Source organism: Megalobrama amblycephala, linkage group LG15 (genome assembly GCF_018812025.1).
Source record: "Megalobrama amblycephala isolate DHTTF-2021 linkage group LG15, ASM1881202v1, whole genome shotgun sequence".
NCBI lineage: Eukaryota > Metazoa > Chordata > Actinopteri > Cypriniformes > Xenocyprididae > Megalobrama > Megalobrama amblycephala.
In genome coordinates this window covers 26,943,128-27,015,216 of record NC_063058.1, presented here as the reverse complement: position 1 = coordinate 27,015,216, position 72,089 = coordinate 26,943,128, and the positions used below count along the sequence as shown (strand labels likewise).

Sequence of the window (72,089 nt, the reverse complement as noted above, 5' to 3'; positions counted from 1 at the left end):
GCACTCATTTTGCTGTCTAGGAGAAATAATTGAGACATTCAAAGCAATAGTTCACTCAAAAATGAAAATTATAATGCTTTTATGATCTTTCTGGAGCTTGAATGGTCACCATGACAGAAGAGCTGCATGAAAGTTACACATCATATGTGTCTGAAACGACCGTAAATATGACAGTTGTCGTTTTTGGCCGAACTATTCCTTTACAGAGATCTCGTTTCTTTCTCTTTCCGTCTTTCTTGTTTTCCCCTCCCTCTCTTTCTTTGTCTCCGAGTTACACAGCATGTTTTTTGTTGTCAGAAAGGTTTATGTTTTCCCCGTCAGTCTGTGTTATGTCAATGTGGGCTGGCGTGCATGATGCAGGAAGGCAGAAATCTCCGTGTGTTCTCCTCCGTTCAGCGCGAGATCAGTGCAGACTCCCGCAGTCTTCTGCTGTGTGTTGTGGAGATTCTCCGTCCTTGTGTTTTGACGTTTGAAGTCGGCTTCGGTTCGCCGCACTTCATCATAACCATAAAAATGTCCATTCGAAAACAAAACCTCGAGATGAATCAAGTCCTTGAAATTCCCTCAGGACACAAACACGCAGACAGAACCCGAACATCACTTGTTTTTTTCCCAAACAGAAGCACTAGAAATCAAATGTCTGCTGAGTAAAACTATTATTAAGTTCACTTTTTGACAAAAGCAATGTTTTGAAACAGTCAAAAGAATGGCAGACTATGGAGCTGAGGAGAAAAAGGACGAATTCGGAAATCTTCAGGGTGAGCACAATCACATCATCAACACAGTTTACACTCTTCTATCATGTACTTCAATAATAATGGGAAAGGACAACTTTTGGCTACAGAGTGAATTCAGGTTGATTGGCACACTTTTTCCCCAGTCATTTCAATGGCAAAATGTTTCCCAGTCAACCCGAAATCACCCCACATTTGCATTGGGACAATGAAATTGCATCTTGATGTCTCTTACTTCTTGGTGCATTTAGCTAAATAAGCTAATTACCTTAAATAAGGTGCTGCATGTATTTTTTTAAAATGTTAATTGTTCATTCATACTACTTGACAGACATCACTGAAGTGAATGTTCTGGGTGGAAAATACACACTAGCTATGTTTCGAATAGCATAGGCCTAGGCCTACTAGCTCTATATATGTGCACAACTTGCAAATTTTCTATAGTATGCATGGAATACCTACCCAACGCTATCTCACGACCAATTCGTACGTATTTTACGAGATGGCTAAAGCCGCCTTTCCACTGCACACGACAGCTGTTGGACCGGAAGTCATTCATTTCCAATGGAGAGTACTAGGGGGCTGCGTGGACTTCCAAGTACAGGTCTCTGCAAGACATTTATGATTGATGGGCAAGGCCATAAACAGAGGGGCGTTTTTGAGAGCGTTACCTGATTTGCCCACGTCAGAGTGAGGGTAGGGTTTAGGAGTGGGGTCGGGTGAAGGGGATCATTTTCATTGCATGATATTTAAACACCCAACAGTTTGAAAACACCCACAAATACAGAAACGCCCACTTTTGTTCTGCAGAGACCTCATACTCTTGAGTTCCAATCATATGCGAATGCAGAGATTTCAGATCCAATTTGAGCTTCGGATGCGGTGAAATATGTGAAATTCTGCTGCTAGACCGCATGCGACCGGTCGACCGGATATCATGTATTTTATTTTAAACTATGAGTTCAAACCTAGAATTACCAATATTTTAACACTTTAACGTTATTCTGTAAACACTATTTCTGTAAAATGGTGGTTATTAATAATCATGTCAGAAAAAAAGATATATATACTTATTGAATTAAGTTTTACATTGATTAGCTCTATAAAATCTTCTATACTACATGCATTAACGTTACATTCATTAAAATCGTTCAGTTTACCATGGTGAATAAGCCAAGGGTAATGGTTGCTTCACGACCAATTTCAAAGCTCTGTGCGACTGCCACTAGGGGGTGAAATGCGACAATTGGATGCGAATGTCGTGTGCAGTGGAAAGCGACTTAATTCGTACGATTTGTCTAAACCCCAGTGACGGGTAGGCTTAGGGGCGGGGTTAGGGATAGGTCATTTGTACAAATTCATATGAACTCTTCAAATACGTACTGTACGATTTAGCAAATATCGTACGAATTTGTACGAGAGGTCATACGAAATTCATACAAATTAGCCACCTCGTACGTACAAATTTTCGTGACATCGGGTTGGAATACCCCTCTACATTTGCCATTATGTCCGGTATCAAGAAAAATCGGGTCCTCCATCGAAATCGGGTCTCCGCCAAACTGTCAATTAATGATTACCCTATATACGAATGGAATTCATTTAAAATAGGCCTACCCATATAGCTTACAATATAATGCATAAGAAAATGCGTAAAGTGCATAATAAAACCAACTGAATGTAATTTCTTATACTTGATTAACTGTAATTAATACGTAATAACTATAATAGCCTATTAAGTGAATAACTGAACATCATTAATTTGTTTTATTTGGAATATTTGGACATTTAACACTTAATTTAACACATAATTACATTAAAAATGATTGTGAATACATGTAGGTTAAGTGCAAATGCTTTTAAACTATCCACTATGATGAGCGTGTATAAAAGCTATCAGGCTATGCTAACTAAAAGCTAACTAATACCGACATAAATGGTCAAATTCTTAACAGCATTTATCATGGGGAAACCCAATTTGTCACCAGTATATAACAAGAGCAAACAGCATCGAATAGTATATCCCACAATGCAATGTGCTCAAACTTGAACTCCCATTTCTGTATACAGTGCAAAGGGTTATGGGTACAATAGCAAAAACATCAGAATGAGCTCACTGTACAAATTTGGCTTGCTATTTTCAACATACTATGATTCAGAACACACTAGGCTACTCCTAATCTTCTATATAGTAAGTATAGTATTTAAATTAGAATGCATTCACAGTCTTTTATGAAGGGCAGACTTACCATTCAGCTGAAGACAAATAAACATACTGAGACTTAAAATGTGGCATATAATGTGTTTCATTGTGGGATTTAAGGAGCAGAGAGGAGATTCATTCAACCGACATCTTTAGGCGACCCCAAACTCAACAAACTTAAAGAGGTGAGATACATCAATTTTTAGAGTGGTGTGGCATAGTGGCTGAGTTATCAAAAACATCTGCTTATTGATGAATTCTTACAAACCCTACCTCAATGTGAGCATCATTTCCTGAGAGTGTGTGAATATCTGGGTTTTCTGTGTTGCTTTGTGATAGGTTTTGGTCGACTGGATCAACAAAACCCTGCAAGTTGAACACATTGTGGTGCGATCCCTGGAGGAAGATCTCTATGACGGACTCGTCCTTCATCACCTGTTACGTAAGAACATTCTGAACAGGCACATTATTTAGTGAATCTCACATGCTTAAATGTCATGAAAGTGATGTAACATCACACGTTTCTTGTAAAATGTGTGAAACACCTGTCAATACAAGCATGTTGACAGGTCTTGTGTGTGTTCTGAACCCAGGCAGGTTAGCAGGTGTTCAGTTACATGTAGAGGAGATTGCGTTGAGTACTGATGTCCAGATACGGAAACTAGATGTGATCCTGACAGCCCTGAATGAGACCTTAGAGCTTAATGAGGAAACAGCTAAATGGAGCGTTAAACGTGAGCCAATCAGATCAGCTCTTGTCAATGACCTTCTTATATATTTATGAACACATGTCCAACATTCTCCCACTCCAATCTGTCAGTCATTCACAGCAAGGACCTGTTGTCTACATTACATCTTCTGGTTGCTATTGTGAGGCGTTTCCAACCCGATCTGGTCCTGCCTGTAAACGTCAACGTGGAGGTCATCCAGTGTGAGGTGATTGATTAATGGAAATTACTTGAATGTGTCTAAATGTTTCCAAAACACTGAATATTTAAGAGGGTTATGCAAAACACACTGCCTCAATACTACTGTTCTATAGGTGGTTGCCAGGGTGTTGCTATGCGGCTGCTAAGATGTTCTTGGTGGTCATTTACATGCCAAAATGAGTCCACTTCCTAGTTTCTATGATATTCTGGAGATACAACTAATTATTTGAAATATTAATACATATAATGAGAAAAAGTACTTTTCATCACTGCATATTATTAAAAAATATGAAAATGCATATTATAATAAACAATTGTATTCTTAATTTTTAATAATTTGTCATTGCATATTATTTGAAAAAAAAAAAATGCATATTATAATTAACAATTATTTTCAGTTTTTTAAATTCATCATTGTATATTATTTGAAAATTAATATAATTGTTATAAGGAACAAATGTTTTCATTATTTTTTTTTTTACAATTCATCACATATAGTATTTAAAAAAATAATATACTTATTATAATGAACACTGTTTTCATAATTGTACACAATTCATCATTGCATATTATTTGAAAAATTAATATGCATATTATAATTAACAATGTTTTCATATTTTTTTCCACAATTCATCAATGTATATTACTTAAAAAATTAATATGCATATTATAATGAACAATGTTTTCATAATTGTACACAATTCATCATTGCATATTATTTGAAAAATTAATATGCATATTATAATTAACAATGTTTTCATATTTTTTTCCAGTTCATCAATGTATATTACTTAAAAAATTAATTTGCATATTATAATGAACAAGTTTTCATAATGTTTCATAATTTTTTACAATTCATCTTTGTATATTTGAAAAATTAATATGCATATTGTATTGAAAATTGATTTAATATTTTTTCACAATTCATCATTGCATATTATTTGCAAAAAAAATCTATATGCATATTATAATAAACTATTGTTTTCATTATTTTTCACAATTCATCAGTAAATATTATTTGAAAAATGAATATGCATATTATGTAAAGTAAAAAACTCATCAAAATAATTTTTCCCCCCTGGTCAAATAATCAAAGCTGCACATCCAGGGAAAAATATATTAACCATTAGTATAATAAAATTCTAATATCCATAATTATTGACACTTACATTATTTCACTTTAAAAATATTTACTGAGATGTTAAATTACATTACAAATGTTAAATGTTCCCGTTGTCAGCATTCATTAAAATCTCACTTGTTAAACAGGTCACAAAAAGTGGCATCAAGGCAGATAAGCAGACAGAATTCATCACATTTCAAAGGTCTGTGAAGAACCTCCTTCCCTACTAAGCATGTTTAACATCACTTTGAAACTCAGTGACAATGTCCAAACCAGCGTTTTCATGGTCCGCTCTCTGTCTCCGCAGTGATTCCGGTGAAGAGCTTGAGAGAGAATCTACCAGTGAGTCAAACGGAGGCTGAACTCTGAGCCTTTTCATTTCCATATTTATAAGCATCAGTAACTTTCAGATAGCGGAGGCGTATAAAGAAGAAAGCGTTTGCTTCTTAATCTCTCTCTTGCAATGTCTTTGCAGAGGAATGTCCCATTGATGAGCTCTTCAAGCTGGAGGCTCACAAAATTGAGACCGTGAAAAAGGTTCAGATCCAGTTCGACACATATCTAATTGTAGCCTTTGACCCAAATCTTTCACAGCTTCATCAAATTTTCTTTCCTACAGGCCATTTTGCACTTTGTGAATAAGAACATGTCATCTCTGGGACTAAATGTGACCGACGTCGACAAACAGGTATGCAGGTATTATTCAGCAAGGACAAATTAAAGGGGTAGTTCACCCAAAAATGAAAATTCTGTCATTAATTATTCACCCTGTCGTTTCACACCCGTAAGACCTACGCATTGCCAGCAAGATAATTAACACTTTCAATGCTCAGAAAGCAACTAAAGACAAATTTAAAACAGTTCATGTGACTACAGTGGTTCAACCTTAATGTTATGAAGCGACGAGAATACTTTTTGCGTGCCAAAAAACAAAAAAAGTACTTTATTCAACAATGTCTAGTGATGGGCGATTTCAAAACATTGCTTCATGAAGCTTTACGAATCTTTTGTTTCGAATCAGTTCAGAGCGTGAATCAAACTACCAAAGTCACATGATTTCAGTAAACAAGGTTTCGTTATGTCATGAATGTTTCGAAATTTCAATGGTTCACCACTGGGGGGCGTGACTTTGGCAGTTTGATACACGCTCTGAACCACTGATTCGAAACAAAAGATTCGTAAAGCTTCATGAAACAGTGTTTTGAAATGGTCATGATCATGAGTTGGAGTGCCCTGTTTAGCCACCAGAGGGCACTCCAACATGGACTTGTCACCTGTTTAAACTGCATTTCCCATAATTCACTCCTGGACTCATTATCCTTGTGTCATTGCACCCAGCTGTTTTGTGTTTCATCATTAGTGTCTGTCTATTTATACTCAGTTGTTTCTGTCCTTGGTCGTGGTTTGTTAATATTTGTTACGTGCACTTTAGTTACCGCTGGTTTTCTGTTTGTGGACTGTTATATGGATTTTGACCCTTGCCTGTTCTCTGGATCTCGACTTTGGATTACCCTTTAATAAAATACGCTGCACTTGGATCCTTACCATCTTGTTTCTGTGTGCACCCGTGACAGAAATCGCCCATCACTAGACATTGTTGAATAAAGAAGTTTTTTTGGTTTTTGCCGCACAAGAAGTATTTTTGTCACTTCATAACATTAAGGTTGAACCACTGTAGTCACATGAACTGTTTTAAATTTGTCTAGCTTTCTGAAAGTGTTAATTAACTTGCTGTCAATGCAGGCCTCACTGAGCCATCAGATTTGATCAAAAATATCTTAATTTGTGTTCTGAAGATGAACGCAGGTATTACAAGGGTGTGAAACGACATGAGGGTGAGTAATTAATGACAGAATTTTCAGTTTTGGGTGCACTGACCCTTTAAATCGACCAAAACTGACAGTAAAGACATTTATAATCTTTAATAAAACAGTTATTATAAATTGTAATAATGTTTCACAATATTACTGTTTTTCTGTATTTTTATTAAAATAAATGCAGCCTTGGTGAGTATAAAAGAATTCTTTCAAAAACATTTAAAAATCTTGCCAAGCCCAAACTTTTGAATGGTAGTGTATACGGTTTGTCAAAGTTTACTTGAAAAGTCATTTAGTTTCATATTAAAGGGGTCATGACAAATTTTTATTCCTTGATGTTTACTTAATAATGTTAATAAAGTTTTTGCACAAAAAAAAAAACATATATATGCAGAAAAATGATTATTTTCAACCTTTAAAGCTTGTCTAAACGGCCACTGTTATGATTGGCTGACTTCATTGCATAGGAAACAGTATCAACCAGTGTTGCCAAGTCTGCAGTTTTCCCACGGAATTGGGCAACACTGTTGCCACAGGTTGTTTTTCATGTCTGCAGTTTGAAGCAACCCTAAATAACATGATATTTAGCCTCTGGAATGCAAATTTTACCTGGGGAACCCAGCCAAAAATGCAGATTTTACCCCCTGGAACACGATTTTTACTGGGGGACCCCCCTGAAATGCGATTGGACTAGTTTTGGGCGATTGGCCGGTTTTGTTATGAACACCTGGTAACCCAACGGCCACTCTCTATTGTAAACGAGTAGGTGTTTTGTCATTTACAGACAAAGCATTATAAAATCATTTATTTAACATTTGTGATGCAGCCACTGTCAGATCCAATACATTTGGCTGCTTCATCTGCCAACAAACGTTTCTTTGCAAACTCTCCATAACACCTCGTTTACAAAAGAAAATGCTCCAAACAAACATATAATCTTCGGACAGTATCCGGGATCATTCTGAAGTCTGTATAGAGATGCAAACGACCTGTCAAAGCGAACGTTCTTTCACTCTTCCATTTGTCCTGTTGTCGACAGGGGATCTATTTGCTTTTGACGCGATGCTCACATCCAGTGTAGGCAAATGTCAGCTGTTAAGTAACTGAATGCCAGTGGGCGGGGCCTATGGTGAGACGATGTACAACTATTCGTCGATGTCTTGCTCTGGAGGCAGTCATATGCAAATGTGTTTGTTCGTGTGACATCACAGATCCTGCATTATCAAAACGAGCCATTTTTGGAGCTTGATTAAATAAATGGTACAAAGACCTCTTATATGTCAAGAGATCAAGGCAAATTTGATTTCTTGTGTCATGACCCCTTTAAAAATTTCCATTTTCCTTCTAAATCAACGGGCTGTTTTTTTTTTTAAAGTAAAAGCTCTGTTATGATTGGTTAACATCTTCGTATGTGGCATAAGTAATTAAACTGGAAAAAAACAACAGCTAGTAAGATGACTGCAAAAGCTGACAAAAAATTGAATTGATTGAATTGACATTTCACATTCATGTTTCATATGTTAATGATTTAAAATGTGATTTTGTTAGTTTGCAGACGGAGTGATCCTGCTCTTGTTGATCGGTCAGTTGGAAGACTTCTTCATTCCACTGTGCGACTTCTTCCTTTGTCCTGTTGGGAGCTCAGAAATGGTGAGAAAACATTTCGAGTTGTGCTCTTGCATTGACATGAGAACCATGATGTTAGCAAGCTTCACTGCAGTTTGCAGAAATAAGCAAAATTTAATCCAGGCTTATGGGATTTTACATCAGCGTAACATGCACCTCCAGGAGATGTCTCGCCATCGTATAATTAACGTCTCTTATAGGATGACTGTGGATATGACAGCACAGCAGCATAAGCCAGGTTAAGAACCTGAGGGTAATGCAAAAGACAGAAATCAAAACTAATGATCTTACGTTTACCAGAGTACTTGCAGTGTTTGAGGCATTTAGTTGTTTGTTTCTGATTCTGATTTTTTTATTCGTTGTTCTTTGTTCACCTGCAGCTCCATAATGTGACGCTTGCATTGGATCTTCTCATAGACCGAGGGCTTCCTGTTCAGTCCATAGACCCTCAAGGTAATTATTTTGAGACTATCCGAACTAGTGAGCTGCCTAGTGTGCACATCCTAAAATGAAGGTTCTTTATTGGCATTGCCATAAAGAACCTTTAACATTCATGGAACCTTTCAATTGATCAAAAGTTTCTTTAAAGTGAAAAATAAAGTTTATTTAAAATGTTAGCACACTAAGAAAAAAATGTGCACTGAAAGGTTCTTTGGGGAACCAAAAATGGTTCTTCTAAGGCATTGCTGTGAAAATACCCTTATTTTAAAGAGTGAAGTAACTCAAATCTTATTAGGAAGCATGGTTGTTCATTCACTAATAAGCAAATTTCTCATGTTTCTCACAGACATTGTTTCCCAAGATGTTCCAGCCACTGTGAAAGTGCTGTATTACTTATTCAAGAAGCACAAACACAAATAGGTCTAATTATAGCCACTCCCAACCTTTCAATTCAATAAAACCTTCCCCAATGTCTTTCTAATCAAATTAACTGTAAATTTGCGACTTTCTTCTGACTAAAAATCATTCAGAGGCACAGAGTTGACTGTCAGATTACTTTGGCTCTCAGAGTGTTAGAACACATTTGAAGCAATTGTACAGAGTGTCTCTGAACCATTTGAAGAGGCTTCAGAGCGGAAATGAGAGAACATGGCCACTCATCTCATCATGGAAATTGCGTTTGGATGCTGACAGCTTCAATTTAATTTCACCTTTTCACTCTTCCACTTTCCATGTTTTTTTTTCCTTTGAACAGATGCGCATTAGACTTAATGTATCGCTCAGCATTTTTCTGCTGACTTGCAGCTTGTTTTTAAATAAAAGTGGTACATATATCTGAAACTATGTCCCTTTTTTTCTTTAATATACTTTATTGTGTGTATGTGTGTGGTTCAGGTAGCTATACAACCATTCTTTTGTTGGAGCAAAACCTTATATATATATATATATATATATATATATATATATATATATATATATATATATATATATAAAACGGAGGATTAGCTATAAAGCTCAAAAAAGCTAAATTTTATTAAGAATTACAAACATACATTTCATTTTGGCGCTCTTTAATGTCATGTGACCGATCGCTGTAACGCGTGAACCTGTCATCTCTTCATCTTTACTACTGGAAACGAAAAACATGAATGGACATCAGAACAGAAGGTATGTTGAAAGATCCCGTACACCTTACTGAAACATAAACTAGTGTAATCGCCTAATCAGTGTTTCAACCGCGGAATTGTCATTAAAACCGCTTGTAAACGAAATGTCACGTGACGATACATTTTCCCTCAGAACAGTCATTCGGTTTCGTTGCAGCTATAAAAAATGACTTGCACTAAAATGCTAATAGATTGCTAAATGATAAACGTTTGATTAGAATGTGGACACATGTACAATCAATCACATTATTTCTAAACTTTAGAAGAACTGAAACTCATATTGTCGTCAACAGTAAAGGGCATCTCTTACCCAGACTACCCCTCTCTCCACCCCCGTAATTTAATTTCCTTAATGTGTGTTCTCTCAAATTGGATACAGTGAATGACTTCCATTTAATCTAAATGGCAAAAGCATTATGGGAGGTTTAAGAGAGTCTCCTCTCAGCAAATGGGCTGGGGGATTCGAGGTGCAGGCGGATTGATGCTCTGATGTCGTTTTAATGGTGAATTGCCCTTGGGTAATTTTTTACCATTGCTGTTACAGAGCAGGAAACATATAAGAGGCTGACATTTTTCATCCTAACGCCCATTTGTTATTCGTTTATATTCATAACCGCAATATTTCAGCCTTTCTTATCCCTTGCCGTGGGTGTTAGAGTCATAAAAATGAATGGAATCTGTAGGATGGAGAGAGGTAAGAAGGCAGAGTGCAATAGAGACATGTAGGTGGGTTGGACAGACGGACAGAATGTCTGGAAATTCTCACATTATCATCTTCAAAAGCAGCCTACGTAATGACCCCGACTGAGTGACCAGACGACACCCATCTAGAACTCTACAGCGCTCTGATTATATGGGTAGATGGGCTTGTGAGACACAAAACATCCGTCCCTCTCCAGTTCGCCCTCTACGTTTACTCCCAGCCGGCTAATGACCTGCAGTGGTGGGGTGATTTCTTTCGGTTATTGAAGGTGCAGAATGGTTTAAATGAATACAGATGCCAGCAATGTACGACTGAAACCCCCTGCTGATGTCTCATCATCTCAGGCCTAAGGCTAAAAAGAGTCTGAGTCACTGCTGGAGATAAACTGCGGTAAGAACAACACATAAACAAAATTTCAACTTTCTAAAAGTTTATTTTTTCCTGTGTCCTACAAATTTGACAAAGTATAACATAATGCTACGTTGTACATAGTACCCACTTGTGAAACAATGATGAGAGTCGTGTTTGTCTGTGTTTACCAAACCACCTGTTGCAGGGTAAAAGCCAGAAAGCCGTACGAACAGGTGAAGATTGACAGTAAGGCAGCTGTTTTCATGTTGATGTAAAGACTGGAGCATGACATTAGACTTTTTAGATAAAGACTGTAATTTATTGTACGTGAAGCAGGTTTCCAGCGGTGACTTGACAGTTTCAATCACGTACAGCAAAACTCGAGCTCCCATAGTGGCAAGAATCCAATTACGGCATGATGACTTTCCTTGTTTCCTAGCACGTCATGTTGATTGAAGGTCGAAGAATGACTCCTGGAAGGTGGTAACTGGTTGTTTAAAACCCACCCATTGCTTGCCGATCCCTGATACGAGTTCAGTCAAATTATTTGGCGTGAATAGCAATCAGCAAATGCCACTATTAGTACGCATTTTGATGTGGCACTCTTAAATAGCACTCTTCTTAGATTCTAGCCATTTATTAGCATGGGTGAATTTCACAAAACATGGCAAATAAAATCAAAAGGAAAATAAGAAAGGATATTTTGCTTAAAGAAAACAAAAGACTATTAAGAGTTCTTATATTTTGACCTTTAGGGGCCGTTTACACGACACCAAACGGAAAACTTTTTATGCGTTTTGGGTTCTCATTTACACGACAACGGCGTTTTGGTGGCCTGAAAACGCAAACTTTTGAAAACGGGTTTCAAAGTGCAAGTTTTTGAAAACGGTCTTCATGTAAACAACAAAAACGCAAATCTGTGAAAACGATGATGTCATGCACATGCGCATTAGTGTATCGTCGCCATCTACTGGCCTGGCAGCAGAATACAGCGTTTTTAGTCATTTTCATGGATTCATGGGGATCATTTTGACAATGGTGTCATCTGTACACGGAAAACTCAAAGGAAAAACGTCTTCATTTTAAGCATATCGTTGTCGTGTAAACATACCCTAATTGTTTATGAAAATTATGTAAAAAAACCCAAACATAATTCTTGTTACTGTAATGCACATTTTTTATTAAAATATATTTAAACATGATAGCATTTTTATGCTTATTTTAAATTAATATTGTACTCTAATAATGTAAGAAAAAGACTATTATAATTAGAATCATTCATTGGTAATAATAAAATAATACTTAATCCTCAAAAGCAAAATGTACAGATGCATTACAGTAAAGACGTGTTTAATTTTCACGAAAGTAACATTCAGTATGAAAACTGTTTAAGCCTTAATATGCTTCAGATTATTCATGTAAAATACTTCTTTATTTTTTCCTTTTGATTTTAGAGGTGAAATACGTGATCTGAACATCTTAGCATTGCCTAGGCCCACACAGAATGTGCATATTCAAACATTTTTGTGAATTTGTACTAATTGTGGCCAAAACAAAATAATAAAATAAAATTAAAAAATCTGTTTTGAAAGATGTCAAACTGAGCTGAAAGTTCAGCTGAAACATTTTTGTAAACAAACACACCAGGGTGCAAGTTTGGTAAATGACAAGTGCATTTTGCATAAATCTGTGGGCAGTGATTTCGTGCAGGCTTAGAAATGCCCAAACATCTTCAGCAGTTTCCATATGCTCTAGAATAGACGTGATGAATCACAGTCAATCCTCCTGCCAACAGACACCATAATTAAACTCACACCTGCTGAAACCAGAGATCACGTCTCCTTCCCATAATCGTACCTGAACACCTTCACCTTGAGCTTGTTTCTGAACCACCAATTACCTCAATCCAAAGGTGGTGAAGCACAGCCATGATGCTGTGGTTCTGCTATATGAGTGTAATTGGGCTGCTGTCTGAGAAAAACTGAACACCATTACACATTTTCAAAACTTATTGCTCAAAACACTCTGTCTGTTGTGCTGTAGTCCCTGTTTGGTGCAGAATCCAAGACTGAAGAGCTTTTTTATAGACCTCAACCTACTGATACCAACTCTTGAAATTTCAAGGACATCTGGGTGATTATCCAAGTAGATGTTTTGTTGGTCATGGAACATTTCTATTAATCATTGACCAAACCCTAAAATCAGAGGAAAATGATTGGTTGATGAGAATGCCATAAGCTGAAATCCTGAAATCTGATTGGCTGGCAGTAATACTCTTCTAGAGCAAGCAAGGATGTTGATGAAGAAACTACCTATAGTTTAGCTAAATTTCAACAGGCATGAGAAGCTGATAACGGCTTCCTTGCAAAACCAAGGCAAGCAAAGGCCATCATTTTTGCTGACCTTTCTGAAAATGAATTGTCATGTTCAAGGAGTATGTAATCATGTTTTCATTTCAGAGGTTCAGTCAAAAACTAAAGTCTAAATGAACTCATCTGATCAATATCAATAGAGTACCACTGAACAAAACTCTTCAAAACAACCTGACAAACATACACAATGAACTCTTCAGGGCATGAAACAAAATGAGGGTGAATAAAAAAGCTTAATTTAACACAATTTGCTACCTCACTGATTCTTACAAATGAGAAAATGTCAAATCACAACAGTAGTCAAAAACGAACATTCACCATACTATTTCATTTCACATCTTCACTGCAGAACCACCCACGACATGTGAGTTTTGATATTTACTGCAATTTAACTTCCAAAGTCACGAGTGCTTGAATCTTTCAAATGACTTTTGACGACTTCATTCATCACTTTCCCTGACAATGAATAAATAAACCGACACCGCACAGTTACAGAGAGTTTAATCCAGAAGAGCTCACAAAATAGCTACATAGGTCCAAAGATGTCCTGGCTGAGTTCTGTGTCCATCAAAGTCCAGTTCGGTCTGAAGTCTGTTTCTGTACTTCCACAAATCTCAGTAAAGCCGCTCCTCAGAATCTCTCGTCCCCCTACTTGTCTGCTTCCAGCTGATTCTGAGTTGCGGTTCTGGGTTTGTCGAGGGGTTGAAAGTTGTGCTGTGTGAGATTTGGGGCAGACAGGCACCTGTGATATGTAGGTCCATGTGGCAGGGGCATGTACTACATTTCCCATAATGCACTTCCTCACTGGGGGACTCCAGCAGTCGGTCCTTACATTTGGTTGGTCTCTGTTAAAAAAGGAGCATAAAGAATGATTAGAAGTAAATTGGAAGCAAAATAATTTAGCAAGTGCCAGAAACATTAAACACTCTAATTTATAAAATCTATAGGTTCCAATTAGAGCATATACTGCCCGGCCCAAAAAAAAAAAAGTCGCTGTTTGGATTTAAATAGGCAAATACTTTGGTCTGGACCATTATTGCTGTGATTATTATGTTTCTAGCATGTTATTTGTGTGGGAACAGTTACCCTAATTGATGAAATGTATAGCTTTTCATTTCTTAAACAACCACATACAGTGCTTCCCACAGGTTTGAAATATACTTGCGGTGGTAGCCGGGTGAAAAATCCTCCTATTACCCACGGCACAAAAATGGTCTACTACATGTGACAAACAAATAATGTGTGATTTTTAACAGTATTTTTATTTATTGAAATTGATTTGAATTACATAGCATACTATTACATTTAATTACATACTAATATTATGCAAAATTACAGCATTTAAATGTTTATCCTTTTCCTATGTTCTCCTTGCTGTCATATAGTGTCTCTCTCAGTGAATGGGACACAGATTTTACTAGTAAACTTTATAAAATGAATAATATATGTGTCAAATAATGTTCTTAGTCTTTTCTTCCTGTGGGGGAGACTACAATAATTTACTATGAATTAAATGGAAATCAAATTAAATACAATTTATTGTGTAACCAAAATACCAATAATGCCCAAAAGAAAAAGAAAAAACGTTTAATTACTTTGACTTTTGACTACTTGACTTTTAATTATAAACAAGCCCGAAATACACCGGGACTCTTATTTTGAAATGTCTGTACTATTGCAGGCTGATCCTTCAGATTCTTACAACCGTATAAAACATTTTATATAAAGGCCATAAAGTAGACATTGTAATAATTCATCAACTTGAGTTCATTAGCAATCGCTTGGCATAAATCTGCGCTTTTCACTGATTGAGAATCACTTTTAAGCAGTCTGAAGAGCTGTTTCGCGAGCTTGTAGAACGCTCAACAGCACCGCCTTGTGACTTTGCAGAATGCAGCACCCGTGGGAATGTCAGCGGGAGTAAACAGTTCTGACGCACACATAATGAGCAGGTACGGAACGACTAGCTATTCGATCGCGGATGGTTTCATTATCTTGCGCTGATATACAAGTATAAGAGGATAAAAATAATAAAAGCAAAAATGTGTCTCCAAATATACTTGGGCGGCCGTTATTATACGTGGGCGGCCCGCCCAAGTAAAGTCTATGTGTGGGAAGCAATGACGTAGGAAGACGTATCATGGCCATATTCCAGGATGACAAAGCCAAGATTCATCAAAAATGAATGCACCTCTTGATGGAAATAACATCACAACATTTATTTCCATCAAGAGCTGCATACATTTTTGGTCAAGATCTTGTATTGACAATGCAAGAGGTGAGCACTCTGTAAAGTCTCCTCCAGCACAACCCAAAGACTTTCAATGAGATTAAGGTCTGGACTCAGAGGTGCCAATTCATCTGTGAAAATGATTCTTCATGTTCCCTCACAACCATTCTTTCACAATTTGAGCCTAATGAATCTTGGCATTGTCATCCTGGAAAATGGCCATGATGGGTCTTCCTACATGGTTGATTAAGAAATGAAAAGCTATACACTCCATCAATTATAACATGCTAGAAACGTAATAATCACAGCAATAATGGTCCAATCATAGACTTTTAAGCATTTGCCTATTTAAATCCAAACAATTAAACAATCCCTACGGGATTTCAACCGAGGGCAAAATTCACCAAAATAAATGAATAAATTAGATTTGAAAATATATTCACATATAAAACTGTAATAATATTTCACAATATTACTGTTTTACTGTAGTTTTTAATCAAAGAAATGCTGGTAGTGTATATATACATTGTTTTTAAGACTTTTTGTTCTCTGCTTAATCTGTGGCTAATAATACTGTGAAAATGCATCTTCGACTCAAGCCCTCTTGTTCACTGCGACACTGGATCACCCATCTGACAGATAATTAGCTTACCATATGGACTGTGTTTCTGGATTAATTGGGCAAAATCTAGACAAGCCACCTGACTGGAGGCGGACTTGATTTTATTATATACCACCTTATTGCAAACAAATAAAGACACACACACCTTAGTCTTACATGGACAGACTTTTGTGCTGTCAAACCAAGAACTGGTCATTTAGAGAAAAAGAGTCCATGATCTGATTGACATGCAAAGTGTTTTTATTGCTTTTTCTATGATGTTTAGTGGTGAGTAAATATGAAATTGGACATCATGTAGAACAAAACAAGATATAGTTGTGCTCAAGGACACCTGCAAGGCATCTGCCAAATGCCAAATAAAATGTGAATGCAGTGAGTGCAATATGCATCAGATAGTCCAAGTGCAATATGTCTCTTTGTCTCTTTATGTAACTAGCAGAACATACTGAAATCACCTCCTCGTGTGTGTATCTGAAGAGGTGGACAGCAGAAATATCACACTATGTGGCCTGTGTTTGGTACGGCTCTTGGAGCACATGGACATGACAAGTGCAGGTTTCACTGTGTGCTCTTACAGAAATCTGCCCACAGAACAAGAGAGAGAGACAGTGAGTTGGCAGACATTCTCTAATAATACACCATGTGCTGCAGCGCAGTTCTTTCTCTGAATCCAGGCCATGTCTCTGGTGTGAAACAGACATATGCACCCCTGACCAGAACGGGGCAGAGAGCATGCTGGGAGATCAGTCCCAGAGCAGCAGGAGACGGAGAGGTTAGCCAGCGCTAACATTAGCACAACATTAACCCAGAACTATCATCTCCATACAGTGAAACAGACCACAACATCACCGCCTCTTCAAAATAGGTTTGGGAATTGTAACGAATAGAACAATTGCAGTGCCTGAACAATTGACTTTGAGGAAGGATTATTTGGGAAACAAAATTGCAATTCATTTTAATAATGCAAAACAAGGACCAATAAAATGTGGTAACATTTAATTCATTCTTTTTATTTTTGTGCAGTACCACTGATATAATGTGTATCTCTAACCAAACATTGTATTATTATGTGATTTAGGTCTCAAAAACCTTAAGTACAATATATAATACAGGATAAATTTGGACAAATGATTTGCTGTTCAATTTAAGAAACTTTTCATTGCTCAAAACAGTCATTATCTCGAGAATCAAATCTAACTGGTTGAGTTGTGTTTGGGATTTAAAGAGCTGACTCATAAGATTCATTAGTGCCGGACTGCACTGGTTGCGGTTTATGTTTGTGTTTTGCTAAAAATATCCAACTCACAAGAATCATTAGCTCAGAAATCAGACAGCACTGGTTGCGAGGTATGTTTGTAATTCGTTAAAAAGAACCGGCTCACAAGAGTCATCAGCTCAGGAATCGGACTGCGCTGATCACGATGTATGTTTATGATTTACTCAAAAGAACCAGGGGCCTGTACCATGAAGCCGGATTAGCTGGCTAGCCAGGTAAGTTTCAGATTAGTTTGCGCCAATCCTGGGTTTTAGGTACCATGAAAGTGACTTGGCTTTTAGCGGTGTTCATCGCCATAGTAACTTGCGCTCCACGGCTAACCTGCTCCAGGGCAGGTTATGTTCTGGTTTAGAGATCTCAAACCGAAATTGGGCCAATCAGATGTGAGCTAAGTGACACAGACACACCCAACACAAAGTCCATCCCTCAGTTTCTCTTCCTCCAAATTAAAGGTCACTATATAGTAAAAACAAATATTTAATGATAAAATTGTCTGGTTTTAATGATAATTACTTAGAATTATTTTATGATTTATATATGATTTGTATAATTATCTATATTTTTATTAATCCATTACATGCACATAAGTTTACTTTAAAAGTTGTTATTAAGCATTTAGTTTCAATGAATATTAATATATATATAGATCATATGTAATATAAATAGGTAAATATACTCTTTAAATATGACTACATGTGAACTTGTATATTTGAGTCTCTATTGCTATATATTATCAACTATATAAACTAACTTCACAACTTTCACTTGCACTGATAGAGAAAGATTTCTTTTATTTGTCCTTTTTCACAGACAAGTATTTTCCATTAGTGTAAATGCGTTTAAATTCTTCATTTTCAGCAAAAAAAGTTTTGAATCACGCTGGCTCTCTCGCGAGAAGTGAATCACAGTTTGTTTCTGTTGCAAGGCATGTGATTGGCTGTTCGGCACTGATGTTACAGATTCATGTGCACACGCTCCACAAACTCAGGATCAAAGCCTGAGTTGACAGAGAAAGTTGATGATCAGCATCATGGTACCAACAAAGCCAGAAAGGAGTGGTTTGGTTTTGTCAACTCTAAACTAATCCTATAACCCTGAGTTTGTTCAACTACCATCATGGTACAGGTCCCAGGTCACGAGATTCATTCTTTCTGAAATCGGACTTCATTGGTCGTGCTGGAATCGGAGTGTACTGACCACGATTTGTGATTCACTCAAAAGAACTGGCTAACAATAGTCATTCTCTCGGGAATTGGACTTCACTGGTCATGCTGTATGTTTGTGATTCACTAAAAAGAACCTAGAAAGAAAGACTACACTCCTGCACACATATGCATTCTTTTACAGAGAACTTGCCTCGCGCATGCCAATCCAAATTATTTTTACAGTTTACTACACTTTGATATTCTTCTCGCTACTTCCCTATCACGGCTAATAAATCAGAAGTTTCGCACATTCACAGAAAACACCTTACTTCCGAACTGAAAAATAAGGTGGATAGACTAATCACGTAATACGTATGTGAATGCCATCACCGTTTTCACAGATTCACGTTTTTGCAGTTAACACGGAGATGATAACGGTATCGTTTTCAAAAACTTCCACTTTGAAACCCGTTTTCAGAGGTTTGCTTTTTCAGGCCACCAAAACAGTGTTGTTGTGTAAATGAACGGACAAAACGCATAAAAAGTTTTCAGTTTTAAGTTACTGTATGTTTGTGTTTCAGTAGAAATAACTGACATGGAGTCATCAGCTCAGGAATCGGACTGCACTCTATTTGTGATTCATTTAAAAGAACTGGCTCACAAGAGTCATTCTCTTGGGGATTGGACTTCACCGGTCCCGCTCTATCAATTCACAAAAATTATTGGCTTTTGGAATTTGACAGGTTGTGCTAAATAATAACACAGGGAACAATTTCACCATATTTTACTGCAGTGTTTTGTCCCCGTCAGCAGAAGAACGCACATGTGGAAACAACTGCCATGAAAATTGTTTCAGGTTTTTTTTTTTTTTATGTCTCGGCTCCCAACCCTACTTTAAAAACTCTTTTAAATCTCAGTTGTTTCTCACTGACAGCAATAAGATTAAACTGAAGGTGAATGGAGACACTTTCTCTTGAGGAACATCTGAGAAGCAAAGACAAAAGACCGCTGTAATCCCACATGTGCCATCTAAAGATTCAGAAGAGATTTCAGCAATGTCCTAAAAGCAATAATGAACAACCTAGCAATAAATGTTTTCTCTTCCAAAAACCATCAATCTGGCATGCTGTGCAACCAGGATCTAATCGCTTAAACCATCAATGTGTCTTAAGGGGCCACTGAAATATGGCTCTTAATAAAATGTGTCCTGTTTATAGCCTTTTAAAGATAATTCCCATGCACGACACGTCAGTCAAACCAGATGTTGCAAAGCGAACACACAAGATCGTCCCCCATCATTCCCCCAGGCCTCTGCCCCTCTCCAGATCACACAATACAAGAATCCGATGCCATTTAAAGACCCTGGCAGTGTTTTCTCAGGCCAGCAGGAGGGAAACTGCACGTAGCCCTCAAATAAACACAGTAAACGGGCAGAGAATGAGCTGACCCATATAAAAGGCTTTATGAATAGACCGTGAGCAGTAATTGAATTCACTTAGGTCTATTTTGGTCAGGGACCTCCATTTGTGGTTGTCTTTATCTTTCTTTTTCTCTCTCTAACAGATGTTCTCCTCTGAGCTGGGCCCAATTCAGTAAATTCCCACAATGCTCTTGGGGAAGGGGCATTAAAGACCTCGACCATCCAACTCTGAGCCCTCATATGACATGCTATTTTTGCAAGCCAATCTCATCGAAACATATTTGATGACAATACAGCTATATGGACTGAGTTTTTGACCAATGAGATTTCTCTGTGGGCGGGGCCAACCAGCACAACCACATAAATAGAAACCAAAAAAATGTCTTGTTGTTTGTCAGACGTCATGATTATTTAAACTCAGATTTTTGGAGTCGTGCCTGTTGTAAAGCTCACACATGAAATCTCAGTGACATGCTCATCTCCCTCATCTGTCTTGCGGCAGAGATTCAAAGTCTCCGCTCGGAGGTTGAAGCTTTCAGAGACTCTTGTGATTGTTAATGAGAGGGTTCGGCACAAACAACAGGCTTAATTAGACGGGTATTCACTCACGCTAACACGGCTACTGTGTCTTGCTGACACACTTGTGAACTGTAAGAGAACAGAGTGTGTATGTGTTCCTCTCGACCTCAGACAGCACGCCCACGGACTAGTCGCTGGAGTTAGCGAGGTTCGTTCGATCAAATACTTGAAAGATGTTCAAGAGTTGTGTTTGAGACACTAAAAGACTTGTCAAAGGCATAATTCATCTTTCTGTCATCTTTTACTCATGTCGTTCCAAACCTGTATGGCTTTCTTTCTTCCGTGGAACACAAAAGAAGATATTTTGAAGAATGTTTGAACTAATTTTGTCCACAAATTATGTCCCTAAAATGCCTTTTTAACCCTATAATATAAATTTAACCCTGGGTTATGAAACCCTGCAAATTCCAATTGTAAAAAATATATTGTGTCTATATCATATTATAAAATAATTAAAAAAACAATAGAATGTTTAGCATTTAGAGTTGTTTAGCGACAGACAACCAATCATTCGCCACCTCAGTGCTCACCTTATTAAATATTCATGATCTTTGTAACTTTCAGTCACTGTATAGTTTCAGCATCCGAGGGAAACCGTCAAAATGTCGAACAACAGCAAACGCTATTAAGTGATAAATCATGATGAATATGCAAATAAGAACGTTAATGCTTCAATCAATATGACCCAAAACTCATTTTTTTGTGATTAACAATCAATTAAAAACAAACGTGTAAATATAAGATCTAGACAAAACCTTCTGAATTGAAGTTTCCTCAACAACAGAAGCTCTTTATTTTTTTATTTTCAAGAGTTTGTAGTGAAGTTTTGTTTACTTTTTAACGTTTTTGACCTGGATATGTCACAATCAAGGACAGGGTTCTAGCTAACAGAAAAATGATTCTTGATTGTGACCTAGTTCTGCTAGCAAACGGATCTGGTGTTTGTGTAGAAAAGGTATTTTTAAAGTGTTGGATCTGTAGCTTGGGATGATGATGATGCATCTGGTTCATGGCCAAATATGTGTAACCACGCGCTGCCTCGCATGAGAGACAGGAGAGTGTGAGTAAAATCCTCTAGTGAGGATCTTAGCTTGTGAGAGTAATGAAAGAGTGTGTTTAAGATCAGTACAAGTTAAGCTCAATCCAATAATAATTTCTGTCCCAAAAAAGTGGTTACAATGAGGCGAATGATGCAGAATTTTGGAGATTTCAGAGCAAGACACTACAGGCAAAACCATTAATTTTCATGCACCAGTCATTTCTGAGGTTTTGGGCTATTTTGCTTTCATAACATGTCTTCTGTCAGACTGGTGGACCGAAAACATCCAAAATAGTTTGTTTTAACATTGAAGTGTTTATTTTATTACATTTTATGTATTTGCATCTGTAGGTTTCAAATGCAATACACATCTTTAAGGGCCTTTTTCTCAAAATGAGTCCCCCCCCCTCATAAAACTAGACTTCAGCAGCACTTACACTAAAATTTACATTTTTTTCCTATCTATATTCTGAAGGTTTTTACAGAGGGGTTTCTTCATTTAGCATTTGCCTGATTTCAACAAAATGAAACAATAATTTATAACCTGGCTTTAGCCAATGTTCAGATTTCTGTTTTGAAAATGAATGCAAATTATTGCATATTTAATTAGATAAATTAATTTGCATAGTTAAACATAATATTAACCATCCAACGTGGGAAGTATGGTGATATCTAGTTACATTTTTTTTTACTGTCTTTACCTGTGGTGTCTTTCATTAAAGTGCTTTTAAAGAAATTATAGGACCCACATTTTCTCATAAATTGTGCATTATTTGATGTTTAAATAGTTTTTAAGGGTGTTAGGCTTTATATCATTGTGTTGTCATGTAAATCTGGATTCTTAGGGAGGTTTGGATTAGTAAGCAATTATTTTTCACACTGAAATCATGTTAATATGCCTATTGTTTATTTTGTGACAATACTATTAAGTATTGTAAATTTTACGTAATTTCCCCATTCACTTCCATTGTAAGTGTCTCACTGTAACCCAGATTTGTGCCTTTTCTAAAGAGGACTTATCTTTTTCAACTTTCTTAAGTGTGTGATGTTGCTGTTTGAGCATGAAAAAGGTCTGCAAAGTTACAAAGTCACTCCAAAGGCAGTTATTCTTTATATCAGTGCACACTGATTCTGAACTCCTTGACATGCTTTGATTGTAGTCTCGAGTTACAAACACGTCACAATATCCCTCATTTAAATAATTCCCACCCAAGGCATATGCAAAATTTAGGGGCGTTAGTAGTGTGTTGTCACCATGTCCAAGAGACGCTGAAATGTATAAGAGAATTACAAAATAAAAACGTACCAATGTGAAACATCCTGTTCAAGTTGGTTCTGGTTGATCCGCTTGTTCTTCTACATTGTTAGTGTTTAGAAGCTGAAACTTGCGGTTATGGTAGGGGCGTGACATTTACGAAACACGCTTGAAGAGGTAAACCAATCACAACATGGTGTACCAGGTGACCAATCAGAGCACATTGCTATCAGAACTAAACGTTTCCCATACAACAACGTAACTCGCTGCTTAACTACCATAGTACGATGCATCGTTAAAGAAATCAACTAGCTAGTCACGATTGTTTCCCAAAACTGTATTATAGTTGTTTGTCGTTCAACCACATTGGTTAATGATCTCATGCATAACTTCTTCAAATGAATCCGCTTGAGATTGAATTAAATCCAGGATGTTTTGCTATAAATTTCGGACATGGCATCTGAGAACTAATGATCTTTTTTGAGCTTAATTTTCAGATTCAATGGCCAGATTTACTAAACGGCAAATTAGCGTGAGAGCGCAATTCCAAAAAAGCGCAGATGTGAATGGAAAGTTCTGCACGTGATCTACTGACAACGGGCAAATTAACGAACATGGATGCAGCCAGATTATTTCCGTAATGATCAACGTAATCTACCAAGAGCAGCGCAAATTAGCATCTGGTTTAAGACAAGCTTATTCCAAATTCCAGTAAATGGACTAGCACAAACCTTAGTAAATCACCTAGCATGATTCATTTGAATACTCTCCTCTCATAAATTTTGCATCTGAAAGGGAAACTCCTACAAATGCACATACAATATAAGGTCAGGCGCAAAAATAACTGTGTCCATGCCTTTTCAGAGCTAATTTCTCACTGCATGTCTTTAGTAAATCCTAACTGTAGTTTTTGACGTCAAAAGAGGGTTTGCGCTGGCACAAGCTGTTAGTAAATCTGGTCCTAAAACTTTTGACAAACTAAAAGACAGAAATGACATATATATATATATATATATATATATATATATATATATATATATATATATATATATTCAAAATAAAAGATATTGATTGTACTGGATGCTTATTTTGCTCAAGATAAGGATTTATGAAGTCCACGTCATGCAAACATGAAACAATGCTTCTATCCACAGGTTGAGAGCTGTCGTTCCAACCACACAACATTGCATTGCGAAGCGAATGTTCGTTGAAACTATGGAACATTGATTTGTAGAACTCTGCTGATAACAATGGAACTTGCGACCATAGAAAATCTATTCTAATAGCTTTTATTTTAGAGACAATAGAAAATCTATTCTAGTAGTCACTAGAACTAAATCAAAGTACGGTTAGTTTCACTCACCAGGCCGTTGTCGTATTGTGTGTGGTTTGTGTCGGACTCTGTGCGTCTCCTGTCAGGCTGTGTCTGGCCTGACTGCAGCCGTGTTGATGTGTCTCTTGAGGTTGTGATGAGGGTTGAGCGGGCCGCCCATCCCTTTCCTCCTGTCCGTCGCCGTGACACTGACCGCGGGCCTGTTTCAGCCAGCGGCCCCCCAGTCCGCACTTTTCCAGATAAACCCGGCACACCTCATAGTTCATGGCCGAGTAATAGAGAAAATCAAGTGCTAGCAGCACCATAACGAAGAACCCATAGATCCACACGCCGATTAATGCAGAGTAATTGCTGCGACAGAGAAAAAAGGGAAAAAGTAGATACACTTAATGTTTAATGTGGTCATAAACAAGCATTTTTACGACATACAGTATCAAAAAGCCTTGAGGAGTAGATGGAAACTCTTAAGCAGCACTAGTGGTCTTATAAAAGTTAAAGTACTTCAATAAATTCAAACTTCATTAGCATTATATGAGGCATTTAGTGTTAATAAACCACTTTACAGTTCCTTCTGAAGTAAATCCCATGCACAGACGAAAAAAAACTAAAAGCAAAATTTCCACTTTTTTGATGAAGCACAGGCCTTGTGCTGTCAGACAAGGCCACAACTGACAGGGACAATATTGAGGTCTCCATAATATATGGTGTTATTAGAGCCAGGAGCAAAGGGGAACAGATGCCGTGTGTGTGATATCAGAACTCTTTGATGCTGGTACCCAGAGTCCAACATGAGCACTCGCCCGAATGTGAGGGAAACTGGATTTGTCGAGCTTTAACATTTTAAATTGATTGCAATATAATACATATTGATAGTTGGAACCTCACTTTTATATTTGATGTGAAACAAATCAAAAAACAGTTTATTATCAGATGTTTAGTTAGGAAAATAACTTTTTTTGCATTGTTGTAACTCACCAGCAATAACTGGTGACATACTATTGTCAAAATAGATTTATGAGGAAGAACATCAAAGTGGGTCACAATGTTTTTGTTGAAGTGATTGGCTTGTCTATTATTTGATGCAACCCTGCACTATTTTCCCACAAATATATATAAAAAAAAAAACATATAAACAAACAAAAAACAAGCAACAGTATTTAATCAAAATATTTATATACATTATTGATATTATTATATTACATATTAATTTAATTAAGCTATTATGATTTGAGTTGTGATTATTATGAATGATAGATGTTTGATGTTGTATTATTAATAATAATCTTTTCTATATGGCAAATTATATTTGAATATTTTACCTCTTCTGTGAAAATATTTTATATACAAATATTAAAATGATTAATATTATTATATTAAGTATTAGGATTTGAGTTGTGATTATTATGATTTGTAGATTTTTGATACTTTTGATACTAATAATAAATCTTTTCTATGACAAATTATTTTAATGTTTAATTATATAAAAATATTAAAATGATTAATATAATTATATGAAATATTAATTTAAGCTATTATGATCCGAATTGTGATTTATTAATTATAGATTTTTTTTATATTTTAATAATAATAATAATATTTTCTATATGACAAATTATATTTGTAATGTTTTACTTTTTCTGTGACAAACAGTGCAGGCCATTGTGTCACTATTGGTGTGAAATTATACACACACACATACATGCATATATATATATATATATATATATATATATATATATATATATATATTAGGGCTGTGTATCACCAACAATGTCACGATACGATACGCATCACGATACTAAAGCCACGATACGATACGTATCACGATATGGTTCAATTTAGAATTTAAATTTATTTTGAGCAGAGTTTAGTAACAGTAATATGTGTTTATTGAATAACCAGTGTTATAACAGTCGTGATAACTGAAAAACTATTTTGTTTTTGTCATTAAAAAAAAACAATGATTTAAATTAAATATAAAAAAATTGTCACAAAAAAGCTTCTTTTAAAAGCTTGCTTTTAAAGTCACTCCCTCAGTAACTGAATTGACAATTATAGTGACACTGAAGCATATCAACAAAGCTCAATGACTAATTTCACTTGCAACAGTAAGTTGACTGTAAGAAAACTAAGTTGGTTAATTATATCGGCTATAATATTATAATAATGTCTATACTGCCTGTTTTTTTCCATCTGTAAAAATGATTTTTTTGGATATCAACTCAAAATATGTTCTAGAACAACATTTTTTTTATTAACGTGGTCTACAAAATATGGGCTACATGAGTTTACAATACACACTCAACAATAAGGTTCATTTATTAAACATCAGATAATGTATTAACATGAACTAACCATGAGCAATACATACTGTATTAGTTCATCTTTGTTAATGTTAGTTATTAAAAAATACAGTTGTTGATTGTTTGTTCATGTTGGTTTACAGTGCATTAACTAATGTTAACAAGATGATGCGATGTGACTGCAAAGGGCACTTTCACTTTCACGATCAAAGTGCACGCCACTGATAAGCATTGTAAATGCAGTATTACAGTATACACATACCAATGAAATGCGCAGGTCTCCTCTCGTGCGTCCTCCCCACTGGACGAGGCCAATATCACTTTCGTTTCACTTTCAGATATCTCTATTATATATGTCATCACTGCTTTTACCTTTCTAGATGTAATTACCGAAATCAAAACAATCCATAAACTATATCCTCACGAAAACTTAAGTCAAGCCAGCTCGCGCGTCAACCTGAGAGATCGGCCTCCAAATTTCTCGGTTTCTAAATGGACGGTTTGGCTTGATTGACAAACGCTAACGTTCGGGCATGATTTATATACCATCGACCTGTCCTAAAACGTTAGCAAGCTTTGATCGATGATTTGGAGATCGCGTGTTTCTCCGTTCGAGAGCGCATTTCCTGTTCACATTCGCGACAAAACAGCTGATTATTTACGAATGAAAGCTCACAGAAACGTGAATGTCTGCTTGCATTGCTTGCTAGCGTCAATTGACATCACGTGATTGGCTAGATTTAAAAGCAAGACAGACTCGATACGGCAGCTGCTGTATCGATACGCGCATCGTCAGGAGTTCATGACGATGTATCGTTGTATCGATATTCTGAGCACAGCCCTAATATATATATATATATATATATATACAGTACAGTCCAAAAGTTTGGAACCACTAAGAATTTTAATGTTTTTAAAAGAAGTTTCGTCTGCTCACCAAGGCTACATTTATTTAATTAAAAATACAGTAAAAATCAGTAATATTGTGAAATATTATTACAATTTAAAATAACTGTGTACTATTTAAATATATTTCACAAAGTAATTTATTCCTGTGATGCAAAGCTGAATTTTCAGAATCGTTACTCCAGTCTTCAGTGTCACATGATCCTTCAGAAATCATTCTAATATGCTGATTTGCTGCTCAATAAACATTTATGATTATTTTCAATGTTGAAAACAGTTGTGTACTTTTTTTTTCAGGATTCCTTGATGAATAGAAAGTTCAAAAGAACAGCATTTATCTGAAATACAAAGCTTCTGTAGCATTATACACTACCGTTCAAAAATTTGGGGTCAGTAAGATTTTTTATTTTTATTTTTTTGAAAAGAAATTAAAGAAATGAATACTTTTATTCAGCAAGGATGCATTAAATCAATCAAAAGTGGCAGTAAAGACATTTATAATGTTACAAAAGATTAGATTTCAGATAAACACTGTTCTTTTGAACTTTCTATTCATCAAATAATCCTGAAAAAAAAAATTGTACACAAATATTTTGTACAATTGTACACATTAAATGTTTCTTGAGCAGCAGATCAGCATATTAGAATGATTTCTGAAGGATCATGTGACACTGAAGACTGGCGTAATATGCTGAAAATTCAGCTTTGCCATCACAGGAATAAATTACTTTGTCAAATATATTCAAATAGAAAACAGTTATTTTAAATTGTAATAATATTTCACAATATTACTGTTTTTACTGTATTTTTAATTAAATAAATGTAGCCTTGGTGGGCAGACGAAACTTCTTTTAAAAACATTAAAAATCTTAGTGGTTCCAAACTTTTGGACTGTACTGTATATATATATACCAGACTCTTATGTTTAGGTTCACTTTAATGACAATAAAAAGATTAATAGTCAGTTATTGAAATGCCTTATTTTCAAAAATGTCACTTTAGTCGATTCATTGGTATTTAACAAATTTGACTATTTTTTCAAAAGTCCATATGTGCTTTTTTCACCTCCATTCCACCTCTTTGGACAAAAAAAGTCAGTTTCTGTCAGTTTTACAGCAGCAAAAGGAATACTATTGTGTTTACTAGCATGTTACTCACGAAATCTTGTCATTGCCACTGTAACAATGGACAAAACATGATAAAAACTTGCAGCTCGGCAATTGAAAGCCGACTCATACGCACACCGTCATTCATCTTGAAATCATATGGTTTGATTTGCATCTTCCAATTGGTTCATCTGTGGAGTTGTTAGAGCCTTTTGCTCATGTAGTGAAGTGGCGTTTAGCAGTTTCTGCAAACAAACGGTATTTCTGAATGGGCATGACGCTGGGATTTAGCAGATTTGAAGAGAAAGTATTTGATGAACGTATACTAGCTATGTGCAGAGAGCATATCATTTTTGATGGAGGTGACATTTAGTGGCTTGCAACTGAACTCTTCATATATTAATGACAACACAAATTTTGTTATTCTGGGCCATAATCGCACAAACTTATCTTGGGTTGTTGACACTGGTGTGGCATTATCTCATTCTAACCTTGACTCATAATAGCCAGATGCACAATAACTCAGATCTATGACTTTATATGCCAAAGCTTTATACGTCCAAAGTCTCGGCTGCTTCTGAGACTCTGTGAGGGTGATTTCACCTCAGGCCATCAGTAAATATCACTGGCTGCATCCTGCTGACCACAGATGAGAATGAAATGGCTTCCCATCAGGACATCCGCCCTTTCAGTAACTTGCAGTCTGCCTGAGAGCGCAGCAGCACACCACGGTCCGAGACATTTCCACATCATTAGCTGTCATGAGACCGTCTCAGAGGGATGATGCGAGGCCGTTACGCTGATCTGAGAGCTCTTCATATTTTCAGTTAATATTTGATGAGAATGGAGGCGTTTCATAGTGTTTCATAAAGTAAACAGAGCAGGTGTGACCTCTGGCCAAAAAACAAATTTAGCTTTTATACTCAAGAAATCTTTCACCTCTGAAACTACTTTCCTGCTGATGCAATCAAGGATGTAGGGGCAGGGGAAAAAAATTAACCAATATTATTGCAGTGTTGAAACACTGATGTCAGCTATAGATAATGATGTGCATACAATGATTTTTCTATGTAGCTGTTTATTTAATCAGGGTTAAGCAGGGTTGCTAATGCAAAGCCAAAATGTACAAATGACTAAACATATGATCAGTTGCTTTGGATACAATCAGGCCATCTCACAATGACTATATCAGCATATAAGCACTGACTTCACTGCTTTACAACAACATATGCATTGTTGCAGAGAAAAATCTAACATAGAAAGGATCTGCTCCTTTAGTCTTTTTATTCGGCAATGCACAAGTGTTTGCTGTGAAACACTATTGCAATACGCAAATTATTTTAAAAAACATAAAAAGGTCAAGACCCCAACTAAAACAAACCCTGACCACCACAATGGTGGCATAATTTATTGACCAATAAAACACCAACATTTAAACCTCTGTTAATTCTCAATAAGAAATTATTTAGACATGTGACAGAAATAAAGTCAATATGGTTAGTAATAAGTAAATCAGATCAGTTATTCTGCTTGTTAACAGCAGGTGTTCATCATTAATGTTCAATCATCCCTTAATTAATAGCTTAATTATCCCATTAACTTTAACTCTGCTTCAGTGTTATTTTAACACTATTCAGAGAGGGACCAAATGTTGATTTAACGCTGTGGATTTTACTGTGCAGACTGTTAGTGTCAACACAAGATCCAGGATCACTGTATTGAAACATAAGATAAAAATTACTTTTCCCTAGTATAAAAATCCGGAGTCAACACCATGTTTCTTGTTGTTAACTCACTTGTGAGCGTAGCCGTCCGGTGAGGTGGTCAGGTTGACCTGCATGACTGTTTGGAACTCGGTCTCGTTGCAGCAGTACTTGAAGGCTGTGTTGTTATGGTGACAGCAGAACATGTACGTCTTGTTGTCCGAGAGACGGGGACAGTGGAATCCAAAGTGATAGCGCTCCTTGTGGTCGAAGTAAGGCTCACACACCCGAAAGTGAGCAGAGAAAGCTGTGCGAGAAGACAACGATAAACAGGACTGTTACATGTGGTGTTGGATTGTAGACTGACTTACTGAAGGGATAGTTCACCCAAATCATATTTTGAAGAATATGGGTAAACAAAAGGTTGATGGGCCCCATTGACTTCCATAGTATGGGAGGAAAAGAAGATATGGAGGTCAATGGCGCCCATCAACTTTTTGGTTTGCACACTACTCCAAAGATAATATAATATAATATAATATAATATAATATAATATAATATAATATAATATAATAAATATAATATAATATAATGGTCCATTGGTTATTTTGCTTAGATGAGAAAAAAAGGACAATTATAATCAGATTTTTTGTAAAAAAAAAAAATAAAAAAAATAAAATATGTCATATTAAAGAAATGCCAGATTCATGGTCACTTTGTGAGTTTTTCACTTTAATGCAATAATGCATGGATTCAGGCAGGATTTGAGCATTCATTGCTTGCTTGAGGACCACAGCTTAACATGTTTTTGTGCATTAGCCATCATTTCAATTTCAAACCACTGATCTTCAGCCAAGTCTTTTAATTAATAAGATAGTGAATAACTGAATTTTAGTTATAATTCAACCCTGATTTAATGATGCTCACCACATTTAGTGGACCTCTCAGAAATGGAAATGGAATTGGATGGTATTCTGAAGCATAAAAACGTGCTTGGAATAATTTCTCACTGATTCGGACACATGCACAAAGGAAACGCAACAAGGGTTGGTGGGTTTTTTCATATGACAGTCGTAGTTCTGCTTCATTATTCATCTCCGAATTCAAAACAGAGAGTGACAGCGAGGTCTGAGCGGCTAACCCGTGTTGACACGATTCACCCTGAACAACTCAAACACAACAACAGCTCACAGACATCATGCTAGAAAGGGTAGTTTTCATCCCAGTCAGCACCACACTTGTTTTGAATTTTAATTTCTATGCGATTTAGCCTAATTAGCTCAGATAAAAAACGAAACCTTCATTTCCTTTCAGACGAAGGTCTTTATGATAAATCTTCATGCTTCATCTACGACTCATGTAGTTAAATAAAATGTTCTTCAATTTCAGCTCAAGTTTGTATTCTTTCAGGCTCAACCAGAATTAATTAGACAAATGTGAGAGGAACAATAACTAGAGCTTAAGTTTCAAAACTAATTTAAATAGGGTGCAAATTATGAGGGTTTTGAGGTGGTTTAATTAAGTCTTGAAGAAAGATAACACAAAAGGCTGGGAGTCTGAAGATTTACAAATATTAAACATTCTCTATGTATCACATAATGAACATTTCGAAAAAATGTTTTTTGGGGGGGGGTTGGGTAATCAATGCTACTTCACCAATAGACCATATAAAATATGTAACAAGCACGTTTAAACAACAATAAAATCAGAAATGGACTTTAACTGTTAAATCAGCATTTGACGAATGAGCCAGCGTGTTATTGTTGTTTTTCACACAACAGCGGAGACAACTTTTGGTCATACTACGAATAAGAGTAAGACATCATTCAAAACTGTAAAGGGTCTTCTTTTATTTGTGTGCACTCACAATAACAACAAAATGTTGTATTTTTGTACAATAAAGAAAACAAATATGCACTTTCTGCCGTCTCGGTCTCCTTTCTGGAGCGCATCACAATAATGAACCGAAACTTAATGTATTTATTTTCATGAATAATAATAATAAAAAAAACTTTTTTAATTAAACCCCCACATTGGCACAACGTCTAAAGACTCGTGACACCATCGTTGTTTGCTTCATGATGATTTTCTCCATGCTGTCCAAGACTTTAAACTCTGCTGCGGGGAGAATGACTCACGCCTGTCTTTAATAATTAAAGAGGTTTTTCGATTTGATCCAGCTTTATGACCTCTAATCTCACACAATCCCGCCACCCGATCAATGTAAAAGCTGGAAGCTTCAGTCTCCCAGCGGAGGTAAAACTCACTGCAAGACATCATCTAAAAATCAGCTCCAGATGGACAATGGACAAGACAAATTGGACAGCTTAGAGATTCTGGGAAAAGAATGGCCGCATGAGAGTAAATCTGATAAGAGGATGTTTCTTCATCTATGGGCACCTTTGTGTCCCACAGATTGATTTTTATTGAAACAAATAGTTTTTGACTTTGCTGTGGTCACTTTAAATCTGTCGTGAACCTTGTCTTTATCATTTATTTTTCCTACTTAATGTTTTGCTACATTCTTAGAATTATAATCAACACAAACACACATGCATTTACTGTGTGATTTAACTGAAAAATATTACATTTTTGCACAAATTGACTAAATTTATGACTAGTGAAGTTTAAAAATGGCCCCTAATAAATTACATTTAAATACATTTCAAATTAAATATATGAATATATTATAAAATAAATTAAAATTAAAGCATAAAAATTATATATTTGTGTGTACCGTGTTATAAAAAATGTTTTATCCCATTATAAAAATATACATTTCTAAATTCTACAACAAAACTATAAAAATCTACACAAACAAAATAAAATATTTACTGTGATTTAATTAAAAAATGTACATCAATTTTTGCAAAATATTACTAAATATTGCTCCTAAAAAAATGAAAATAAAAAAGAAACTAAAAAAAGTATTACAAATTAAATTAATAAACTAATATTTCAAATAATTTACAATGATCCAAATGTGTGAAAATATTATATATTTGTGTATATTTACAGTATAATAAATACAAATTAATTTCTAAATCTCCACTGTAAAAAGTAATACGCTCTATCTACTCAATAAAATTGTGGCAACAGATTACAAGCAATATTGTTCATTAGATTCAACATATAAGAATTGAGTTATAATTAATAAAACACCATTACAAAAACCACAAACTGACATAAAAAGCAAATGAAAACTAAATGAAACACTGATCACCATAATAGTGACCAAACATTTTCAATAAAATAAACATCAACATCTAAACCTCTGTTAATTCATGTGTTTCTCTTTCCTTCAGTGATTCTACTTGTTATCATCAGGTGTCTTCAATGTTGACAAAATAAATAAATAAATAAATAAATAAAGAGTTCTTAATTCATCTTTGACGTCTGTCTGTTATTCAGAAATTTTGTTTAAATTTTACTTAGATTTTACTCGTTTTAAATGGTTGACATTTAAGGAATTAATTTGATTAGTTCTAACTCAATTCTATTTGTTGAATTTAATTAATAATATTGCTTGTAATCTGTTGGCAAAATTTTATAGAGTAGATATAGCATATTACTTTTTACAGTGCAGGACCAATAGTGAAACATGTAGGTGCTTCTGAATACCGTGTCAGTTTTAGATATTTCTCAGGGTTTCTGATGGCTGTGTTTGAGCATATCAGCAGAACCAGGTATATAATGAACCACCGTTAAACCATCTGCACGCTTCATCTTACCTGTAGTAGACAGAACGAAAAAGATGATGGTCAGGATGTTGAAGGAGTGATGATTGGTGACACTCATCTTCTTGTCCTCCCTCAGGGGAGGATGGAGACATGAAGCCTGACAGCTTCAGCTGCTTCCAGATGTCATCTTTATCTCCAGCTTCTGTTCATGACTGTGACAGTTTGCCAGCACACCTGTAGCGGAAGAGGGCAGGTGTTATGATCACGCCAAGACATCTGTACGGTTCGATCTGGCATTGCTCATGTCTTTCTTTAATCCAAGATTGCACAATCCTACTACTGGAGGTTCACTTTACTTCCATCTCTGCTCCAACACACCTAGCCTTAATTTAAGTCAACCCAACCTAAAAAGCTGCCAGAACTCAAAGCCGTAATGATTATATTTACAAGATTAGCGCACATGAATGCCACCAGATTTAATTTAGGATGTTTTCCCATGCAGCTAGTTCTGGCAAGTTTCTTTCAAAGTTATGAACAAACGTTTTTTCACTAACATTAATAATATTCGTTCAAACTAGTGCTGTCAAACAATTATTCACGATTAATCGCAACCAAAATAAAAGTTTCTGCCACACTGTAAACACAAATAAGTTGGGCTAACTATGGGGTTATGATGTACTCAATTTTAAGTAAGCAGAACTATCAAGTTTTGAGTTTGTAGTACTCATGCAAGTTAATTGCTCCTAACTTGAAGCACTGAGTTAGCAAACTCATACATTTTGATAGCAATTTACATAAAAGATTTAGTTAATTAACTTTTTTATTTTGAGTTCTTGCAAATCAAATGAGTTATTATTGAGATTAAGCGAGGAATAAACAAATAAATTTACTTTGATTTTTTGCTTTTAAATATTCAAACAAACCTCAGTAACTTCTATAGAATTTCATTGAAAATTCTTAGCAAAAAAGTGACAAAAACATTTAGACCTAATGACTTAAATAATGGCGTAAATACCAGTAAAACTTAGTAAATCAAGAGGGCTCTGAGCATCTTTTTTGCACTCAAGCATGGCATTTTCTACCGGTTTTTAGTCTGAAACAAATTACCTGCTAAATCAGTTACAAGTAACATTGCCACGGATATTCCGTATCATAGCAACAAAGCGTCTCAAGCCCTCTCAAGCGCTCACAGATAGGCGTTTTCTGTGACATGCAGCTTAATTTTTCACTGCGTGTCTTTAATAAATCCTGACAGTAGGACTGCAAAATCGATTAATCGTGATTAATCACCGCCAAAATAAAAGTTTGTATATAATATATGCGTGTATAATGTAATATTGATATATTACACAAATTCATGTATGTGTGTGTATTTATATACATAATATAATATACATAGTACATGCACATGTACTTTTATTTTGGAGGCAATTAATTGCGATTAATCGATTTTATAGCCTTAAGATGTTTTGCTCTGGCGCAAGCTGTTAGTAAATCTGGCCCAAAGTAAAGTATTATAAATGAAGCCTACATTTAAATTTTTTTTTTTTTTTTTTTTAATGAAACTATAAAAAACTTTTCTAGAATTATGATGTTAATAACTCATCACATTCTGTGAAAAGGGTCCAATTGCACAGTGCGCGACAGGCTTTAGTGGGCATTGGTTTTGTACTAAATTACCAGTTGTTTTGTGGCTGATTTTGAAAGCGTTTTAAATGAAATCAGTGTGGTTAATCTCCATGCTGTGATTGTTCATTTTGAGCCTGTGATGGATATAATGTTTATTCTTGCAACTGTTTGGCAATTTCATCTCATTTGGGCTGTGTTTGCAACTGTTTGGCAATTTCATCTCATTTGGGCTCTCATTGTGCTGCTCTGTAGGAAACGGAAACCCAAGACAAATCCCAGACACATTTGTTCTTTCTCTCAGTGTTTTGCTCTTCCTTGTTTTCTGTGCATTCTGTGGATGAAGGCAGATCTAAAAAAATATCCTTGTGGAAGATGATATGTTGTTGGGTTTATTTCTCAAAACACTATACATCTGTTAGTTTAGTTGCTGGGGAAGATGAATGGAGCTTCTGCTACAGGCCTGTGTGAGTTTCTGCTTTTGATCTCAGTCACTGAAGTGGAGTGGGATTCCCCAACAGTTTGACAAAACAAGTTCATGCTTGACACGCAGGTATGTTTAATGCGTCGAATGGCATTTAAGTGGCTCTCTTTAAAGCAGAACATGTTGAACTCAGCAATATCAGGTTATGCAGCCTTTACATAGAATGGAGCCATGTGATTGGACAGGAGGGGATCATGATGTCAGCTAAAAAGTTTCTACATTTTGATGAAACATTATAAAGCCTGTATTTATAATGTGCACAATAACATTTATTTATGTTTAAATAGTTGTAAATGTGGTAGTTTATAACTTTTGTAATTAAATTATTTTATGTACAGGTGTTAGTCATATAATTAGAATATCATCAAAAAGTTGATTTATTTCACTAATTCCATTTAAAAAGTGAAACTTGTATATTATATTCATTCATTACACACAGACTGATATATTTCAAATGTTTATTTCTTATAATTTTTATGATTATAACTGACAACTAAGGAAAATCCCAAATTCAGTATCTCAGAAAATTAGAATATTACTTAAGACCAATACAAACAAAGGATTTTTAGAAATCTTGGCCAACTGAAAAGTATGAACATGAAAAGTATGAGCATGTACAGCACTCAATACTTAGTTGGGGCTCCTTTTGCCTGAATTACTGCAGCAATGAGGCGTGGCATGGAGTCGATCAGTCTGTGGCACTGTTCAGGTGTTATGAGAGCCCAGGTTGCTCTGATAGTGGCCTTCAGCTCTTCTGCATTGTTGGGCATATCGCATCTTCCTCTTCACAATACCCCATAGATTTTCTATGGGGATAAGGTCAGGCGAGTTTGCTGGCCAATTAAAAACAGGGATACCATGGTCCTTAAACCAGGTACTGGTAGCTTTGGCACTGTGTGCAGGTGCCAAGTCCTGTTGGAAAATGAAATCTGCATCTCCATAAAGTTGGTCAGCAGCAGGAAGCATGAAGTGCTCTAAAACTTCCTGGTATACGGCTGCATTGACCTTGGACCTCAGAAAACACAGTGGACCAACACCAGCAGATGACATGGCACCCCAAACCCATCTCTTGCATACATCTGTGCGTAGTGGTTCTTGAAGCACTGACTCCGGCTGCAGTCCACTCTTTGTGAATCTCCCCCACATTTTTGAATGGATTTTGTTTCACAATCCTCTCCAGGGTGCGGTTATCCCTATTGCTTGTACACTTTTTTCTACCACATCTTTTCCTTCCCTTCGCCTCTCTATTAATGTGCTTGGACACAGAGCTCTGTGAACAGCCAGCCTCTTTTGCAATGAACTTTTGTGTCTTGCCCTCCTTGTGCAAGGTGTCAATGGTCATCTTTTGGACAACTGTTAAGTCAGCAGTCTTCCCCATGATTGTGTAGCCTACAGAACTAGACTGAGAGACCATTTAAAGGCCTTTGCAGGTTTTTTGAGTTAATTAGCTGATTAGAGTGTGGCACCAGGTGTCTTCAATATTGAACCTTTTCACAATATTCTAATTTTCTGAGATACTGAATTTGGGATTTTCCTTAGTTGTCAGTTATAATCATCAAAATTAAAAGAAATTAACATTTGAAATATATCAGTCTGTGTGTAATGAATGAATATAATATACAAGTTTCACTTTTTGTGGAATTAGTGAAATAAATCAACTTTTTGATGATATTCTAATTATATGACCAGCACCTGTACTTTCTTAAAATGTTCATGGTTTTATTGTGTACAGTTCATCAGAACACATTTGTTTTATATACATTTCATCAAAATGACAACTTTAGACATTTATAAAAAGGAAGCAAGGGAAAAGGAGAAATACATTTAACTAAAAAAAAAAACTCCATAAAGTTTGTGAAACAGCTAAGATTTGAGAAAAAAATGAATTTGATATCAAGCCAGAAAAAGGATATTACACAGAAATGTCAGGAAATTGTATCCGAGAAACTTTCACATCTTTTAACTTTTATCTTAGTCAACAGAAAGGATATTTGCCTAAGCCCCAGAAATAATTATAACATTTAAAAGGATCATGCTAATCAGCTCTTAAATCATTAATAAAGGAAGTAATAAAGTACAGCAGCTAATAATACACTTGATTTAGCAGTCTTTATCTCTGTGCCAGAGTTGAAATGTTAACATGAAATATTAGACTGCGCCTCTGAATGTGTCAGCTGTCTTCATGAGAACATTTGTGCCGAGAGGCTTTCTGTTGATTATGAACGGAGCGAGAACAAGCCAAGAACATCATGTAATATTTTTAGTATTTTAATTTGGTGTTGAGTGTCAGAATGTGACATTTCTCCTTTTCTACCGAATTCATAACTCGCTATTGTTCCTCTTTCTCTGCAGTGATTGCTTCTGAAAAACAGCATTTTTCTTTTTCTCCTTTACTGATAATGTCCAGCAAATTGAAATTAAAGTCCTAGGTGTAGAAGATCATGTTATCCATACATTATACTCTGGATAAGATTATTTCCTCGGCTTGGCTAGAGGGTTGTGGATGGTTGCTAGGACGTTGCTATGAAGCTTTTTGAATCTGTCGTCTATCTATCTATCTATCTATCTATCTATCTATCTATCTATCTATCTATCTATCTATCTATCTATCTATCATCTATCTATCTATCTATCTGTCGTCTGTCTGTCGTTCTATTTATTTATTTATTTATTTATATATCTGTCTGTCTGTTAATAATTTGTTTTATTCTTTATTTAATAAATCATTTGATTTACTTAGACTAAGCTAGGAAACAATACCTAGCTTAAAGGGTTAGTTCACCAAAAAATGAAAATTCTGTCATTTATTACTCACCCTCGTGGCGTTCCACACCCGTAAGACCTTCTTTCAGCACAAATGAATCAGTGTATCGAATCATGATTCAGAACGCGTGTCAAACTGCCAACGGCTGAAATCACGTGACTTTGGCGCTCCGAACAGCAGATTCGGTACACGGATTCATTTGTGCTCCGAATCTTCCTGAAGCAGTGTTTTGAAATCGGCCATCACTAAATAAGTCGTTATTTTGTTGTTTTTTTGGCGCACCAAAAATATTCTCGTCGCTTTATAATATTATTGAACCACTGTACTCACATGAACCGATTTAAATATGTTTTTAGTACCTTTATGGATCTTGAGAGATGAAGTGTCATTGCTCCCTATGGAGGCCTCATGGAGCCATCGGATTTCGACGAAAATATCTTAATTTGTGTTCTGAAGATGAACTTACGGTGTGTCTTATGAGTCTTACGGGTGTGGAACGGCATGAGGGTAAGTAATAAATGACAGAATTTTAATTTTTGGGTGAACTAACCCTTTAAATGTATAATTCATTTTAATCTGTATTTGTTTTTATAGGCTATGTATGTTTTTTTGTGTGCAAACTCTGTTTAGCATGGTCATTTGTAAGTATTGTCTTGCATCATGTTGATCTTGAATATGTTTTTTTTTTTTTTTTCTCTGTGAACAAATTAGAGATTCCCCCTGATTTCCATTTTTCCCGTTTTCCGGTTCTAAAACCGGTCTGTTCCGCCCTCTTCCTCCAGTATTACAGCTTCTTTGTGCTCTCTGAAGATAATTTTGTGTGATTCAGCACGGCTTCTAAATATATAATAATTGCTATGGTGTGACATTTTACTTTCTTAACCTTCTAACCAAGCATTAAAGCGGTTTGCTGATTGGCTTTAGGTTAATGACTGAACGGCGCTCATCACACCTAAATGTGTTTTCAGCTTGTGCTATCATAAGCTGTTGACTAACCACAACATCATGCTGTACTGAACACTGAAATAAACCTGCAGAAGTAAGTGAAACACCCACCCACTCCATGCAGACATCGTGCTGAAAAACCCAGCATGAATTTCCAGCAAGTTTATGTTTATTTGACTAGCATAGCCTTATCAGGTGCTCAACACATCACATTTGGACCAATGTAAAACAGCTTAATTTGTTTTATTGGTCCAGCTAGTTTCCCTTTTTTGGCTTTTAGGCAAGAAGACCAGCTAAAAAACAATTTAAACCAGTCAAGACCATCAAACCAACTTGCAGTAGGCTGGTTTATGCTAGTCTTTCCAGCACAACATGGCAGTTCTGGTGCTTCATGCAGGGACATCATGTTTTGCTCTTCTAATTTGGCAATAAATAAACCTGAATGATATACCGCTCGATGTGGTGGGACTTAATCAGAGTCACTGACATTCATGTCACTGTCCTGTTTTGTATAGTTGCCCTCTATCTGTGAGCTGGACCAAATGTCACGTCTGTGCGGAGCTTCATGATTAGCATCCGGTGTCTGAATTACCATAAAGTGTCCGCATTAGCATACAGTTGTCAAATTTGCTGGCTTTCTCAATTTCCAGCACTGCCTAGAAGCAAATCACAGTTTATAGGGGCGTGTGTCAATCAGAGGAGACCCCAGAGCAATCATCCCCTTTAATTGGAGGGTAAAATATGAACACTTTTTCTTTAACTCTTCCAATTCCTGTATCTCTCTCTTCTTCACATATCTTTTCACAGTGATTTAGAAACATGGCCAGAAACAACGCTGAAGTCGTTAGCTGTCAGCTGAAAGCACAAACTTGCTAACATGATGTGTCTGACCAAACCAAACACACTTCAAAATAGATTTTAATATTTTCCCCCTCAAAACAGACAGAAGCTAATTGATGTATCTGGCATCAGCAGTAATATTTATATAGTTTTTATTAGTCTTGTCAAAAGTACCGACTTTGATACCAAGTCGATACTGAAATTTTAAAAATCTGAGCACTATTGAGTGGATTCATAAACACCTCTGATTGGCTATTATGTTCACGCACTCATCAGATATGTCACATCCTTAATTTTTTTTATTATATGTGTTGTTTTCTTGCATGCTTCCAGCAAAAAACACAGCAGGTTATTGCATATACTAACCAGTCCCTCACTGAAATGCCAATTTATCACAATTTAATTTTTTTCTTTCTCCACTATTCTGTCCTATAAAGGCAAAAGCTCATAAAGATGCATTAGACACAGTTGACAGACACTAAGCTTTAGTAGACCGTGTGCATCAGTTTGATTTGACTCACTCTTGTCAGATAAAAAACAGCAAGGCTTAGACTATTGTTCCTCTGTTGCAATTTGAACCATATATTATGGTTCAATTCCTAAAAACGTTAGCAGCCAGCTAGTCTCAGCCTCGGATCGCATGCCCACGAACCGCCCACAGTCTCGTCTGATCTTATGTTGCACAGAAAACTAGAAAGCGCTTGTGAAAAGCTCCTATCCCGGATGACAGTCTTCAACAGGTGTACAGGGTTTTTTTTTTTTGCATTTCAAAGACAGTTTTGAGACACTTGGTAACAAGACAGATAGATATTCATGAGCAGAACTGTATATCCTGCTTTTTCTGTCTGTGAAATGGTCAGTATTTAACAGTTGTATATCAGTCAGGTGATCACTTCCTATCCATGTTGCGGTTCTTGGCAAGAATAAGTCTTGCCTTTAGTCAAAAGTGTGGCTGTGCATGACTAGCCAGCTGGTCAGTAAATTGTATTTACTCACTAGAGCTATTTTTCACTTGCAGTTGGTGCTTGGCATGTCTTAAAGTTGTTTTTTTTAAATGGAATAACATTCATAAAACAACTGTAAAGAGGCGTCCTGAGATTCCCCTGCTGTGTGACTGCCCGAGGCTCTGTAAATAGCCGGAAATCTGACTGTGGGATGTTTTTTTAGCCAGTCATACTGTGATGCGCTCTTTCTCTGTCAATCATTTTGAGTGACAGGGTCAGGTGTCATCGAGGTGTCTGTGGAAGGTGGGGTTTAGGAGAGAAGGGGCGGTCTAAATCAATTGCAGAAGTTAAAGGGATAGTTCACAAAAAAAAAAAAAACGATATATATATATATATATATATATATTAAATAAGTTACACTTTTAGTCACTTATTTATATGCATATTTGCTTTTTTTATCTGCATGTTTGTTTTTGCTCATTTCCATATTTATTTATTTGAAGACTTATGAAACAGTATTGTTGTGTGTATATCTGGATCATCCACAGCCCATACTAATATTGGAAGCCACACGACTTGTTTTGCAACATTTATTCCCCATGTGAGCGAGCGAGAGGTTTCCAATAGCAACTGATGTCATCCACAGGTTGATCTCAAAGTTTGGTATCCAACTTCATTAAAACAAAGTGCGCAATTTCTTTTTGCTTTGAGCTCCCCTCTTCACCCTTTGTATTTCGAACGCCTCTCCATCTCTAGAATTAAACCTAGAATATCTTCTGCGTCATTTTGCAACGGTGACAGAAGCAGTTGTATGGGGAGATTTCACCTGCACTTAATAGGAGGAATTTATTACATGACAGGGATCCAAGAGAGCGAATTATTGCACAACATAATACAGGAGCGGCGTCATATAGCACTTCCTCCAGAGCCAGTCAGACAGAGCCCACTGTGGGTGAAAACGCAAGCTATTATCTGCTCCTGTAAGAGGATTCTGTGTTCCCTACCCAGACCTTGAGAACTCCTGCAATTTATAGAGAGAAAATCTGGAATAAGGAACCTTTCTTTTGCAATGCTGTTAGTCATGCATTTTGAAGCCGAAAATTTTAAAATTCTCTTTTTGCCAGTGAGAATGTGTCTAGCCTCAAAAACTACTGTATATTCTGTTTTTTTCATCTATGCTAATGGAGAAAATTTAAGGCATGCAGTCTGTTACATAATATGATTCATCCTTTAGTTTGTAAAACAAACAGGAAGGGTGTTTACAGTAATACATTTCCAGTGGGAGCCTGGATTTAAAAGCAGAAATGTCGCTTCTTCTGTTAAAATGTGTTTATGTGAGCTGTATATTGTCCATCCAAAAGTTGGGAATTTAACTTGTGCCCAAAATTGGAATATCGCATGAATAAAGCAGTTTCCATCCCATGTGTTCAAGGGAGCAAAAGCTGCGTTTCCACTGCAGGAACTTTCCCCAGGAACTAGGGTCTTTAGGGTGGCACTTGGTGTGTTTCGACTGCAGGAACCAGGGTCTAAATGAAGTTCCGGGTAAAAATATTCCCCTCAGAAAGTCCCTGCTCACAAGGTAGTACTTTTTCAAAGTTCAGGAACTTTCAGTGGGTTGGACTTGGGCACTGAAAATGCTGAATGGTTGAGTTTGTGCAGCATTTGATTGGTTATTTGATTGGTAAACTCCACGCAGCATTTTATTTCAACCAGCATTCGGTACCAAGTCGGTACTGAAATTGTAAGCGCTGTTGATCAGATTCATAAACACCTCTGATTGGCCATTGTGTTCATGCATTCAACAGATATGTCTGTGATTGGCTACAATGATCAATGGTTCAAAAACAAGTTGTAAATAGACATCAATGACACTCTTGACCGAGCGCTTACACAGATACAATTCGGTACTTTTGACAACACTACTGTGCTACGTGTACAGTAGTGCTATATCACGCCCCTTTCTTGGTATCTTAGTATACGGTATAGTTTGCATTTTTATTTGAATAAATGATTGGATATAACTTTGCATAAGGAGTCAACAATTTCTATCATTATTCAGTGCATCTGTGTCCACTAGTCATAGACATGACTTGCGACAGCAGGAGGAAAATTTGTCCATCCACTAATTGGATCTATTTTTTTTTTTTTTACGTTTATTCATTTAATGGATGCTAAAGTCACTTTCAAGGACAACTAGTTTGCCTGATCTATACTACAGTTCAAGAGTTTGGGGTTTGTTTTTGAAAGAAGTCTCTTCTGCTCACCAAGGCTGCATTTATTTTGTCAAAAATACAGTAAAAACTGAAATTTTTTTACAATTTAAAATAACTCTTTTCTATTTAAATACATGTTAAAATGTAATTTATTCCTGTGATCAAATCTGAATTTTCTGCATCATTACTCCAGTCTTCAGTGTCACATGATCCTTCCTTCCTCAAGAAACATTTCTTATAATTATCAATGTTGAAAACAGTTGTGATGCTTAATATTTTTTTGTGGATAGCTTTTTTCTGGATGCTTTGATCGGAAAGTTCAACAGCATTTATTCGTAATATAAATCTTTTGTAAAATTATAAATGTCTTTTAACCAGTGAATTCTTGCTGGATAATAGTATTATAGTATTAATTTGTTTTCACAACAAATCCTGCCCAATTGCTTCTCAAAACTAGCCAGTTTCAGGGGGATCCCGCAGTAAAATCGGTGGTCTTGGGTTTCAGGGGTAAAATCTGCATTTTTTGCCGGGGTTCCCCTGGTAAAATTCGCATTCCAGGGGATAAATATCATGTTATTTGAGGTCATTTTGACCCACGAATATGAAAAACAACCCTCAGAAACGGTTAAAGGCCCAATTCCGCAGGAATTTTGGAACCCTAAGATGTTTAATGTTTTTAAAAGTTTCGTCTTCACCGCTACATTTATTTAATTACATTCAGTAAAAGACAGTAATATTGTGAAATATTGTTACAATTTAAAATAACTGTGTACTATTTAAATATATTTGACAAAGTAATTTATTCCTGTATCATGTTCAGACAGAGCCCACTGTGGGTGAAAACGCAAGCTATTATCTGTTCCTGTAAGAGGATTCTGTGTTTACCCAGACCTTGACCAATTTATAGAGAGAAAATCTGGAATAAGGAACCTTTCGAATATGAAATTTTGAACGAAAATTTTAAAATTCTCTTTTTGCCAGTGAGAATGTGTCTCACACTGTGAAACAGTGTTAAAGTAGCCCAATTCCGCAGGAAAACCGTGGACTTGGCAACATTGGTGTAGGCTACACTGTAAATCCGAATAAGTTGGCAAAACTCAAAAATTTTGAGGCAACTGAATGCAAATGAGTACAGCAATATAAAGCATTTAATATTGGCCTACTTGCTCTCAAACCACATGCATCACTTGTTACCATGATGGCAACTCTCCAAAAACCAACATTAACAGAAACTCTTCTAAATTCACGTAACAAAACATTAATCACTATTAAATCTCCCACAAAAAAATATTATATAACACTTAATTTTAGCATTTACTCTCCCTTTCGAGTGTCATGGGCAAAGCATGCTGGGAAATGGAAATCCCAGCCCAATTTCAGTTAAACTTAAGTTTGTATAAATTAAAAAAGTTCATAAATTCAAAACAATGAAACAGTTCAGTTGACTTCAAATATATCAGTTCTGTGAACTTGAAAAGAAAGGGCTAAAAAAGAACTTGGAAAGAAAGTGCTAAAAAGTTCATTTGACGGAACTAATTTGTTAAATTTAAGTTTGTCCTACTCAAATCAATTAATTATTTTGAGCGTTAGAGTTTACAGTGTACTTTGCAATGTTTCACAGTTTATACTTGCAAAACAGTCTGATGGCTGCATATTTTAAACATTTTTTTCACCGTGTGCTCTGCTTGCCTGCTAGGCTTCAATTGTAAGGAATATTCTAGAAACTAGATGCTTTGTCGGAACTCGTAAAAAAACCCTTTGGCTCTAAATCTGGAACACATTGTCTTTGCTCTAAAACTATAAGCAGTTCAAGTTTAACAGCGCCCCTGTGACAGTAGTTCTGCTTTAGTCTCAACAGGGGATTCAGACGAGCTCAGCGTCTATCTAACAGTAATCATCACACACACGAAAACAGAATGAGACAGCAGAGGCTCAAGGGATCACAGATATGATGGACTCACTCTCTCTCCTTATCTGAAACTGCATGTGTAGCTTTGCCCCCGGCTGCGGTTTTGTCCGCTTCTGTATGTTTGGTTTGTTTAGTTGCAGTATTTCCTGACTGTGGCTCTAAATAGCTGTGACCCAGTGACACACAGCTGGACAGGCCCTGTAGGACTGATATTCAACTTGACAGTTTCACTTTAATGTTATAAAAATAAAACGCTGGTGTGCAGTGAATTAAAAACTTATTTTAGGGGAAAAAAATAACTTTTACAAAAAATTATCTTGGCAATAAATCAAAAGCCAATGTGTACTTTATTTTTCAATGAGTACATTTTGAAATCTATTAAAATCTGCATATTAAATTGAATTTTTCTTGCATGCTTAGAAAATAGTTTTATGTTAAATTCCCCACAGTTTGTAGTAGTGAATTCAACATTTGCACTACTTTTTTCAGTGCAAAACTATTTATTTATTTATTTGCTTATTTACTTATGTGCTTACTTTGCTTATTTATCTGATTGTTTATTTGCTTTTTGCTGTTTATTTATTTTACTTGTTTGCTTATTTACTTATTTTGCTTATTTGCTTATTTATGTGCATATTTAATTTTCTTATTTACTTATTTGTGTGCTTATTTATTTGTGCTTATTTATTTGGCTTTTTTATCTATTTACCTGCTTATTGCTTTTTTGCTGTTTATTTATTTTGCTTGTTTGCTTATTTATTTACTTTTTTTTTTTTTTTGCTTATTTGCTTATTTACATGAATATTTATTTTTATTATTTACTTATTTGTGTTCTTATTTATTTTGCTCATTTGTTTATATACAGTACAGTCCAAAATTTTGGAACCACTAAGATGTTTAATGTTTTTAAAAGAAGTTTCGTCTACTCACCAAGGCTACATTTATTTAATTACAAATTCAGTAAAAGACAGTAATATTGTGAAATATTGTTACAATTTAAAATAACTGTGTACTATTTAAATATATTTGACAAAGTAATTTATTCCTGTGATGCAAAGCTGAATTTTCAGCATCGTTACTCCAGTCTTCAGTGTCACATGATCCTTCAGAAATCATTCTAATATGCTGATTTGCTGCTCAATAAACATTTATGATTATTTTCAATGTTGAAAACAGTTGTGTACTTTTTTTTTCAGGATTCCTTGATGAATAGAAAGTTCAAAAGAACAGCATTTATCTGAAATACAAAGCTTCTGTAGCATTATACACTACCGTTCAAAAGTTTGGGGTCAGTAAGAATTTTTGTTTTTATTTTTTTGAAAAGAAATTAAAGAAATGAATACTTTTATTCAGCAAGGATGCATTAAATCAATCAAAAGTAAAGATATTTATAATGTTACAAAAGATTAGATTTCAGATAAACACTGTTCTTTTGAACTTTCTATTCATCAAATAATCCTGAAAAAAAAAAAATTGTACACAAATATTTTGTACAATTGTACACATTAAATGTTTCTTGAGCAGCAGATCAGCATATTAGAATGATTTCTGAAGGATCATGTGACACTGAAGACTGGAGTAATGATGCTGAAAATTCAGCTTTGCCATCACAGGAATAAATTACTTTGTGAAATATATTCAAATAGAAAACAGTTATTTTAAATTGTAATAATATTTCACAATATTACTGTTTTTTACTGTATTTTTAATTAAATAAATGTAGCCTTGGTGAGCAGACGAAACTTCTTTTAAAAACATTAAAAATCTTAGTGGTTCCAAACTTTTGGACTGTACTGTATGTGTTTGTTTATTTTGCTTATTTATCTGCTTGTTTATTTGCTTGTTGCTGTTTATTTATTTTGCTTGTTTACATATTTTTATTTTGTTTATTTATGTACATATTTATTTTTCTTATTTACTTTGCTTATTTACTTATATGTATCTATATATTTTGCTCATTTATTTATTTATGTGTTTATTTATTTAGCTTATTTACTTATTAGTGGTGCTTTTTGTGGTTTATTTATTTACAATCCATTTTAGCAGCAGGGATATTTTTTATTACTCTATATGTCCAAAACTGTATTTTTTCATAAAAAAAAAATAACATATTGTTGCAACATTTTGCCAAAATCAACATTTGGTGCTATACAGGATATTTAAGACAATATTGGCTGATTAGACGGCAATACCATTTGGATGTGTGCTAATCCCATAGGTGACCTATTTTGATCTCAAAAAGGTGAGTTCTCACTGAAAGGTGAGGAGTTTGCATCTATGCCAGGGTGCAAAATGCACTGGAATAGCGCTGCACAGCATGTAAAATAATGTAATTTGTCATTCTTTTCAGCACAAACATGCATTTTTTTATGTAAATTAGTGTTGTTAGAGATTGAGTCTTTTTTATTAAACTCTTTTGCATAGCACAATTAATGTTAATGCCCACAGAAAGTGGGCAGTAAACAATTTTATTTAAAAGACGTTTGTATACATTATTTCTAGTGATCACGTTTGTATACATTATTTCAGTAATTCATCAAAGGATGATCAAATAATGGTGAAGTGCTTTAAAATAGAGTATACAACCTTGAATTGGGTACTACAACAGAGCACGGCGCTATTGGTGTTTATATGTACACGCGATTCACAGCTATTAATGGTTATGCATTAAAAACTGATTATTCACACTGTGTTAACAAGGCTTGTGATAGTGTGGATAACCCTCATTTCTCCTCTCTAATTCAGTAATGACTCTGGGATATGAACCCATCACTGAGCAGAGATGCTCTGGAGAGTCTTTGTGATGGAGGGGTTAGAAACAGAATGTGGGAGTCAAATAATTAAACTTGTATGTATAATGAACACAGATTAGATGGCATGTGACTCTTAAATTGAATTTGTGCATCTTTAATCTAATGTAGGGCATTCTGAACAAATGCACCACATGTGTGTTTGTTGATATTCGTTATTTCCATAGAAACTGTTGTCTCATCCATTTATATGACTTTAATTATTCCAACAAGGGTACAGTTGCACTAATTGTTTAGCAAGTACTCTCTTTTAAACCTTATTAAAAGGATACTTTACCCCAAAAGTTCAGATTCTGTCATCATTTTATTCATCCTCATGTTGTTCCACATTTGACTTCAAAATAACTCTGGTAGTTGCCTAGCCATTACTAAGTGGTTTCTGTGGTCTCCAGGTGGTTGTCAGGCCATTACTAGATGGTTTCTAGGATGTTCTGGTAAGTTTGTATGATGTTTTTGGGCGTTCTGGTTGTTGCCAAGGTGTTACTAGGTAGTTTCTAGGGTGTCTAGGTGGTTGCTAGGATGATACTTGGTGGTTTATAGAATGTTCTGGTGGTTGCTAAGCCACTACTAGGTGTTTTCTAGGGTGTTCTGGTTGGTTTCTATGTTGACTTGGGTGTTCTGGTTGTTGCCAAGGTGTTACTAGGTAGTTTCTAGGGTGTCTAGGTGGTTGCTAGGATGATAATTAGTGGTTTGTAGAATGTTCTGGTGGTTGCTAAGCCACTACTAGGTGTTTTCTAGGGTGTTCTGGTTGTTGCCAAGGTGTTACTAGGTAGTTTCTAGGGCGTTCTAGTTGGTTTGTATCATGTTTTGGGTGTTCTGATTGTTGCCAAGGTGTTACTAGGTGGTTGCCAGGCTGCTACTAGGTGGTTTGTTGAATGTTCTAGTGGTTGCTAAGCCGTTACTAGGTGGTTTCTAGGGTGTTCTTGTTGGTTGGTTTGTATGATATTTTGGGTTTTTTGTTTGTTGCCAAGGTGTTACTAGGTGGTTGCCAGGCTGCTACTAGATGGTTTGTAGAATGTTCTAGTGGTTGCTTAGCCATTACTAGGTGGTTTCTAGGGTGTTCTGGGTAGTTGCTAGGCAGTCAATAGGTCTCTCCCCAAGTCTGTGATATTTTGGCCATAGATATCTTCAGTGAAAGATGGCTTTTCTTCCCAGCTGTTTTCCTTGTGAAAATCCAGTCTACTGCACCTCCACTGAACCAGCCATTGTTTGTTTGTCATATCTGTAGCTTTTACCAAAGAATCCATGAAGTCTTTTAACAAGAACACAAGCTTCACATATTTCTGCCTTTAAAGACCCTGTAAAATGGCCTGACCCAGAATATTCCTTTTAATGACATGGGTCTTGACACGTATACACTGAATCTGTGATCTCTCTCTGAACTCAGGTCTGCTGGAGGATAATAATATGTTTCTGGCCGACGTTCTGATGATAAACTGCTCCGAGGTCTTTGTGTTGTCCGTCACCGCCCATCAGAGAGGAAACAATTAGTTGCAACGCAGTAATTAAGGGTCTTGCAAATGGAAGGTTGACTATTAGAGAAACATTTCCCACAATGCATCAACAATGCTTTTAGTAGGAAGCCGACTGATAAGTGGTCAAGACAAACAACCATTAAAACTAAGCTTCTCGCTTTTAGTAGTTACAGGAAACAATGAGATGATGGCGCTGAAATGTTGATGCAAATCAATTTCCTGGCTGGATTGTGCAGCTGAGAATGTGTTTCGGTTGCCGGTAATCAAGATAATGTGACATACAGCAGGAGCCAGGATATCTGATCTGAAAACCATCTCAGCATTAGCCGTGGACTGCTACATAATGGATGCTGATTGTTTAAGAGGCCTGTATTCCCTCACTGAGAAGAAATACATGACAGGTCAAATCATGATGATATGAATGGCTTCTAAAGGCTTTCTAATGCATATTCAGGATGAAGTACTTCAGGGCTTTTTGTGCATCATTAATGATTCCATAAATTAGGTGCTGGCGCTGTAGGTCGAGACAGATGCCAGTCTGGAAAATCCTCTCATTTCAACTAATCAGCAATAGCAAAGGAATTTTTTTCTCTCTCTCTGAAAAATATTTGACTCCAGAAGGTCTGTTTAGACTGGAAATGAGATCGTTCAATGATTCCGAATGATTATTTTGTGCGACTGTTTTGATTGGCTGAAGTGTTGACACCCCCAGACTCGGTCTATGAGAGACTGACTAACAGGCTTCTGTATGTGTGTGTTTATTTATTATCGTTGGCTATTAGAGCCAAAGCTGTGGGTTCTAAATGGAACAGAACATTCTATCAGGTCCTTGATGATGTCATCAATTCAGTATGACAATATATCAATATATCTTTTTTTACTTTATTACTTAGGGAAGATTTTAAAACGAGCGTTTCATTCATAAATGCGTAAGATCTTACCTTCATGCTGTTGAAATACAAACAGAAAGACAGAACACAACAAGCGCATCACTGAAAAGAGGTGGGGCTACATAAGGCCTATAGCTGTTCTATAGAGTCCTATACAGTGAAAAATGCTTCTTGGTTTGAAGGAGGTTATTTGCTGGACCTAAAGTGGTGCAAAGCACCATTAAAGAGACTTGAATAGTGTTTGGCCTCAGATAGAGGTGAGTTAATTGACAGTTTCTCTCACTTCAGAGCACTTAACATCTCCATTGGGACCATCCCTGCACTTAGTGTCCTGTAAGTCACTTCAGATGATAAAAGCATTTGTTAAATGGACAGCAACTGAGCTTAGCTGAAAAAAAGAATGATGCTCCATTTGTATACATAAAAACTTCATCTTTCTGCATGTAAATAATTTATTAGTCTATCCATTGTGTCTCTTTAAATATGTTTATTTATTTACTTTTTAAATGACAGAATTGTCTAGTTTCTACTGCAAAATATTATTCCATTTGAATTCAGTTAGAATATCGTACAATTTCAGTATATTGTTGTCTTTTGTGATGCGTTATGCTTAATAGTAGCTTAAAGCATGGAATTAGTGCTGTCAAACAATTAATCGTGATTAATCGCATCCAAAATAAAAGTTTGTGTTTATATAATATATATGTGTGTACTGTGTATATTTATTATGTATATATAAATACACACACATATATGTATATATTTAACATTTAACACATATTATGTGTAAACAAACTTTTATTTTGGATGCGATTATTCGCGATTAATCGCAGAATTTGAACTATTTGTTCCACTGATAACAATGGCAACTGTTACCTGTGTATTTATGAGGCATGTGTGCTCTGAATCTATCAGTGCTTCTCCCTCTGTGTGTGTGTGTGTGAGCTGTGGGACGCCCACTGTGTTGTTTTGTTCTTAATTAAATGGTAATAAATCGCTGTCCATCAGCACACAAGACTCATGCTGAGAAGTTGATGAAAACTTCAGCACTAATTACATCACAAAATTTGTCTGAGAAAACAACTTTTATTCCAGATTGACATTCTCTCTCTCACTCTCTCGCTCTCTTACAGACACACACACACACACACAAACAGAGGATGTGCATTAATTCTTGGCAGGTTTATGGATCATTTATTGGGCGGGTGGTATCATCGGAGTACTATGATCTTTGTTTTTGGCCTGTTTTCATCTTTTATTGATGTAAACGCTCTAATATATGATTAATAATTCATCAAACCGTTTCTGTCCGAATGAGGTTGTTCAGGAATGAGCAAACCTCTGGCTTTGAGTAGTAATGAACACAAGCCTTCATGGACTGATTGCACTGTTTCACTCAGCAACACAATTTATTCTGCTAATACATCATGTTCTTTTGTTTTTTCATGCGCATTTGCACATGCAAGCAAACACACATACAGACACACACACACTTCTCAGTATAAAGACCATCATTACCACTTCTCACACACCGCCGTGGTGGAACACATGGATTCTTCTTTTATTTCCATGGAAGACACCCACCGCCCCCATCCCCCGTGTGTGTGTGAGCGCTCAGACATGCCTGTTTCTAAGTTACCAGCTTCACTCTGCTGCCAGTTGAGTGTTATTCTGAAACACCTTCAAGCTTCAAAACAACTCGAGTGATTTGAGGGAAGAACAACGTTTTATTGTGGTAGTACCATTGTGCATTGATGGTATCAGATGGTAATACCATGAACCTTTATAAGATTACCATATTCCTGTACATATGGTTCTCTGACAAACCAAAAAAGTGGTGTTACTGGCAAAAAAGACAGGGTTTTTGCACATTTTTATATTTTAAAAGTGTTTTTTATGGTGTTAAATGATTATTATATTCATATACCATGGTAATGTCCAAAACATTGTTAATTTTTTACCAAAATTACTATGTTACTACCATGATATTCTTGGAGGTACCTTGAAATATCATGCAAATATCATGGTACATGAATTTTAGCATCATATTAAATTTCAAAGATGCATTGTATTTCCATCTGACATCCTCACTGTACCAGCGTAGTACTTTTACCCATATTATTGTATCAAAAACATGGATAATATGCCCCGAAAACCATGGTATAGCCATGGTACCATATCTAAAAACATGCACTTACATAAAAGTGCCATGGTAATATTAATTACTATGTAAATATCATAGTACATAAAGTACTATAACATCTAATGCCATCAATTTACCATGGTAGGCTACATTATTTTTTCTAAGAAAGGTATCTCCATGATATTGTATCCAAAAACATGGTATTAACAAAGTAAAGTGTCCAAAATGTCTTATAACCATCCAAAATATCATGACAATATCTTATTACTTTTTAGTAAGGAAGAAAACAGACCAAAATCTCAGCTTTTCTGCATAAACGCACTTATGTTCTTCTGTTCTCACATCGATCACAAAGTCATAATCAAAAGTGAAAAGAAAGACGACACCTGGTGAGCGAGAGCGAACGCACGCTCCCTCACTTCTAAGTTTATGGAAACCATCCACCTCACATCAAACCCAAATGAAGTCTGACATCTCTCTTCATTCTCAACAGCATTAAATGGAGCGATCCATCCCCCACACGAGGGAAATACTAGTTGCTTTCCTTCTTTATCAGAAACAGCAGTCGGCACTCACCTCCGTTTCCCTGGGTGGGGGAATCCCTCAGAAAGAAATCCCTTCTGTCCTCTCTCTTATGCTCTTTCTCTCTCTCTCTCTCTTTCTGTGTCAGTTTGTCTTTTGTTGCTCCTCAAACTCTTTTTCAGCACACAGGGTGGCCGTTAATGTGGAGTTCATCCTGATACAGCTGGGTTCCTGGATATGTCTGTCAAATATCAGAGAAGAGCCAAAGCTGAAGACCTCACCAGTGAATCCAGGAGCTCCAAATGGAGAGAGAAAGGGAGAGAGAGAGAGTACAATGTGAGAAAGGAGGGAGGGGAATGTAAAGCTCTCAATGAGAGAAAGAGAGAGAGAGGTTGTGTGGGGAGAATTATGTTTTGTGGTTTTCTACATCAGTGTGTTTGCGTGTGTGTGTGTGCGCATATGCAGTGGCACCATAAAAAAATGTGGACACATGTGTAACACTTAAAGGATTAGTTCACTTCAGAATTAAAATTTCCTGATAATTTACTCACCCCCATGTCATCCAAGATGTTCATGTCTTTTTTAAAATGTTAATTCTGAACTAATCCTTTAAGTGTTACTCGTGTGTCCACGTTTTTTTATGGTGTCACTGCATATGCGCACACACACACGCGAACACACAGATGTAGAAAACCACAAAACATAAACCATTATTTGGTTAGAGACTTGAGACTGCTTTTAAAAACATTATAATGGCAATGTGTTCAATTTTTGAACGGGTAGTGTAATTTAACATAGGCCTATACAAAATTTTCTTCACATGATGTGCAATAATACGTGCATGCATGAGGTCACAAAAATCATTTTTTTTTATCAAGAGTGGACATTAATCCTGTTATCAGCATGATCACAGAGGGTTTTTTCACCCATCCTACCTGACTGAAAGGCCTCATTATGCAGCTCATTATGCGGATCTTTTGTGTTCTCAGGTGTGAATCACAGCATTATTCATGATGATTCACACCTCCACGCATACTGTGTTTCTTGACAAAAAGTGTCTTACAAAATATAAATCAATGTATTGTTTTAACTGAACGAGTAGGCAGGATAATTTTTACATTATTTTGAAGCAAAAACTCTAGTCTACAACCTCCAATACCCAGAAGTCTTGTGAACACAGATTTAATATATATTTTTTTTGGCCTTATTTCAGTGACTTAAGCTTTTTGTTTTTTCAGTAACCACGCATAAACGTAATTCCTCCATAAATACAAACAACATGTTGCTCACATATTATTGTAGCCTAGTTTGTGCTGAATACAGTGTAATGACACTTTTGTCATTAATATGTTTATGAACAACTGAAAAAAGCACAAATGTCAGGGCATGTCAAAACTTCTCCAGGGCCCCAAAAATCTTCAGACCCCAGAGGGTTAATTTCTTTTTGACTGAAGAAAGAAAGACATGAACATCTTGAATGACATTGGGGTGACTAAATTATCAGGAAATTTTAATTCTGAATTGAACTAATCCTTTAAAATCTGAATGTCTGTATTGGATAAATGTACCAGTGTACCATGTTATACTTTTTTATTTTTGTCTATTATTCTCAATTTCTTATTAGATTCTTATTACTATAATACAGTACTTTTTATTATTAATGTACTCCATGCTTTAAAAACATCCTTTAGTTTAAAATTTTTATTTTATTTTATTTATTTTATTTTATTTCTTTCTTAATTGTTTTTTTTTTTTTAAGTCCTGGTACTAAGAAAGATTTTTCAGTTTATTTTTAATTTAACTTTTCTTATTTCACTCTTTTAATTTTGGGGTGAAATTAATTTTTTTTATTTCATCTAATGCAATCATTAATTAAAAAGCTAATAAATGGACCAAATAAGGCTTTTTTTTCTTTTAATTAATTTTTTTATTATATTATATTATATTAAATGGGTATATAAAATATATATATATTTTATTTATTATACATATATAATATTGGACCCAGACTGTTTTTAATGCAATTTTAAGGTTAGTTAAAGTTAAAAAATGACCATTTTTTTTTTTTTTTTATTCATGTTAATATGTTAATAATATATTATATTGTTATATTTATTTTATCTGTTTATATTATATGTTGACTTCTTTTAAAGGAGATATCCTCAGACAAATAAACCTGTGTGTGTGTGTGTGTGTGTGTCCTCTTTTCATTAGGCTTTAATCTAATTTACTCTGACACTCTTCTGTGTGTCCTTTGTGTATTTTATCACAGAAGGTTACGTCTCTTACTGAAACACACGCACGCGTTTGACTGTCAAGGGATTTCAACCAGTATTAATGACTAAATTACTCTCATGCCCTGAGTGTCATTGAAAGTGTGTGTGTGTGCATGTGATGGGGTCTTTTTTGCTATTAATATAGTTATGATTAAATAAAATTCCTCTGTAGTGTCACTTTAAACACTTTCAGTGGCTCTGAATTGCTGTAAGATTCGCTCTCTTTCACACACCTGCCCACAAAACAATATTAAATCCATGAACGCAAGAGCATATGGTGCTGTCTATAAACACACACACGATGAAAAGACACCAGGGCCAGTGTAGTCGAGGAAGAACTGTCACTTTTGGTAAACAATCTTCTGCTCCAAACACAGCACATTAATTCAGCTGTGACCCGCCGGAAGAGCCCGACTGGGTTGTAAATCACAGGTGTAGCGTCAGAGGAAAGATGTTTACAAACCCAAGATCTCTGCATTTGCTTAAACATTTATTCCTGGGTGAGAGAAAACCACGAAATGAGCTCTCAAAGCAGAAAGCAGTCACTCGAGGACGACTTACGCCCGCCACAGGAAATAAAGAAATTTAGGTCATCATGAGCGATTCTTTTGGAACTTCTGAAATGCTGAAGTTTCAGTCTGTTGTATTGATGGAAATGTTTGGTATTTGCTGAAAGGGACTGGAAAATATTAGAGAGGAGATTATTTGGCATGAAATACGCCAAAAAACACAAGTTGGAAATTGGAATGGAAACTGTTATAAACTAGTTGTATTCTAGTTTCATAATTTAAAAAGCTTATTTGTTGTTTACATTTCAGTGATATTTTTAAATTAAAAACAAGGTCACAATGCTCTTCAAGGGGACCTATATTATGCTCCACAAGATATAAGTCACTGGTGTCCCCAGAATGTGTCTGTGAAGTTTCAGCTCAAAATCCCCCACAGATCAGTTATTATAGCTTGTCAAATTTGCCCTTATTTGGGTGTGAGCAAAAACACGCCGTTTTTGTGTGTGTCCCTTTAAATGCAAATGAGCTGCTGCTCCCAACCCCCTTTCCAGAAGAGGGTGGAGCTTTAACAGCTCAGGCTTCGGTTGCTCAACAACAACAAAGCTGGAGAATCTCACGCAGCCAAAATGAGGATTGTCAGTAACGGTGTTCAGCCTTACGTTGTTCAAACCGGAGTTGACACTGATGGAGAGACTCAGGAAGAAGTTACAATTTTTAGAACAAAACTGGACGTTTCTGAATGGTTAGTGGATAAATTTATGTAGTTGCTGTGGAGTTGATTCAACTAGCATGTGCCGTCATGTTAATCTTTTGTTCAAATCCAGTGTTGAATTGACCCTCGTTTCTGAAGCAGTCAAGCGTAAAATGACGGCATGATAACAACACTTTACTACAACAACTCTTCTTCTTCTCTAATGCAGGCCAACATGGCCTCATCCCCTTGGTTGTGTGTTCTCAGGGGCGGGGTTTATGTAAATTTTGGGGTTTGTGATGTCACTAACCCGGGAAGCTCACCCTACCAGCCGTTTGTTGTAGTCCTTAAAATGCTTGGAGCTAGCAAATCATTTCTCAACATTTCATTATTATCAATGTTGAAAACAGCTCTTTAATATTTTTGTGGAAACCGTAATACTTTTTATAGAACATCAAGAACATTTTATTCTCCAAAGCTCCATATAACCTTCTCAAAAACTCTTTTTTTTCTTTCCTGAACCTACAAAGAACCTTTATTTTTAAGGGTATACAGACAAAGTAGACGTTTAGCAGCGATCTGTGCTGTCTATGTGCGATTATTGAGTTCTCTTGAGGTTTATGAGTCTGCTGAACATAGTTCTCTTGTTGTTTTTCAGGACAGACTGTACAAGCAGGATCAACTTACACTATTTGAGCTATTAAAGCAGACAGACTGTTCTGGACAGATGTGCCAAACCCCTGATGCTCACCACAGCTCTACATTTTTACAAATAAAGGTTACTCAGTGGATCTGAGGTTCAACCTTCTTATCGAGAAACATTTTTGTACGTTTAAGGCTTTTTAGTGGGTTCTTTTGGAGATTGAAAATGTTTTTGATGATACATTATGAGTTCTTAAGGTCAGCGTATTGGATTCTTGGTTCTTTGAACCATCAAAACACTTAGTTTAATGTACCACAAGAGATTAAATAGCTCTCTGTGGACCTTTAAACCTTTATTTTTAGCAGCGTACAGTGAGGTGAGGCTGCAGTGATTGTGTTATCAGCCTGTTTTGCTCTTTTCCCGGCACACATGAGAGTCATGGGTCATGACCTCTGTCCTCAGCCTGACGTGGTCTTCACCTCACAGATCACCTGCAGATGGAGGTCTTGCAGAACGTGTCTTTCCCGTCAGAGTGATTATCTCTCTGTTAATAGTGCGCTGAAATCATTTGGCAGTTTGTCACTTCTGCAGAAAATCTGTTACCGTCTCGACAGCTTCATTTCTTTAGCCCATGTCAAAATGTCTCTGATATTCTCATTTCTATGGCTCCCTCCTTCAGTGTTTTTCTATGGAATTTATGGTATTTTAAATATTAATAACACTTGAGGTATCATTTAATTAAATTTCAATTCATGTTTGTTCATAATGTCCTCTCTATGGTGTATCATATAGTTTTATGGACATTCCAGATGTACATAAGTGAAGGTTACAACATTACAGTGTAGGTAAGTGATTCACATTCAGTTCATTTATACTAGATAGACAGACAGACAGACAGACAGACAGATAGATAGATAGATAGATAGATAGATAGATAGATAGATAGATAGATAGATAGATAGATAGATAGATAGATAGATAGATAATGACAGACAGAGAGATAGACACAGACAGACAGATAGATAGACAGACAGACAGATAGATAGATAGATAGATAGATAATGACAGACAGAGAGATAGACACAGACAGATAGATAGACAGACAGATAGATAGATAGATAGATAGATAGATAGATAGATAGATAGATAGATAATGACAGACAGAGAGATAGACAGATAGATAGACAGATAGATAGATAGATAGATAATGACAGATAGTCAGATAGATAGATAGATAGATAGATAATGACAGTTAGTCAGATAGATAGATAGATAATGACATACAGAGAGATGGACAGACAGATAGACAGATAGATAGATAGATAGATAGATAATGACAGACAGAGAGATAGACACAGACAGATAGATAGATAATGACAGACAGATAGATAGATAGATAGATAATGACAGACAGATAGATAGATAGATAGATAATGACAGACAGACAGATAGATAGATAGATAGATAGATAGATAGATAGATAATGACAGAGAGATGGACATACAGACAGATAGATAGATAGATAGATAGATAGATAGACAGATAGACAGATAGATAGATAATGACAGATAGATAGATAGATAGATAGATAGATAGATAGATAGATAGATAATGACAGACAGAGAGATGGACATACAGACAGATATATAGATAGATAGATACATATATAGATAGATAGACAGACAGACAGATAGATAGAGAGATAGAGAGATGGACAGACAGACAGACAGATAGATAGATAGATAGATAGATAATGACAGACAGACAGACAGATAGATAGATAGATAGATAGATAGATAATGACAGACAGACAGACAGACAGATAGAGACAGACAGACAGATAGATAGATAGATAGATAGATAGATAATGACAGACAGAGAGATGGACAGACAGATAGATAGATAGATAGATAGATAGATAGATAGATAGATAGATAGATAGACAGATAGATAGATAGATAGATAGATAGATAGATAGATAGATAATGACAGACAGAGAGATGGACAGACAGATAGATAGATAGATAGATAGATAGATAGATAGATAGATAGATAGATAGATAGATAGATAGATAGATAGATAGATAGATAGATAGATAGATAGATAGAATTAAATATTTAGTTAAATGTTATCGTCAGTTTAGGCTAGTTTATTAGTTGTTTCGAATGGATTTTTCCACATAATTTTAAAGTTTTAATGTTGTCAGTCTACACTCTAAAAAATAATGTGTTGGCTTAACAAGAAAAAAATGAATGCAATAGTTTGCATCAATTTTTTTGAGTTATGACAACTTTGAGTGAATTTATGTTCCACCAACAAGCTACATTGAGTTAGAGGAACTTAATTTGTAACATAAAGACAAATTTTTAAGTTGAATACTCGATTGTAAACTGTACTTTTGACCTTCAACCGTTTTCGGGCTCCGATGAAGTCCATTTTATGGAGAAAAATCCTGGAATGTTTTCATCAAAAACCTTAATTTCTTTTCGACAGACATCTTGGATGACATGAGGGTGAGTAAATTATCAGGAAATTTTAATTTGAAAGTGATCTAATTCTTTAAAATGTAGCTAACTTGGTTTAAAAGGGAAGCTCGACTGTATCGACTTTAAATAACGAGCTTGTAGCTTTTCCAGCACTGTACTCAACTCGTCTCTCTCTCGTTCTCTCTTTATTTATGTGACAATTCATTACACAGATGATAGTTCTCCACATGGCGGCGGCTCCCACAAGGAAAACTACCTCTCTAATTTAACTTGCAGAAACCGAAATCAAAGAGCCGCTATGAAACAAATTAGAGTACATTTGAACCTCCGACTGAATGACAATGAATAAATCAACAATAAATGCAGAACCAGTCCACCAAGGGAAACTTTAGAGCTTGTTGGCTGTAATATAATCGGTGTGGAAACAGCACTCGGAACGTCACTGCCGGGATCAGTTCTGCTCTCTGTCCAAACAATTATGGATTTTTCTTTAGCGCAGAAAATGCACGGATCACAACACATCAATACCCGTGGGCTCCAGACGCTGGTCGGCGAGAGAATTAGTTATGGGGGAAGGTGATCGGCTCATTACTTACAAGCACACAGGTTAAAGGTCAACTCTTGGAGTGTTTTTGAATGTCATCCGTAATTTAAAGCCATCATTCATTTCCCGATTCTCCCTGGGGGAAACACCGTTGATCTGCCTGTAGGTTTATTCTGAAATAAATTATTTGGAGAGAAAACGTTCAAAATAATAAATAAAAAATCCCATCTAAGTTCAAAAATAAAAAAAGAGAACGGATTGTATTGCAAATCATATTGGCAGTAAGGTGGGACACCGCAGAGAAAAACTGTCCTGTGCCGATAAATTCACTACACCTGGTAGTCTGGCTTTAGATTTGGCTGGGTTTTTCTTGTGATTCATAATATGCCTTTTCAAGTCAGTTCTTGTCAAAAGCAATGAATTATATTTCTAATTCTAGCACATGAAGCTTTAAATCACCCTGGGCTGATTTCACCACTGGCCATTTGATCACTTTTTGTGGCCTGGATTGAGTCCCGCAAGCCTCTGAAGGACAAATGAAGTTTTGAAGAATCCGGGTTAAATCAATCTCAGTCCTGATTGATGAGGTAAGTCTATGATTTTGGAAAAGTGAACCTAGCAGAGTCCCAATCTTGGTGCAACCTGCAGACAGCTAATAGCAAAACTGCTCAAAAATGTCAATGGGGTCATATGTCATACCAAATGTTTCCTGAAATGGATCATTTGGAATACTATGGGAGCAAAAATACAAGCTATAGAGCTTCAAAATTGAAAAGACTGATTAGAATCTGAGAACCAAATTGTTTTTTCCCAGACTGAAAAGTCAAACCAATACAAAGTTAAGATGGCAGTGGAATGTACTGAGCCATACAGTCTTGTGTCAAATAACTGCATTTTGCACCAAGACTGCTGGGGTAGGCAAATAAAAATGTAATTTTTCAGTAACATATTGAGGTATTGATCTATATATATATATATATATATATATATATATATATATATATATATATATATTATGAATGAACGTGTATTAATGCAAATTTCCTGTCAGTCCTGTGTAAACTACGACACGCAAAGATTTTTTTTTCCTAATACAATGTTATCGTGAGAAGGCGGAGCACAAGAGAACAACGGAGCTATAATGAACATACATGTTCTAATTATCAAATCAAATACTGCCAAACTGCTCATACTACTTCTGAATAGGATGTCTACTTCGTAAAATGTATGAAAATATGGAAATATATGGATCAGATCACTCAAATAAATGGAGGGGCTTTCACATGGTCAGTACTGGAGCTTGGATGTCATCTAGTGAAAAAGTTTGGTACTGCGCCCAAACAAAATCTTACTGAAAGCTCATTTTTAAAATATATCAACCTAAAATTTGGAATGTTGACATTTTTGGCTTTGATTTTGTTGCAGTTTAAGAGTAAAACATGTTTTGTAATATATTATTATAAAATATAAACAATTATATTTTTACATTTTCAAAAACATCTACGACTTTTTTTTTTTCACTTCTAAAACTCCAACCTTAGGTCTATATTCCAAAGCATTCTTGAATTACAACCATTTAAGTTTGGATAGTGCATTTTCATGTCTATGCGAAAAAAGGGGGTGACAGTTATTTAAACCTGTTTTTCTCAAAATACCATTCCTGAAAATCATAGCGATCAGCCGACTATGAAATAAGTAAAAACAGATTTGGAAAGGGCTCGAATCCAATTTTCATATGATATTGAAACCTGTGATAGGTAAAATTTCACCATGTGATGGGATTTGGCAGATCACATCACATATATATTATTTTTATATATACTAATAAATTAATGCATAGTAATACCTATTATCATCATTATTATTTATTATTATTATTAAAATTATTATATGTAATAAATGTAATTACAAAATAGATTTATAATATATTTAAAGATACTTATATAAAAGTATATGAATGATATTATTATTATTTTTGTATTACTTTATATTTATAAATTTTTTATTTAAATTTAAATATATAAATATTATATATATATATACTTTATATATTTTATAATGCTTTTAGATGTAGGATTTTCAGCCCGGCTTAATGCATTTCCTGCTAAAATCAGCACAGAAAAAAATGCGAAAACTGTCCACAGATTCCGTCTGGACCATGAATCAACTGACATTTCATTAAAACATGACACTCAAACATTTTTGAAGGCTGTTGGCTCAAATGAGAAATATTATGTATCTGGCAGATGCTTTGCTGTGATCAGGCTGAATTGTTGAGGGTAATCTCTGAAGCCGCTGCATATTATTATCACATATAGAGGTTTTATTTAGCTGTTAGTTGATTCTCTATGGGGAAGCCTCCATTGGGAACTCTATATGCAAACATTCAGGACTGTGTATTCCAGTTCTAGATGTCAATCAAACCCGAAAGAGGAAAGGAATGTATCACAGTCGGAGCCTCATGAGGAATATCGTCCTCAGTCTGAATAATCATGCAGTTTGTGTTTGTTTCTAGGCTGTATACTGCAGTCTTTCTCCATGGCAGCAGCTATAGCAACAGCAAAGAGCCTGTGCAGGACTAGCTTCTCAATCGTCACACAAAATTAGTTTTCTTCATCGAGTGCCCACCTTAAGCCTGCTATCACCGAGAATCCAGTGATGCAGTGATGATACGGCAGTCTTGAGTAGTTTTGTGTCAAACTATTTCACAACCTTTCTCTGGTGTCCTCAACAAAGTTTCATGAACTTCTCTGTTTCAGATGAGTGATTCAAAGTCCCACATGAATTCTGCACCTGAACTCTAGAGAAAACTCTACAGAAATGAACCGTCTGTATTTGAAGTTCCACCCATCCTCTGCACCTCGTGAGTTTAAATATTTCAATGTAAAATAATTAATTTTATATAATTAATTATTCAAAAATCTGATAATTTGCTAGTTAACAATTGGTTGCAATATCCATTTTGTGAAATTCTACAGATGTTCCTACAAAATCAGTGTTAAGTTCAATTTGTAATGTTAACTGTTAATTTTATTTCCTGAGAAACTTTTATCAATGTACAGGGTTTGAATTTGCTTTAGAGAATCTTATGGATCTTCAACAAAATCCTGAGGCCTCATTTGCATTGATAAATGCAGGAACGTAGATTAGATCAGCCCTAAAACCCAGACACTGACGCTCCTCCTGAAAAAAGAAAACATCAGATGTAAGAGAACATTGCTGTTTTCATCTCTTTATTTGTGCCGTCTGTGTCCCAAGGATAAGTTCTTCTGAATATCTCGATTATATGTGCAGACATCACGGAAACGTACAGAAAATCAATTTAACAGATTTATCACAGACCTCTCGCTCATAGACACCTGCTCACGACAGATGACAAACATGACCTTAGTTTGGACAGCTGGGTGGAGCTGCACTGAGAGTAGCTCAGGACGCTGGTAGAGTTTGAGCTTGTGTTTAAATCTTGTCCTAAAATGTTTATTAGTTTGAAATATCATTTTCAGACTTTAATATCAGACTTTTGGCAATTCTGAGCACAGTTTGAAGCAGTGTTGAATGCTTTTTAAACTCTTGAAGAGACGTGAGGTCTTTTTTTTTCTTTTTTTTTTTTTGAATCTCAAATTGTGCAAAAATCAGAGACCTCAATATTCAAACATTTTTCATCATATTCTCCAAGACCAAATGATCTGAGCTGTCATCTATATTCATTTGATAGATTTATCAGCAGTTTTCTCATTTGTTTCTCGCATTTAATCTCATCAATGTCTCAATAATACAACTTAATATTTAAACCTTAAGCAAAGTATTATTAATATTTTACTTATTTCGAATGATGGCCACCTGTCAGCACTTTTTTATTCTTTGTGGTGTTTACTGAGGAATGCAAAACTATTTGTGCAAAAAAATGTGTCCTCAGGGCTCGACAAACTGTCCTTGGTCACGCGCATGCTTGTCACATCTGTCTGTCATGCCCTGGAAGACCTTGAAACTCATTTCTCATCTGTGTCTGTGTGGTACACAGGTGCACAGTGGTAGGGTAAAGAGAAGCTCTGGCAAGAAACACGATGAATTAGATTTGATTTGTCATCCATGCCCAGAGGGATCTCACACACATTCACACACACACACACACACACACACACACTCTTTCTGCCATCCATCACTCCACAAACAAAATTACATACATACTGCTTTCCAAGAGACATAAACATTCCTGGCAGAAGTGTCGGTATGACGGATCTTTGAGCTGAAATGCTGTTCTGTATCTTAAAGAGACCCAGAGGAAAATATATTATTGCGCAGAGGTTTCTTTTTCTTAGCTCAGGAAACTTCTCATTTAAGTTTCAACTTCGTCTCAGGTGTTTATCTCAAAAGTAGACACAAACGAGACAATAATCAATATTGGGGAAAGTTACTTTTAAAAGTAATGCATTGTAATATTGCGTTACTCCCTAAAAAAGTAACTAATTGAGTTACTTAGTTACTTTTTATGGAAAAAAATGTATTACATTTCTCACCTGGGCTGGGCTTGATTGTTTGTTTTTTAATTACTAAAAACAAAAATTCTGTTTTTGGCAAATGTATAGGCCCTTCCACACCCAAAGTGAAATAAATAAGCCTGAAGGAAATGTAAATTTATGCTTATACAGTAGAGGGCACAGCTCACACAAACCTTACATCTGGGCTGCCGTTCTGGATAGCAGCAGATGAAAGTTCAACACTTACTTGAGCAAAATAAAACACAAATGTGATGTTTATCTAAAGTCATCTGTGCTTATCAGTATGGTTGAATTGTGCTTATTAGTGGTTCCTGTCAACCACCCCAACCCCCCTTTGTAGGTGAAATAAGAATGTTGAACTTTCTTCTCCTGCTATCCAGAAAGGCAGTGCAGATGTAAGGTTTGTTTGAGCTGCACCCTCTACTGAACAGGCATACATTTGCATTTCTTCAGGCTTATTTATTTCACTATGGGTGTGGAAAGGAATTTTTGTTTTTAGTAATTAAAAAACAAACAATCAAGCCCAGCTCAGGTGAGAAATGTAACACATTTTTTTCCATAAAAAGTAACTAAGTAACTCAATTAGTTACTTTTTTGCGATGCGTAATGCCGCATCACAAAACCCACACTCAACGAGAAATCTTAGCTCCGCACCGCAAAGCCCACACTCAGTGAGAAATTGTAGCTCTGCACAGCAAAACCCACACTCAACGAGAAATCGTAGTGCCACATCGCAAAACCCACACTTAACGAGAAATTGTAGCTCTGCATCGTAAAACCCACACTCAACGAGAAATCATAGATCCACACCGCAAAATCCACACTTAACGAGAAATTGTAGCACTGCAACACAAAACCAACACTCAATGAGAAATCGTAGCGCCACAACGCAAAACCCACACTCAACGTGAAATTGTAGCACCGCAACGCCAAACCCACACTCAACGTGAAATTGTAGCACCGCAACGCCAAACCCACACTCAACGTGAAATTGTAGCACCGCAACGCAAAACCCACACTCAACGTGAAATTGTAGCACCGCAACGGCAAACCCACACTCAACGTGAAATTGTAGCACCGCAACGCCAAACCCACACTCAACGAGAATTCGTAGCGCCGCAACGCAAAACCCACACTCAACGTGAAATTGTAGCACCGCAACGCAAAACCCACACTCAACGTGAAATTGTAGCACCGCAACGCCAAACCCACACTCAACGTGAAATTGCAGCACCGCAACGCCAAACCCACACTCAACGAGAATTCGTAGCGCCGCAACGCAAAACCCACACTCAACGTGAAATTGTAGCACCGCAACGCAAAACCTACACTCACCGTGAAATTGTAGCACCGCAACGCAAAACCCACACTAAACGAGAAATCGTAGCACGCAACGCAAAACCCACACTTAACGAGAAATTGTAGCGCCGCAACGCAAAACCCACACTCAATGAAAAAACGTAGCGCCGCAATGCAAAACCTACACTCAACGAGAAATCGTAGTGCCGCAACGCAAAACCCACACTCAACGAGAAATTGTAGCGCCGCAATGCAAAACCCACACTCAACAAGAAATTATAGCGTCGCAACGCAAAACCCACACTTAACGAGAAATTGTAGCTCTGCATCGTAAAACCCACACTCAACGAGAAATCATAGATCCACACCGCAAAACCCACACTTAACCAGAAATTGTAGCACTGCAACACAAAACCCACACTCAATGAGAAATCGTAGCGCCGCAACGCAAAACTCACACTCAACGAGAAATCGTAGTGCCGCAACGCAAAACCCACACTCAATGTGAAATTGTAGCACCGCAACGCCAAACCCACACTCAACGTGAAATTGTAGCACCGCAACGCCAAACCCACACTCAACGTGAAATTGTAGCACTGCAACGCAAAACCCACACTCAACGTGAAATTGTAGCACCGCAACGCAAAACCCACACTTAACGAGAAATTGTAGCACCGCAACACAAAACCAACACTCAATGAAAAAATGAAGCACTGCAACACAAAACCCACACTCAATGAGAAATCGTAGCGCCGCAACGCAAAACTCACACTCAACGAGAAATCGTAGTGCCGCAACGCAAAACCCACACTCAATGTGAAATTGTAGCACCGCAACGCCAAACCCACACTCAACGTGAAATTGTAGCACCGCAACGCCAAACCCACACTCAACGTGAAATTGTAGCACTGCAACGCAAAACCCACACTCAACGTGAAATTGTAGCACCGCAACGCAAAACCCACACTTAACGAGAAATTGTAGCACCGCAACACAAAACCAACACTCAATGAAAAAATGAAGCACGGCAACACAAAACCCACACTCAACGAGAAATCGTAGCTCCGCATTGCAAAACTCACACCCCACGAGAAATCACACCTCCCCACCGCAAAACTCACACTCAGCAAAAAATCACAGCTCCCCACCACAAAACCCACACTCAACGAGAAATCGTAGCTCCGCAACGCAAAACCCACACTCAACGAGAAATTCGTAGCGCCGCAACGCAAAACCAACACTAAACGAGAAATTGTAGCCCCGCAACCCAAAACTAACACTCAATGAGAAATCGTAGCACCACAACCCAAAACCAACACTCAACGAGAAATCGTAGCGCCACAACGCAAAACCAACACTAAACGAGAAATTGTAGGGCCGCAACGCAAAACCAACACTCAACGAGAAATTGTAGCGCCGCAACGAAAAACCCACACTCAACGAGAAATCGTAGCGCCGCAACACAAAACCAACACTAAACGAGAAATTGTAGCCCCGCAACCCAAAACTAACACTCAATGAGAAATCGTAGCACCACAACCCAAAACCAACACTCAACGAGAAATCGTAGCGCCACAATGCAAAACCAACACTAAACGAGAAATTGTAGGGCCACAACGCAAAACCAACACTCAAGTACAAATCGTAGTGCCGCAACGCAAAACTAACACTCAACGAGAAGTTGTAGCTCCACACCGCAAAACCAACACTCAGTGAGAAATCGTAGCTCCGCATTGCAAAACTCACACCCCACGAGAAATCACACCTCCCCACCGCAAAACTCACACTGAGCAAAAAATCACAGCTCCCCACCGCAAAACCCACACTCAACAAAAAATCGTAGCTCCGCAATGCAAAACCCACACTCAACGAGAAATCGAAGCGCCGCAATGCAAAACCCACACTCAACGAGAAATCGAAGCGCCGCAATGCAAAACCCACACTCAACGAGAAATTGTAGTGCCGCAACGAAAAACCCACACTCAACGAGAAAACGTAGCGCCGCAACGCAAAACCAACACTAAACGAGAAATTGTAGCCCCGCAACCCAAAACTAACACTCAATGAGAAATCGTAGCACCACAACGCAAAACCAACACTAAACGAGAAATTGTAGCACCACAACGCAAAACCAACACTAAACGAGAAATCGTAGCGCCGCAACGCAAAACCCACACTCAACGAGAAATCGTAGCGCCGCAACGCAAAAACAACACTAAACGAGAAATCGTAGCGCCGCAACGCAAAACCCACACTCAACGAGAAAGTTGTAGCGCCGCAACGGAAAACTAACACTCAATGAGAAGTTGTAGCTCCACACCGCAAAACCCACACTCAACGACAAATCGTAGCTCCGCATTGCAAAACTCACACCCCACGAGAAATCACACCTCCCCACCGCAAAACTCACACTCAGCAAAAAAATCACAGCTCCCCACCGCAAAACCCACACTCAACGAGAAATCGTAGCTCCGCACCACAAAACCAACACTCAACGAGAAATCGTAGCGCCGCAATGCAAAACCCACACTCAGCGAGAAATCGTAGCGCCGCACCGCAAAACCAACACTCAGCAAGAAATCTTAGCTCCACATCGTAAAACCCACACTCAGCGAAAAATTGGAACACCACACCACTAAACCCACATGCAAGTGCTGCACTGCTCCCCGTTCAACAAATCACAGTGCCGGGGGCCTTTAGACAGGTCCTTACCTAGGGGAAATGTTGAGCTCATAATGACATACATACATACCTCAAATGTGAATTTTGGGTTCATATTGAGAGACTTTTGATTGCAGACTGCAGGCAAATCTGAACACAGTTTTAGACATTGAGATTTTAATACTCTAAAGAAGACACAAGGGATTCCCCGGGTCTTTTTCTCAGGAAACTTAATCAGATGTCTCCATTTACTTTAGTTAATCTCATTGCTACAGTATCTACTAGAAACAATTGAGATGTTATTTATATTATTCTACTTTTCTTTCCTACAAGTTTAATATCACAGTATTGTTTGCATGTTATTTACTAAATTACGTTCCTTGGATAAATTATTCTTCATTTTTAAAGACCACCTGGTCATAGTTTTATATTTCTGCCCATGTTTCCATTTGCACGTATGAGTTTCAGTGCCCATCCATGTGATGAAACTACCCTTGTGTGTGCTGCACGCAGATCCTTGTCTCCTAGCGCTTGCAGATTGGTTGTACAGAAATAATTCTAGTCTGGAAGGATGGAAGCTTTGATCTTAATAAAAGGAATGTTTGATGTCTGTGGGATGGTTCATCAGAGCAGGCTAGTTGCCATGGCTAGCCTGACGTCAGAGAGGCCAGATACGTTCTCTTGCTTGCTGTTATTTTGAGCTCATTGTTCTCCTCACTAGGTAATTGGGTGGCTAAGCTACCGATCACAGCTGGATTGGACCACAAGGCTCGAGTGGAGAGACTGGTTGGACTGGGGTGAGGGGGGGGCATGGGGTTGAGGAGAGGCCTTGATTGGACTCAGAGGTAAGGGTACTAGTGTTGTGGAGGTGACGAGATACAGCTTTGGTGGAGATAGACCGATTTAACAGCGGGCCAAGGATACAGCCTTGTGGGACCTCATAGGATACAGGCTGAGTCACCAATACTGACAGCTTGGCATGACCCTAATCCAAAACAACCAATGAGGACTTGATCAAAGCACCACTGTTGATGTATCTGAAGTTTTTCTGTTGGGGCTGACAAGTGAGAAACAATCAGTGTAAGGATTTTAAAAAATGACTTTCTTTGAGAAGTCTGCATTTATCTCTAAACGAATACATTTATTTCCACAATATTCACGTGATGTTGCAATAGATTTGTGTATTGAACTTGTTCAGTTTGTATTCCTAGAAGAGAGTTAGCATGTTTGAGGCAAAATAAGTATCTGTAAAATGAGATGTGTTGAACATTACTTGAAGAAACTTTCACTTTTTGTTCTACAATGGGAGTGACATACCTTAAATACCATGTGCTTAGAAATGTTTTAAAAATAGCTTTCTCAATAAGGACTGAGACCGCAGGATGTAAATTTTCATGCTTGACAAATTCGACAATCATTGTACGCCTTAAATGCGTGCAAAAAAATGTCCATTGTCAATTCAAATGGTATGTATGAAGCACCACACATAAGTCACTTTCACGCATGACCAACATGAACAAGAAATGTGAGGAATTTCTTCTGCCTCGCACGAAACTCCGGTTTGTGCGGTGTCCAATTGAAATGACTGGATTTCACCTGCAAAATTTCACCAGTAGCATAAATGTGATCGCACCTTCACATATCAATTTTTTACCACCTTGTTTCTTCCGGTAATATTATCCACAGGCTTTGTTTTTCTCATAAATCAAAAGCTGCTATTCTAAACAACCATTTGAAGCTCCTGAGACTACCCATGGTGAATTAGCCTTCCGGGTTGACCTAAAAATTTACGTCATGAATGAATATCTCTATTGCAGGGACACTTTGCCTGGAGAAACCTGGAGTTAAGTGCCTTGCTCAAGGGCACGATAGATATGGCTCATCGCTCACCTCTTGCAGTGTTCAAACAGCAGCTTTGAGGTAACCAGCCTCGAGCACTAAACCTCTACACCACAGTCTCTGAAGTGTTTCACTGGGTTTTGTTTTCTTAATTGCTTTTATTTTAGGAAATTCTGCTCTTTTACTCTGGGAAGAAGTAGAGAGGTAAATATTTCAAAGAGGAGCAATCTTTGAGATATAGCCATTGTACCCTTAATGGTACCAAGAAACCTTTAGATGACTATTTAATGTGTTTAAAACCACTTTTAAGCTTCACCAACATTTCATAATCATCCTGGGAGATGTTTTGGAAATCAGAATCTCCACTCAGGGAAGAAAATCTGTTCTTGACCGGCACGTTTCATGAGTCATTCTGCCTTGATCAGTTATTCCTGGCGTGATGTAGGCAGCGTAACAGGTGCACAGACACTGTGCTGACGTGTGCTGGCACCCATATAGCACTGACCAAACGGACTTCTTGTAAAGCTGTCAGAGTTCGAGGACGCAAAATCTATCTTTGTGCTTCCGCACAACGGAGATTCAAGCATCAATTAATCCTGAAATAACCCGAATGGTGAAGCTCAAGCAGTGCGACTGACATTTAACAGACAACACCTTTTTTCTTATTATTTTACACTTGGCACACCTTAGCATCAGCAAGGAGAAAACTTATAGGAGATCTGTGAAGAACATTTAAAGGTGTAGTTCTTCCAGAAATTAACATTTTCTCATCATTTGATTACTCTCATGTTGTTCAAAACCATACGACATTCTTTCTTCAGTGAAACCTAGTTGTTAGTAATGTTTGAACTGCTCTTTACATACAATGAAAAGTACACTCTTAAAAATAAATTTTATTTGCATTTATAGTTCTGTTAAAATCTTTAAACATCCATGGAAACTTTCCATTACACAAATGGTTCTTCAAAGGTGAAAAGGTTCTTTTAAGAACTGTTCACTGAAAGGTTCTTTGA

At 36.5% G+C, this 72,089-nt stretch overlaps 2 protein-coding genes across 5 annotated transcripts in view; one reads left to right on the top strand and one right to left on the bottom strand.

Moving 5' to 3' along the window:
* The window catches only part of parvg (parvin, gamma), a 10,276-nt gene extending 563 nt beyond the window's left edge, over positions 1 to 9,713 (top strand). The window contains exons 2-13 of one of the 2 annotated variants that reach the window (XM_048159004.1): positions 699 to 758; positions 3,058 to 3,122; positions 3,277 to 3,379; positions 3,531 to 3,671; positions 3,758 to 3,873; positions 5,136 to 5,191; positions 5,297 to 5,331; positions 5,465 to 5,526; positions 5,609 to 5,677; positions 8,355 to 8,456; positions 8,813 to 8,885; positions 9,220 to 9,713. In XM_048159004.1, the coding sequence (XP_048014961.1) occupies positions 707 to 758; positions 3,058 to 3,122; positions 3,277 to 3,379; positions 3,531 to 3,671; positions 3,758 to 3,873; positions 5,136 to 5,191; positions 5,297 to 5,331; positions 5,465 to 5,526; positions 5,609 to 5,677; positions 8,355 to 8,456; positions 8,813 to 8,885; positions 9,220 to 9,293 (948 nt within the window). In that variant the 5' untranslated portion in view covers positions 699 to 706 and the 3' untranslated portion in view covers positions 9,294 to 9,713. Of the gene's footprint in view, positions 1 to 698; positions 759 to 3,057; positions 3,123 to 3,276; positions 3,380 to 3,530; positions 3,672 to 3,757; positions 3,874 to 5,135; positions 5,192 to 5,296; positions 5,332 to 5,464; positions 5,527 to 5,608; positions 5,678 to 8,354; positions 8,457 to 8,632; positions 8,767 to 8,812; positions 8,886 to 9,219 lie in introns of those variants that run through there. The other variant, XM_048159005.1, reaches the window with a different exon arrangement.
* Positions 9,714 to 13,528: 3,815 nt separating this feature from the next.
* Positions 13,529 to 53,972, bottom strand: shisal1b (shisa like 1b). Of its 3 annotated transcripts, XM_048158998.1 has the most exons (5): positions 53,683 to 53,962; positions 34,115 to 34,297; positions 30,476 to 30,689; positions 24,395 to 24,715; positions 13,529 to 14,310 (listed from the first exon to the last, which is right to left on the bottom strand). In XM_048158998.1, coding segments are annotated over exons 2-5 (603 nt in total). In that variant the 5' UTR covers positions 34,182 to 34,297; positions 53,683 to 53,962; the 3' UTR covers positions 13,529 to 14,309. The 3 variants fall into 3 exon arrangements, with proteins under 3 accessions (XP_048014955.1, XP_048014953.1, XP_048014954.1); XM_048158996.1 differs by lacking the exon at positions 13,529 to 14,310 and having other exon boundaries at positions 24,391 to 24,715; positions 53,683 to 53,972; XM_048158997.1 differs by lacking the exons at positions 13,529 to 14,310; positions 53,683 to 53,962 and adding an exon at positions 38,989 to 39,048 and having other exon boundaries at positions 24,391 to 24,715.
* Between the last annotated feature and the right edge of the window lie 18,117 nt (positions 53,973 to 72,089).

Coding starts and splice junctions, on each gene's coding strand:
- shisal1b (XM_048158996.1), bottom strand. CDS start 34,181: ATGAGTGTCACCAATCATCACTCCTTCAACATCCTGACCATCATCTTT. Junction 30,690..34,114: donor TTTCGTTCTGTCTACTACAG/GTAAGATGAAGC, acceptor CTTCTCGCACAG/CTTTCTCTGCTCACTTTCGG. Junction 24,716..30,475: donor CCGGACGGCTACGCTCACAA/GTGAGTTAACAA, acceptor TCTCTGTCGCAG/CAATTACTCTGCATTAATCG.